Source organism: Pseudopodoces humilis, chromosome 4 (genome assembly GCF_049639895.1).
Source record: "Pseudopodoces humilis isolate 2021_Gansu_Grassland_sample_001 chromosome 4, ASM4963989v1, whole genome shotgun sequence".
Taxonomy (NCBI): domain Eukaryota; kingdom Metazoa; phylum Chordata; class Aves; order Passeriformes; family Paridae; genus Pseudopodoces; species Pseudopodoces humilis.
In genome coordinates this window covers 23,876,827-23,948,915 of record NC_142203.1, presented here as the reverse complement: position 1 = coordinate 23,948,915, position 72,089 = coordinate 23,876,827, and the positions used below count along the sequence as shown (strand labels likewise).

The window sequence follows — 72,089 nt, the reverse complement described above, 5'->3', positions numbered from 1 at the left end:
AGAACTAATGAGAAATAATCCACTGCATCCTATGCAACTGAGCCTCCAGCTCCTTTGAGCTCCTTCCAAATTGTCTTCTCTTCTGCTCCTAAAAGCAACCTTTGACTGTGTGGTAGGTCCTGAAAAGCAGACAGAAAAGGGTGAAATTATTCTACAAACATTTAGTGTTTTCTTGTCAATGAATCTAATCAAACTGAGAAACAGTAATATGTCTACAAGGAGTGAGTGCTATTATCCAGACAGAAAAGCACCCTAACTGTGGGAGGCTTGAGCCCTGGGATTTTGGGACAGGTGAAAAGTGCTCAGCAGCATGGCCTAACAAGCCATGCAACATATTGTGGCAGGTAGCTATGCAACTAAATATCTGTCCTGGTTACAGCTACAGTATTTCTCTTTGTAGCTGTTACAATGCTGCGTTTTGGGTTCAGAATGAGAATGGTGTTGCCAACTCACTGATTTTTTGGTGTTTTGTTCTTTTGGTGTTTTGTTAAGTCATGTTCATGCAAAGTCAAGGACTGCTTGTTTCCTTGTCTCATGCTCTGCCAGTGAGGAGGTATGCATAAAGCCCAACAAACTGGGAAGAAGTTTAGCCGGGACAGGTGACCTGACTTGGCCAAAGGCATATTTCACCCACAGAACAACATGCCCAGTACATAAACAGGGGGGAGTCACCCAGAAGGTCACCCAGTCTGGGTTCAGGATGGGGGTCTGGCATGTGTCAGTGAGCAGTGAGTAGTTGCACTGTGCATCGCTTGGTTTTTTCCATTCTTCTTCTTTCTTTTTCTTCTTCTTCTTTTTCTTCTTTTTCTTCTCTTTCTCTTTCTCCTTCTCCTTCTCCTTCTCCTTCTCCTTCTCCTTCTCCTTCTCCTTCTCCTTCTCCTTCTCCTTCTCCTTCTCCTTCTCCTTCTCCTTCTCCTTCTCCTTCTCCTTCTCCTTCTCCTTCTCCTTCTCCTTCTCCTTCTCCTTCTCCTTCTCCTTCTTCTCCTTCATTATCAACATCATCATCATCCCTTACTATTTTGTTTAATATTTAATTATTAAATTGTTCTTTTCTCAACATACAAGTTTCATGTTGATTCTCCTTCCCATTCCACTGGGGTGGTGGGGAAGAGACGGTGGAACTTGAGAAGTGGCTGTGCAGTGTTTCTTTTCAAGCTGGGCTTAAAACCACAGCAATACTTAAAATTAGTCTGCCCAGCTGCTATCCTGAAAAGCGTGTTTTTTTAGTGAGACATGGAAGACACAGAAAGGATAGGGACCTGGAACACTGCAAAATGCCCCTGGCTGTATAGAATCATAATGAAGGACAATTGTACCTCAGGAAGCCTGAAATATCCCACTTCGCTCCAAAATAATAATGACTGAAAATGGGCATAAGAAAGAGAAAAAAAATTAAAATATATGTGAATACTGCACTGAAAACCAGCAAAGATCATTAACTTCCTGGTGCCTTAAAGGTATCTTCTGGTTGTGTGGTGCTGCTGGAAGTACCTCATTGGAAGCAGAACAATGAAACTTTTGGTCCTTGATAAAATAGGTTACTGCTATTATACTTGCACCCTCTTTCAGGCTTTTTTTTTTTTTTTTTTAATGCATTAACTGATGACCGTAGTAGACATCCTGCAGCTGAATATAGCCTCCCTGGCTGGAATAAACCCATTTTTATAATCATGGTCCAACTCAGAAGTTAAGAACTTCCACTGCAGAATGACTGTTACTGAGACCTTCGGCTTCAACTTTGTTCCTAAGGAAAATGTCATTAAAAAGGTTTAAGTGAAAAACATTATTTCATATTTCATGTGCTTACATTTCCGGAACTTTAGTACTCCCAGCCTGATTTAGACCTAAAGGGAAGCAAGTCACCTAATCAGCAGCAGCATTTTCTAGAACCTTCTTCAAGGTGTTTTTTACAAATTGACTATAGCTACCCGTGCCTAATCCCAGTATTTTGGTTTAAATAGGGGCGATCACCAGTTGCTTAACAAGAGGCATATTCCATTCCCAAGTCACAGAACACATTTTCTTCAATTATCTCTCTTTTCTAGTTCACCACCTCTAGTGCTTTTACAAAGGGTCCTCAGTTTTATTCTGTTGGGCAAGAAGGTGAGTGCTAAAAATACCTTTTTGTTGGTTTATCACTTCAAGGGGACAGAGTAGTGGAGAGGATTCTCCTGGATACCAGCTTGAATAAATAAATGGACTCAAGTGCCCTCTTGTGTTTCTCTGTCGAAAGCTTTGAGAGGTTTAAGAAAATATATAATATTTCAATAGCAAACACAAAAAGACTGAGAAAATATTATTAAGAAAATATTTAATAGCATATAGCTCTCAAATCAAGAGATATCCAGAAAATATTTTTTGCCTAGTCTTTTATGCAAGTACTGTGTCATTTCACAGCATGAAAATTATGCTGAAATGCTTCTAGTCTTTGTTGATCCTTTGTCCTGTACTGTACTGCATCAGCACTGATGCATTCATATCTAAGTTACAGCATAAATCAAGAAAGCATCAGCAGAAACAGAGTTACAAAAATAAACACTCATAAAACAGTCCAAAATGTGACATTTTTGCTTTAGTCCATTTCCTAAAGCAGCATCTTTTAAAATGGCAATAAAGCAAGATTTTATGCCAAAAAAGACCATTAAGTAGCAAATATTTAGTATTAAACTGGCATCCTTTTTGTCAGATGAATAGGATTACTTGTGCTAAGAAGGGATAGCACCTTTTTATCACGACTGAGGGGCCAGACCTGAAATGTTTCTGTGGTTGGCTATATTTCACAGCAGGATATGCACGTTATATGCAAATGTTAATGTCATATACTGTTTTATCATCCTTTGCTTGGCAGAAACAATGTGAATGACAACAACAAAGTTATCATTCACTTGTGAAGAAGGAAAATATTTAAAAAACAAATTGACTTTTGAAAAGTCAATCACAGTATGACTGTAATAGTTTGCAAAGTAAACTCTCAAACTTTCATGTGTCTTTTACCAGGCATATTCCTGACAGATTTAGCTTGTTGAGAAGTCTTGTGGTTGAGGAATGGTGTTCTCCAGTTTCATGCTCCCACTAAAACCATGCACCCATATGCTTGCCCTCTCCCTTCCCCTCCCTCTGTGGGCCACTGGGGAGGAGAACTGGAGGCACAAAAGGTGAAGATCACAGGCTGAGATAAGAACAACTTACTGGAAACAGCAATGAGATAACAACACAAGTGATACTAGCAATGATATTAATAACAAAAGCGTTAGAAGAGAGAGTGATTCACATGCAAAATGCTCACTTTGGAGCCTGCCTGCATCACTCTGCTGGCAGGAACTCCTTCTCAAAACACACTCCCTTTCCCCTGCCTCTGACAATGATGTGAGGTGGTAAAGAATAACCTCCAGATCCCGGCCATGCCCTCTCCTGGCTACTGCAAAAATTAATCCTGTCCTCGCCAGAACCAGGACAATAAGATAAAAATCAAAAGCTGTATATGAAGTCCATGAAGTAAATTCAGATAACCACAGCAGGAGCAGACACCTGCCACATGTCCTGGGCTGGCAGAGACATCAGGCAGTGCTCATCACTTGAATTTTTTAGCTCACAGCACAGCATTCCTGTTCAATTACTGCTTTGCTCTGTACCCACATTTTTGACAGGCAGGTCCCTGCAGATATCTCTTTTAATACATAACAGCTGTAATGGAGCAGTTGTTTGGGGCAAGAAGTAGAGGTTCTAGGATCTTAGAGATTAATAATTCTCTCATTGAAGTGGCTGGCTTGCAGTTGCAAAGCTTTAAATGTTCATTTTTAGGTTGCAGTTCTGGTCTTTTTTTCCCCCAAGCTATAAAGGCTCACACTGAAATGAAAGATAGAGTTCCAAGGGACCTATTTGATGTCCATCAAATTATAAGTTAAATGGGCCTCTAACCACAAATATTAATCTAAAGCAGACAATGGGATGGGGTTGGGCTAGTTTTGGATCTGTCAAAATTCAAAGCCTGATACGCATGCAGAACTGGGCTGTTTGTGGAGCACTGTTGTTTCATTTCCCACAACTCTGCTATAATTTGTCACATATATGTTTTAGGCACAATCTAAGGCAGATTCCTGCTTGCCTCAGCTGCTCCACACAGACACACACTGACATGGCCTCTCCTGAGGAGTGGAGCAATTTCTTTGGCTGTCAAATCTCCCAGAGGACTCTGAGCTCTGCAGCATGGGGCTATCCTCAAAACCCACAGTCTTGTCCCATCCCCTCCTTCTTCCTTCCCTCCCTCTTCTGTAATGCAATGTTTTTTGAAAGCTCAGATTTTCACAGCCTGTTCTTTTTCTCCTTCCTCTTCTAATACCACTTTTATAAGCCAAGACACAATAAATCAGTGTATGTTTCACCACCACCAGGTAAAAATTCAGGAACCCTGAAGAGTGTTCACTGGTTATTGTTTCACCCATTCCACCCTACAATCTCTGAATACTGATTTAGTCTTTGATGACAGAAATCCCTTTCTAAAAGGTAGTCTGAGTTACAGATGCAACTGTTTGGGTTTATTCATATTCATAACTACAGCCATGAATAATAGCAGTGAATGACTGTTTCTGCTATGATATTAATGTATTATTTCCTACGGTATTAATCCATTAATCTATTATTTTTCTCTTATTACTATGTTATAATCTTTTGTATTTGTAAGTATTTTTTATTTTATTTGTTAAATTTTGTCTTTATTTGTTTCAGCTGCTCATGAATTGTGCATATACCCTAGATAAAAAGTTGTATGAAACTCCAGGAAGCATGAAAGAGCAATTCCCATCAGATAGCTGACTAGCATGACCTAGTAACCTGCTTTCTTCACTCAAAATTAGAACTAGTATGCCATTTCTCTTCTCTTGCCATTCCCATCACTGAAGATTCAATCCAAAAACTTCTGAGTTCAGCAGAGCTCTTTGCAGTGGTTTTTTTCCCTCTGGGCTGTCCATCAGGAACGTGACTGTGATACACATGTAGATCACTGACCACTTCTAGTTCTTTTAACAGCTTTGAAGAAATAAAACAGGCCTCTGAACTAAGCACTGAACTCACTGGCTCAAAGACCAGGACTGCGGCTCAAAGACCAGGACTGCCAGCCATGACATGACAAGTAGGCAAGTGTGTTTTCAAGAGAAAAGAGCACAGAAGCCATGTGCAATCACTCTGTGGGGTACTGAATGTTAAATCTCTGCTATTTGTGGTGTCCTCTTTGCTCTGTAAACACAGCCACTGATTTGAATAAGTAGATACTATAACTATTCACAAAAAGTGCTCAGACACAAAGTATGTTCTGAGTTAGAAAATTATCATAATGAAGTCAGGCACTCTCCTGAGTATAAAGAATGAAGATACATCTTCAAGATTGACTAGTGATAATGCATGCGGTGATCTTAGAAGTGTATTATATTATTTCCTTTAAAGTAAACTATTGCCAAATTTTATGATAGTGTGATTATGCAGAATTTTCTACTTTCAATTTTCTTTTTGTTTAGAGAAATGAATATGCATTTTGTGTATCTATTCAACATAGGTAAAAAAAATCAGACTATAATTTATTAAACAGATTCAGCTATCTGTTCTTTGTTACTGCAGTATGAGATGACAGGGGGTAAAAAAATAACAGATTTAGAGATGCTGAACAGAGGACAGTGTTATGCTGAACAGAGGACAGTGTTATGATAAGTCACAGGATTTTTCACAAAGTATTTGCTATGGATGCAATACCAGAAAAAAATCTTTTAGGACCTTGATTTTATTGGCTATTTCTATTCAGGTAAGTTTTCAAATAAATTTGTTGTTAGCAAAACTTCTAGACATGTGCTTATTTCTTACTGCAATAAAAACTGTAGTTAATGCTTTGGCTCTACCAATATCTATAGGAATCTCACTGGAATACAGCAGTTTTCATGCTCTAGATAGATGTTGCAAGCTGCAGCTCCAAAAGGATCATTCTTTCAAATAGTTGCATTTTCTGTGTGTTTGTATTCCTCTGTCTGTGTCTAATATTGGCCTTGTAGAGCTGACCAAACAGCTAACTGTCCTCAGGTATCTTTGTTTCTATTCTATACTAAAGCATTAGGTATAGTCAAAGAATCAGTTTTAAAAAAAAACATTTTGCAGGATTAGGGCATAACAAAAGGCCCATTATTTATTTCCCTTTTGTCATGCTTGGATTTGAACATTGAATTACAGGGGCACATGACAAATAAATTTAGTCAGCCATGTTATGAAACAATAATTGAATAGTTTACTGAAGTTAGAAGGAAGTCAAGGAATTCGGGTTTTTTCCCCAGAGAAGACATGTCTTCTTTTAAAAAAGTTTCCATTTGATGCTCAATATAGATACCAGAGATAACTGAATTTCAAATGCTTGCCTTGAAATGACATGAATTGGCATCTCATAAGCAAAATCAAACTGGTGATAATGACTGTAGCCCCAGACAAGCTAATGGCACTAAATAAAACCTTAACAGCTGAGGATCTAACATAATGCATATCTCAGTATGAGCTTAAGCATCTCAGTCAAGAATCAGACCTGAGAAGATGAGTACTTCTGTAATTATTGGTGGGTGCTTACTGCTGTATGTTTGATCAGTTCATAAGTGTATTCAAGTCAAAAATAGCAGAAGCTATGAAAGGGCACCCATTATCTTCTGCCAAAAATCTAAAAACTGAGGCAAATACATCCTGGAGAAAGACACCAGCCAACTGGCATATTCCTCAGTATTTTTACTGACCTTTTATTTACTTTTACCCTTGATAGGATTATTCAAGGTATACATTTTCTCACTTTGACTTCCATGCTCTCTCATTATGATTTTCATGAATAGGTTTTAAGAACATAAACAGATACAATACCCCAGAAAGGACTTTTATACCATGAAAGTGAGCTAGATACCAAGCTGATAAATCTCCCTTGGTAGGGCAGTTGATCAGACTCCAAAACATTCTCATGGTGCTTTCCTAACCTCACATTTTCACCATCTATGTCATTGTGACTGCGCCTAAATTCAGTGTAACATGAATCACCAGAACAACCAGTATGAGTAACTTTATCTCATGATGCAATTTCATGAATAATAGTTGCTAAAGAAAAATTTGCTGTGATTTGCTGTACTCCAAAGGGCTGCCCAGCTAGCTGGGGTTCTGAGGAAAGGCATCTGTGACTTACAAGCAAGGCTGCCCTCTCAGCTGCATGCCAAGGCTCAGGCAGCCCCAAATAAAGGCTACCAAACCACAGACAATACCTGAAACCTCCACAAAACCCTAAAGCATGCAATGGTCAAGGCAGTGGAAGCAACACAGCAGACTGCCATGTGTACAAAATAGTGGAGTCCAAGAAAACCACTATACTTCTAATCAATCAAACCTACGATCTAAAGCAATTAAATTAAGTACATTTGACAAACCCTATTTTATTTCAAGCCCTATTGACTGTCATTAATTCTACTTCAATCTTTTAAACGTTCCATCTTCTGGCCACAAATCAATTCAAAATTGACCTAAAATGACTCAGGTCATTTCACTTACCTTTCTAAAAATATCATCATGACTTTCATACTCTCCCTTGTCTCTTGGAACACACACAGTTACAACTTTACAAGAAATGGTAGACACAGCTCAGATATGTCTACTACAAATACAAGCATTTTCTTATCATCTTGGTACCTTTGTCGGATGGAAGAGACTGGTGGAACTCGGACCTCCAACCTGTGTCGTCTGACGCAGATGGAGGTGGTATCTCAAAAATCCCCACTATTTTCATACACCACATTTGGCCATTCTCTCCTAAAAATCTTAATGCATATTAGGGCACAGCCAGTCCTGTGCTAAGGAATTTGCAACCTGCACTTCTGCAAAATTCCTCAGGCTTCTCACTTGTCCCTGTGAAGAAGAGCGCGAACATCAGGAAAGCAATGTGAATCAATATACCCAGCTGGGGGAAGAGGATTTGTCCCTAAGGATGTGCTGTGGATTAGAGGAAATGTGATTCTACTGAGTAAAATAAGCAAGTCCCTCTCAAATATAATTGGTCATGATTCTGGATTATATACTGCTTACTCATATTACTCTTCTGAATCAACACCTGAATCTTAACATCTTAGAGCATTATCAGGCTGTTTGATCTTGAATTCACCCCTCTTCACACATCTTCCTTCTGGTTAAAGTATTACTAAATTTCTGACTTCTTCTAAGATAATTTTCTTTTCAGGACCCTGGACTTTGTCTTCTCTTTATTTTGAATACCATCTCATTGCTTTCAAAAGAGCCTTTCTTATTATGAATACCTCAATAACCACAGCCATCAAAACTATGCTTTCTTCTGATTTAACAGTGATGACAGCATTAAGAGTAAAAAAAACTATATCAGGAAGAGTGTTGGGAAGGAAAAAACAAACCAGGGTAGCAACTAGTCCCTGTAAAATAATTAGCAGTTATGATAAAATGCATGTTGGAAGGCCTCAAAATCTCAGCCATTAAATGAAAGTGACTGAAAGTGAGAGACTTAGGTATTTTCAGGTAGGCCTTGCTGCTATGTTTCCCTATGCAGATTCCTTATGTTAGACTTATCTCTAACTTTCAGGACAGTCCAGAAAACTGAGCATGTTACTGACATGTACAGAGGACATTTCACAAGTCGAACTCACTTTGTTACATAACATGAAAGCATGCCATGTAAAGTCCGAGTTACATATGTCTGTTTTCTCACACTCTTTCCTGTTTCAGCAGATTTCTTTTTCTGAAAGAGGAAAGAAAATTTATTCAAGAAGAACACTGCTTCTCTAGGGCAGTCCAGAAGCCTCCTAGCTAATTAAGCATATGAAAGTTATGAAAGTGTTGTTTTTGAACAAACACATAGTCATGAAGCATTTCCAGCAAAGACATGCTAAAATATGAATTAATCCTGGCACCAAGGTCTCGAGGCCATGGTGTTGCATGTCTCATTTCACCCTCAAGCCAGAAGGAGAACAGTGAGGAGCAGCTCAGTCACAGTAAATTCAGAGGTGAAACTCTCTGCTGAGGCCTTTAATGTCTTTAAGGCCCAAACTTCATGTTTATTTTGTCACCAGTACCTGGTAACTGCAAATAAAATGTATTTTTCATGGTAAATCATTGCTTGCTGCCTGCTCAGAACTTTCTCCTTCATGCCTCACCCCAGCATCTGTGCCAATGGCACCCTTTGAAGACAGCAGCTGGTTCAATGGTTTTATTATTTAGATTTCAATCTCTATTTAAAGCCATGGACAGTATTGACTACAGTGCATTAAACATCTATTTAAACATCATGGCACAGGCAGCCTTTCAGACTGGGGAAGTTCTATCTTCAAGTGATCTGAATGGCTGAATATTGCTTTTTAACTTCTTTCAAGTTTATCTAATAGGCCACTATGTTGTTCATCTAGTTTGTAAGACAGTGGCCAAGTGTACAGCAGGACAGGGTCTTGAAAAATATCTACTTCCACCTTCCATCCCTCTTTAAGAATAATCCTAACAACATAGGGAGACCTGAAAGATAAAGCACAAGTGACTGGTTCTGTCTGCTAACTTAATGGCTGTGACCCTAGCTGCAGGAGGTATTCTCCTTCTTTAGTTAATAATCATTCCTGTGCTCTCAAACATCAAGGGAATGCATGGACTGACAGCATTAATGAATTTTGCATACTCAGACTGTGCCAGGATGCAAGCTAAAGAGCAAAAGTATTAAAGCTGGTCAGGTTGGATGTTCAGACAGACATGATTGTCTTGGCCAGTTGAAGTTAGACAAGATTTTTTGAGGGAAATTACATTTGCTGATAAGGGATTGACCTAGTCTCTAAGTTAGGAAATAGGTGACATGAGCACGGAATTTCACGTTAGGCAGAACGGGGAGTAAGAGAAGAACCTCATTTTTTTCTGAACTTAAAAAAGAGCCCCAGAGTACTGACAAATCTAATGAGAACGGCAGCAGCCAAACCAGAGATCTGCCATGCAGAGCTGCACAGTCATCAACAAAACAGGGACAAGTTAACTGCTGTTTTAAGTGGACACAGCTCTTTGTATCTCATGGAATTACTTTTCTTTTAACCATCAAAGTAAACACTACTTCTTCTCAGTGTTACAGCACAAATACCCAGCTTACAAAACTGCCATTGCCCCGAGGACACTGTGTGTTCCAGTCATTTTCCAGAGAGTAATCAAAGTAAACAGATCAGGTGTCTTCACTCCGATGGAGAGGGTGACTCAGCTTTGTGCACAGGAGGACTCTGCCTCTTCTATTGGGAGTGTTGAGCCAAATCCCTGATCTTAGCCCATGACTAACCCTTCTGGTTGACAGGCCTGCTGCTGGACTGGGAATGCCCTGAGCTCCTTGGAGCTCATGGACTACATCAGGAGCAACAGGGAGCACTTTCCTTCCTCACTACAGTACTCTTTACCTCTATGTGAGAATTTCACCAACAGTTAGCAGTAAAAACTCAGGTGAGTTGGAGACTCCATCACCAGCTGAATTTGGCCATTGTGACTGCAGGTACTGAATTTTAGGCATATTCTGAACATTATAGAAAGCTTTGCAGATCAATCTTAAGTCAGGGCATCCTTAGTGGAGCTGCACTACGACCTGAATAAGCACTGCATTATAGCATGGACAGCTACTAGCAACAAGGAAGAGAGGGTTTGTATCACTTCCACTGCCAGGGGAAACCTACAGTAGAATGATATCCCAGGACCCTCCAAGGTTCCAAATATGGGAACAAGCCTGATCACGAAAGTACATCACTTCTCACAGAGAAGGCATTAGTTAGGGCCATGGCATGCCATAACTTATCTAGTTATTATCCAAGCTGGAAGTATAGCAAGATGAAGAAGTACTTCAGCCTCCAGAACAGTGTTTTTACTATGAAAAATCATCCCAGGACCCTAAATAGTTAAAAGATAGCTTAGCAAAGCAAGTGTCCCCATCCCATGCATCTTGCTTTATCCATAAACTTATTAGAAAAGCCTTAATAAAAAGACACCAACTTTGCTAAGTTCATCAGCAAAACACTAAGTGGATAAGAGACAGTGATTGAAAAGCATTGAAGCAATCTACTTCTGAGCACAAATTAGACAGCTGCCTGGCACATGGGTACTTGCTCATGGGATTACAAACTAGTATTTGTGTAACCTGAAATACTGCCTCTTGTACTTGAACTGTGAATATACCCATTAAGAAACCGACTGGAATCAGTTATGTGTTTGTCCTTCAAAAAAAAGCAACAGCTTCATGAAATTATTTTTTGTGGAAACAACACTGACTGATGTTAAGACACTTCATTGCAATTCAGGCAAAGACCAAAGTTCCATGATGCAAGAACTTTTTTTAAAATATCCATTTTTATTCCTCTTATCAGCTACCTTCACAGAACAGCAAATGTAATAATATCAACTCCCAAAGCAAAGAAATAATGTAATTTTTAAAGGTTTCTTTGCCTATCAGTCTGGAATTAGAATTTTCGAAAGGTAAGTGAATGATAACAAATAGCCCTAAATTGCTGAAGGAGGTGATTTATTTAAAAAGGACCATAATGAAGGTAACTTTACAAACATCTAAGAAAAAAATACATGCCACAGAATGAGATGTATCTAGTGATATGTTCTTGCCCTGACACAAAACCATTTATTAAACATCTGCATTTATGTACAACCTCTACAATGTATAAGCAAATTTGGAACCTGACCAGCATTTTGTTATTTCCTGATGTTTTCTGGCTGCAAGGTTCCATTTCCGTGATTCATGCATGTGAAAATATGTGTATCTCAGAACTGCCCTGAAAAGCAAACCCCACATTTCTGTGCAAAGTTACAGACTGGGATGTTAGAGGCCAACCTTACTGGATTTTTCTGTTGTTTACCCCTCCATCACATACATGCATACTAAATGAACCTTCTCAGCTATGGAAAGAGAAAAATCTCTGCCGTATGACATTGACAGTCACTGTCAGGTTACCTAGAGCCCTTTTACATGACTGTCACTGCTTTGTGCTCAGGCAGTGCTTCCTGACAGAGTGGCCTCCTGCAGCCACATTTGGCCAGCCAGGATTCACACAGCCACTCCACTACTGCTGCTCCCAGGAACCAACTGCCTCAGTTTACCAGTATTTGCATGGATAGGCAGCATTCCTAATGGAGGAGCCTGCAGACGCTTGTTTGCTCTCTTGCCACCCTATCAGGACTTTAGTTATACTTCCCCACACAAAATAACTAGCCAGCCATTTGTGGAGGAAATCCTCTGCTGCACCCTGATTCAGAAGCAGGCATAAAACTATAACCAAGCCTTACACTATTTGATGGGCTGGCATCAGCAGATCAAAAGAATAAGCAACACATTACTAAGAATTACTGCCAGAGGAAACTTTCAAAGAACCTATCAAATCAGTTTTGGAATAAAACCAAATTCCCAGTCTGTTCAGCAGTATATAAATACCTATTTTTAATAAAATAAGGCCTCCAGACTTTTGAGGGGACTCTACTCTGGAAGTCAGTGCTGATCACTTTTGCTTAGGTTCCCAGTAGGCTTCCTAGTATGATTCTCAAAAAATTGCTTATCTAGTTACATTACAGCATAATAATGGAGAGAATTCCACAAACCTGACAGCGTTGTTTATCATCAAAGACAACCAGAAGAGATCTGAATAAAAATAAATCACACAAAAAAAAAAAAAAAAAAAAAAAAAAAAAAGAAAAAAGAAGAAATCACTGTATGCATCTTCTGGTACTGGTTACAGAGTATCTAGCTCCTAATGTCATTTTCATAATGTGGTTTAATTGACAAAGATGTTTACCCTTTCCCACTACATGTTGCTCATTTTCACCCATGCAGTATCAGTCTCTGTCCTTTTAAAAAAAAAATGTCTGCTGGGGGTGTGAAAAAAAGCAGCCAGGCAGCTGGTGACAGTGTGGTCAGAAGCATCTTAAATCAGCTTTGTTGCTTAAAACTGTAATACAGAATTACACCATTGCTCTTTACAGAAAATGTGACTTAGCAGCCTTGGCCTGGAACAGATCCCTTCTTCACTTAATCATGACACAGCACTGATGGCATAGCCCCTAAACAGGGCACAGATGATTCAGAGAAACCAGTGTGCATGTGTCAGAGAGGAGAAAATTATTACAATTTTTGGGCTAATTGTAGGATAAACTCATGATGCTACTAAGTGAGGCTGAGGTAATAAGCAATGGAAAAAAAAAGCACAAAGACACAAACAGCAGATAAAACACATGAAGAAATAGACAGTCAGCATGCTGGATCCCTTGGAAATGTGAGACATTAAATACTCTGGGGCACTGCAGTAGCTGAATGTGCCAAAACAATTCATTCTTCTCCCAGGGCCATTTTCAAGCACACAGTTTATAAAACCAGCAGATAGCAAGCCCTAGATGTTGAGAAAGTGGCTTAGTAATGCCAGGTGAGCAAACAGTCTTCTGGTCAACACCTTCTAAAAAACCAGTTTTATAGCTTTCATGTGTTTAATTAGCTAGAAGGTTTCTGGACTGCCTTAGAGAAGCGGTGTTCTTCTTGAATTAATTTTCTTTCCCCTTTGAGAAAAAAAAAAATATCTGCAGAAACAGGCAAGAGTGTGAGAAAACAGACATATGTAATTCAGACTCTACACTGCATGCTTGCAAATATGAGACATGAAGCACTTGCCTACTCTCTCTGGCTGTGTTCAGCTGTGGGCCTGTCTTTTCATAAAAATAGGAGCTGCTTGAGAGGGACTAGAAGCATGGTGAGGGTGGAGGAAGTGATCAGCAAACTAGAAAACATGACTTTTAGAGACAGATTAAAGAATTTGGCAAGAGAGTGTGTTGTACTTAAAAAGAAAGGACAGAAAAGGAAGTGATGTAATAAGTATCTTTAAAACTTTGGGGAATTTCTGACTAGAAAAGAGGGTGATTTGTTGAACTCCACCATACGTAAAATTCAACCAGGCAAGCTATGCTGCTGCAGGAGAGGGGGACCCTACCAGTACCATTTCGGGAATCTATGGAAATTCCCATGTGGGGAATGGTTTGTAAGTAAGAGTAACATGTTAGGTTACTCTATGTCAGGATATAGTCATCAGTGAGATCAACTCACACCATGGCTGAGATCTTTCTGAATCAATTATTCTGGTATTTGGCTCTTTATTATGAAGGAATTATTTACTGAGCTGATCATGGGGAAAAAATATCTCCTATGTGTTGCATAAAAGAAATTAAAAAAAAAAATCTAAGATATTCTCACTGATATACTTGTCAGTAGAGAGCCTTTTCAAAGCTGAATAGTTGCATTGCTTAGTAGGAGATCCAGATATTGAGATACCAGAGACCGCTTTAGATGGCTCACTGCCCCATCTAGACAACTGTCTTGGTCTGAAAGACAGGAGTCTGCTGAGGAAGGCAGGAGCCTTCCTTGGAATGGAAAATGCAAACCCCTTCCCTGTGAATTATTATAATGATGGAATGAATGAAGGGTCTGTCAGGCACAGTTCCTCACCAGTGTGTCTGACTAAGCAAACAAGCAGCAGCAGCTCTGGAATTATTCCCGAGTAGAGCAGCCCCGGCACCGCTCCCGGCCGCAGGCGCTCTCCCCTCACTGCAGTTCCGGGCACGGCCGCCAGGGGGCGCTGCTGCTCCCGCCGGAAGGGGCGGGGCGGGGATTCCGCCGGGCCGCCAGGGGGCGCTGTGGCGGGGGCGGGGGCAACACGCGGTAATGGTGGCCCGGCCCAGACGGGAGGGGGTGGGACAGAGGCTTCGCTTCACAAAGCCCTGGGGTGCCGAGCCCCTGCAGGACTCTCGGGAGCAGCGAGCTGGGCCCGCAGCATGTCTTGGCAGGCAGGGGATGCGGGTCTGCGGGGTTGCAGTGCAGCGAAACCCAGAGCAGTGCTGGAGAAGCAGAGGGAGTGGGACAGTGGCGGCCCAGCTCTGAGCAGGGCAGGGGGAGGCGAGCTCAGGATCCCGGGCAGCCGAGCAGATGGGGGTGGGTCCCTCTTTTAGTGAGACTGGGTGATCCCAGTTCGGAGGCTGCTCTCATGAGCAGAGGCTCACCCCACGGCAGGAGCAGCAGCTCTGGGCTGGGCTCCAGCTGCAGCTGCGAACTCCCTTTCCCAAGCAGCAGCCGTGACCATCCTGCTCCAAAGCTGAGAGAGAGCCAGCAGCTGCCCCAGCCCCTTTACCTGCCCAGTTCTCATGGTATATCTGCCCCTCAGAAAGAAACTCCCAGATAAGAGAAGTGCAATCAGATGCCCTCGCCCCCTGAGCCACTTCTGTTTTTCTTAATTACCCAGTTGTTAGTGTTTCCTAGCAACTTACAGGGGAAAAAAAATCCCTAAGTAAAAAGGAGAGAAGGAAAGATATGTAACCCCCCCAAAACAACAATTTTTTTTAAAAAAAATGTGCTCTAGACTGAGAAGCCTGTTGTGTAAATGGGTGTTGTGTCCTCTTTCCACCTATGGATTCATTACCAGATTAAGAAATGATACTGTGATCTTCTCCAAGTCCTTTGGTTTTACAATTATTTTTAGTCTCGGACGCACAGTGCCTGCAAATTGAGTGTTCAGTATTAGAACAAGCTGTATGTCCTTCTGGGAATGTAGTGAACATATGCCAAGAACAACATCCAGCTGAGACAACCAGAGCTCAGCCAGAGGAAGGCTCTGCTCCACCTCACCTGGGGCGACGTGCTGCCCACAGACCGTGTTGTCCCCCTGCACAGGGCCAGGGAACAAAGGCAGTGCCTTGGCCTTGCGTAGGCACTGTGAACAGGACGCTGCCTCTCAACTACAAGCGTGGGAAGGATGCAGAAGGGAAGGTAGTTGGCTTCTGTTCAAATTTAATCCTGGGTGAAAAAAAACCAGGTGTTTCAAAAGCATGCCTGGGACTCGGCACACTTTCAGGAAGAGAAAAGGTGTATAATCTTTCTGGTTGACTCATATACTCACACAAGCACCCCGTGACACCTGCTGATCCAGCAGTCACAAAATCAGACCAGTGCCCGGTGCAGCACTCCATTTTAGTTGTTCCTGTGATGGTGGCATACACCTGAGTGCTTCTGGCATTTCTAAAGAGATCTGAACTGTAAGTCTAAAGCATCTTTTGGTAGATGCATTAACCAAGTGCACATAGAAACATCTTTTAGTACACATAGGCCTGATCCTCCACACTGCCATATGGTTTTACCTCAGTTTTATTTCACTACATCTGTCTTACATTTTGGCTTGTTGGCTAGCCTTTGAAATCTTTATTATTTATATTAACTAGTAATGCACAGCAAATTTTTACCCCTGTGAGATGTATGCCTAATGCATATATCCTGCCAAGTACCTAATGTGTATCTAGTACACGCATCCTACAATTTGCTCTTGCGCTTTGCAGCAGTTCTCTTAGCACCAGTGCAACAAAAGCAGACACGGTGCAGGGCTGGTAATAATCCTGCATCTCCTGTCACACCTATATGGCCCACAGATGGCCAGACCATGACAGTGCCCAGCTCTACCAGCGATACAGATCACAGACCACAGAGTCACTTCTGCATGGGGAATCAGGGTAAGCAAAGACTCGGCAGCTCTTCGGCAATCCAACTTGGCCTTAGCTGCCTTCCGCTCTCAGTGGGAACCTGCTGGCAAAGCATTCTTTCCCTATTTCTCAGCTCTTGGAGGGACTGCAGGACTCACAGGTGCTTCCTGCGGGGCTGGGGATCTCCCCGGGCATCCGGCCAAGGCAACCAGCGGGCGCACAGGTGAGACTCGGCAAGCCAGTGCCACTGCTGCCGCTCGCTAGCCCTGCAGCTGCTCTGCGGGTGCAGCCGCTGGGGTGCCCCGGTAGTTTCCCTGGGAGGTGGGAGCGCTCCGCGTTCCGGGCCGGCAGCGGCGGCTCCGCGCTGTGCCCGCGGCCGCGGCGGCTCCGCGGGCCCGGCGGCGCCTCGGGGCAGCGCTCCCCCCTGCCGGCAGCGCCGCGCCACAGCGCGCCGGGCCGGCCGCTCTGGGGCCCGTTTAATTATCCCGTTTGGTTTGCTAGCTTATGTTCTGGACGGTGTTTGTTGTTTGGGGGTTTCGTTGTGGGTTTTTGTTGTTGTTGTTGTTGTTGTTGATGTTTTGTTTGTTGTTTTCGTTTCGTTTGGTTTGTTAAGTTTTCATGTTGTGGTTTGAATAGTGAAAGTTTTTTGGGTGGGGGGGGTTGAGTCAATAGATACAGCTGCCACCCCTTGCTGCTAGACAGGAATTTGTGCTCCTTACAGACCTGCTGCTGGGCATTCCTGGTCTATGGCTGGGTCCCTTCTGAATCACAGTTTGGAGTGGTTGGCTCTGGTAATGGTAGGATTTAATTTCAGGTGCTCCTCGGCAAGAGCTGCTTGGGGCCACAAGCTTTGTTCACGTGACTACTTCCAAGGTCACTGGAAGGGCCACATTACTAAAATCCCACATGTCTCATCCAAACGGATGGCCAAACACACTGAACTTGAAGCAAATATCTTCTGCTCTAAAGCAACAGAGTTTTTAACTGATTGGTGCCGTGGGTGCTTGAGACCAGACATTCTTTGGCACAGACTATTCAGATAGTCAGTTTTTGACCTTCTATGTACATTTTTCTTTTTTTTCCCTTGCTGACACTTAGAAATGTTTTGCCTTTATGGCAGCGAATCTGAATCTGTCTCCATTGAAATGCACCCTAACAGATAGCTTCCTCTATTCCTACAGCACAAATTAATACGTCTGTATCTCTACCACCTGCAGCAATCCCGTAACTCACTTTGAGCAGCCGAGTGTCATTGTTGGAGCAGACATGACACAAAGCAGATCCTTAAGAAACTTCTTCCAAGTTTTTTTATTGTGCTCATATTTAGTGTTTTTATACCCTTCTGACCCCATAGTGCACCCCGTCTCATTGGCCATCATCACACCACCCCTCAAGTCCATTAGTGGAAGCAATGTTTTGAGAAAGCATCCCCAAAAGTCCAAAATACACATAAATCCTGTTTTTCCATGGTGTTTTTCACAGCACAGCTGTTCTTTGTTTTCTTCTACCTTTATTTTCTTTCTCTTCTTCTGACGGAAACACAGGAATTCTGCTGGCTTCTTTCTGTTGACCCTTTCATCTGACCCCAGCCTTCTGTGGGCCCTCTCCACAGTGCAGTATATTAATTTCAGCTGTAGGTTTTACATTTAAGCAGGTATCCTATTTCTAAGTTCCACTTTCTTATCCCAACCTCCTTGAATTTCATGGCAAGTAGAAATACGTGTTCCTTTGGCCTTTACAGATTTTTCTTCGTGGCATTACAGTCAGGTCAAGCAGAAAGGAGACACATCTTAACCTCAGCTTCTTGTCTGCACAAACACATGGCCTTCCTCTGGATCTCCAGGTGACCCTTGTGAAGGGGTCACTGGCCCTGTCCAGCAGTGCCCCTCAGCTGCTGGCCAGCCATGCCATAGCCAGGACACAGGAGGCCCCCAATGGTACAGTTACAGAAGAGTTTCTCTTGCCTAATCTTTCTCTCATAATTCATCCCAGGCATCTGCCCTGTGGACACTCTGGAAGGGCACCCAATATAACTGCTCTTGCCCTCTACTAATTTCAACCTGGTAGTGAAAATGGTAGTGACAAACCAACCAGGCAAAGGTCTGCAACTTTCGTGTGCAAGGTGCAGTGGGCAACTGTCCTGCCAGTAGCTCAGAAAATGGACTCTGGTCTTCCTGGAGCAGACTTTGCTGCTTTCTTCCCTCAGGAAAAGCACAAGGCACTACCTTACAAAAATAGGGGAAGGCACTAACTTACTTCTATAAGCTTCTACCTATATCTTTCCAGTATTTAATGAATATATAACTGCTTTGAAGAATAAGGGGCTAAATACTTCACTAAAAGCACTATTTGAGAAGTGTTCTCTCTGGGCTGTACCCACAATAGTTCACAAGAGGTGCTGTGATCACCATTCAGATGGTTTAATGACAGCAACTTAATGGAACTAAGCTCACTACTAAATTATATTAATTATCACACCCGGAAGACTGCACATAGCACAGTGCTAGGCTTTTGGGCTGAAAAAATACCTATTTAAAACTGAACCTGATTGTTTTGGTAGAAGCAGGGATGATCATGCTAACTGCCATGATTTCAGAGGTTAAAACTCCAGCTGCCTGTCATCACTGTGTGTAAAAATGATCATGCTATGAAAAGTAAAACATGCAGGCGAGGGAGAAGGGAAACAGCAGAGATTTTTTTTTTTTCCTTTGAAACACAAAGAAGCCCAAGACTGATTCTTTGTAGTAATCTAGGTTTTCTTTTTAATATGATATGCTTTCATGTCTGTTGTTCAGGACTTCACATTCTGCAACATCCAAGTGGGCATACACTTGTATCCCTCCAGCAGAAAACTGGTTTGGAGTTTAATGAAATGTGTTCTTCTCTTCTTTTGGGATCTATTCAGGAATTTATGAAGCTATGGAAGTTCAGTGGTAAGGTCTTGAAATTAATACAATCAAGACAGGTTTAAATTACTTTCTCAAAGCTGTTTTTGTTCCATTTGCTTCGCTTTGCTTTTGACAGCCTTACTATGTGGAACATGTTTTACAAAAGGAAATGATCAGTCAGTATTTTGTCAATAGAGTACTTTCTTAAGTATAGTACAGCTGTGTTTGAAAATGAGAAAGACTATTTGGTATTTCCCTGTTGAGGTTCAACACATGTATTTTTCTCTCTTCTGTTGAATCCAGCAATACTTTTTAATAATTCAATGTGAAAAATTTAACACAAAACTTAAATAAGTTAATAAGCTGGTTGGAATTAACTGTGTCAAATGAACTACCCAAGGATCAGATCAGAGCTTATTAATGAAGGCGTAAAACAGGTTTGTCCTTTCTCTTCAATAGTTTGGTACCTTGCATTGTACAATACTTGTATTGTAGTTTTAGCACTTTGTTAAGATAGAAAGCCCTAGCTGTTAAATGGAGCAAACTGACATTGATTATCTGTTAAGCATTCCTAGCACTATTTATGTCAACATATACAGTAATTTGCAAGCATTTAGACTAAATCTTTTATAAGAAGGGGAAGGACAGAGAGATAAAAAATGTTCTAGTAACTTAGTTACAGAAAAGAGAAGTAAAATTGGAGAGTTCTTGTATGAGAAAGTTATAACATTACCTAATCTTTCCACAGTGTTAATAATCATATCCTTTATTCATTTTTCACTATCTTGGCTTAAAGCTGTTTTCTTCTGCTCTATTACTTGCTTCAGCAAGCCATGGAACAAAGCCCATTTGATAGCATCAAGCAGTTTGGGGCTGAACATCTTAGTCACACACAAAGTAAATGTGTGAATAAAACCTAAACTTGCTTTGGAAACTGGGTAAATTCAGGCTAGAAAGACAGACATGCTGGGTTAGAGAACATGGTTACAATCCTGTCTGCATGGAAAAGGAGAAATAATTATGTCTGCATCAGATATCTACTTTCTTAGTCTCAGTTCAGGAAGATGTAACTCATGAATCACTTAAGAGTTTTGTCCTTTTTAAAATAAATATAATTTTGTTTTGGAATTAGAAAATATTGTAGGTTTGTCCTTTTTTTCTCAATAGAACCTGTTTTTCTTTTTGTTATCTATCTAAATGAGGAAATCACAGGGAGAAAAAAGTTCTGTATCATTTTAAAAAGAAATCAAGTGTAAAAAATTCACTTTTTGCTAATTCCACAACAGGAACAAATGACAACTAAGAAATCAACTTAGTGACTAAGAAATCTTTCTTGTATTGATAAAGAATATTATTCTCAAATTCTCTAGTGATGACTTGAGAACTTCCAGCAGATTTCTCAGTGTAGAAGCTGGAAAAGCCAAACCTAAATTTCTTCTGGCAAAAACTTGCAAATGGGAACAATATTGATGTGAACAGAGAAACACAGTACAACCATCTTCTGAGACACTGGGAAGTGGCAAGATTTTAACTTAATTTTCAACAAGTTGGTCTCTGCAAACCTACTTGTTGAACTCTCTTTCAACAGGCTGTGTATTGCTTAGCATAACAGCTGTGGAAAATAAGAATATGATTTCTCTCTTCCTTTGCTTCTCAAAGCCTTTTGATAGTCACTCTCTAGCATACATTTTCGTTGTATGTGCCATATCAAAGGGAGCAGAAAGGCAGTCACTGGAGCAATGGCTTTGCCATGGGGTTTGCATTTCAAAAGAGAGCAATTTCCCAGATTTACTTCAAAGCAGCCAGCCCTTGTGCCTTTGCATTTCTTGTGCGGTCTGTTGAGGACAACCCGGTTGTATCAGCAGCACTGGAAAATACACAAAAGCCAAAACCCTCATTTGGTCCCAAGTCAAAGAACACTTCATACATCTCTAAATCTTTCGCCTTTCCCTTGAGAAGTAAATGGTACTTGTGAGATTGCAGACTGTACAAAGCAAAGCACATATTGACTGTACATGAAGCAGAACAAAGAAGGTTCAGCCTGTGTCCCAGGAAATACTGCCAATGGCTGCTGTGAAACCATCTCACATCTATCCTAACTATTTTTGTTTCTACTTATCCATCAATATGTTTTGACTATGCATTCTTAAAAATATTTCAATATTTTTTCCTTGCTGCCCTGTTATGTGTTCCAGGATCACCAATACACACAATTTGCTTTATTAGGATAAACCTGGAGCTACCCTAGGCAGGAATGTCCTGGAGTAGAGGATCACACCTCTACTTGGCACCTTGGGGAGTTTTCATAAACTGGCAAAACCTCAGTGTCAGTACTGATAGAGGGGTCCCAGACCCCTGAGCAGGGAGAGCTGAAACTCTGAGGTACAGTGGCATCCCCCCACATGCACAACAGCAGAGCACAAGCAACCAGCCTAAGAGTCCAAGGCATCTGCTCACTCTGCTCCAAAACCAACATCTGAGACCCAACAAAAAACATGGCAGGGCCCCATGGAATGGCTGAACAAGACAATGTGTCCTATTGTACTCACTGCTCTCACAGCAAGTCACAAAGGGCGTGCTGGAAGATAAACTCGTACTGGTATTCTTGAATGCATTTACACCACAAATCTGTATGCTGTGTGTTATTGACCATTGAATTGAAGCAGTAAAGCACCATTGTGGGTGCTGTGCCTGCCAGGTGCACAGGTGCCTGACTAGTGTATGGGGAGATGGATGGGGCTTAGAGATGGCCAGTCTGCCTCTGCAGCCTCACAAAACACAAACCTCATAAAGTAAAAACCAAACCAAACCAAACAAAACAAAAAACAAAGAAAAAACACAAAAAGAATAAAATCTGAGTTTTCAAGGGATTTGAGGTATTTGGACAAAATCTTTTCTCTCTGGTGCCTTTAAAATACATTTCTCATCCTTTTTTATGTCTGGAAAATCAAAGTGCTCTGAAATAAAATTTAGATAGTACAAACCTGGTACTATACGTGATTTTTTTTCTCGTAATAAGTCTCAGTCTTATCCTTCTTCATCCTTGTTTTTCTGTCTCAATGGCTCTCTAAAATGATCTCTACTCTCATTTTAAAAAAAGATAAATCAACACTTTGGGTTACATTTACTTTGTGTAAGGTTTTGTCTGTTTCCCTGTGTGGCAAGAAAAAGTCACAATAAAAGCATTATAAATAAATTCACACCTGCATAAACATGCTGGGGTATCAGAAGACACCTGATTTATAGTCTTCTAAATGGGTAAAGAAGTGACAAATTCAGCTCAATTCTGGAATGCCTGTGGAAAACCTGTTTCCTTTGCTAGTTAGCTCCCAGGCAGTCCACAAAGAAAGCTTCTTCCAGGCCCTGAATGGGCATCCTGTGGACGTGGCCACAGAGAATTTCTGCCAGGTTAGAGATACAGGAGCAGGGCTTAAAAGATGTTCCCTAACATCATTCCCAACTCAAGTCTTACTGTAATTCCCATGAAATGTCAGGGAGAGAGCTGAAAGTGTCTGTGTTGTCTATCGGTTTGGTGAGGCAAAAAGTGAGGAAAAGTAATGCTGTCAGCTCTGTGGGGGTACAATGCCACATCTTCACATATTCTTCTGTCTTAATGTTCACAGGCAGAGGGGATGCACCACCAGCCTGGTGTCAGGACCTGTCAGTACAGGTCCTCCTGTCTCAAGCGAACTGTCCTTTCACCCTGTTCACTCCCAGGTGAGGAAAGGACCATCCTCTGTCATCTTGATAATCTAAATACCTGGCTGCAGTGAGCACACTTAGCCCAGCAATATGCACATTTCTGCAAGAGCAAGATGGGCCTAAGAACAATTATCAAAATTATTTGAAAAAGGTCCAATGTCTTCTGACTTTCCTAAAAATGTCATGAGTAGTCAAGTAACTTTCCAGAAAAAAAGATACAGGCACTTAAGCACAAATGTATGTATATTTACCCAAGATGTCTATATATAGGTAGGTTCTGTGAGAAATTAAACTAGTTTTTCCTAACCAAGTACTTAGTTCAAATCCCTGAAATTCAGTTATAAAATGACTTATTAAATGAGTTCTCATTTTTTAATCTTCATTTATTTCTTACCTTGGTTTGAAGGAACATTTATGAGATTATTTCTTAAGTTTTTTCTTCCACCAGTTTAGTTATAGTGCTTTTGTGGCATGCTATATAGTAAAGCATGATGACTCATTTAAATTAGATTGCTATAAATTATAACTTAAATACTCTTAAAAGTTATACCACAGTTCTCTTTCTAAAAAGCAATGGATAGGTATGGAGATGATGTTTTTGTTGGAGATGGACATCTTCTAAATCAACTAACACAGACAGTATAAATATAATCTTTTATTCAAGTTCAGACAGAAACAAAGTCATTTGCACATTATATATATACCATATAGGAAGGACTGAATGTTCCCCTGTTTTTGCCTTCTAAGTTGCAATGAGTTACCAACCCCAGAAACAGTTCTGGACAATATACCAAGCTGTTCTCTGGGTTGTCCATGTTTAGCAGCACTGGTGGGAGCCTCCTCTGGTTCCCTTCCCTGCTCGACCACCCATGCAGAATGGTCACTCTTAGAGTCCAAGGAAGAAAATAGTTGTTTTTCCTGTCTTCTGAAATTACTTGTCCTATATTTCTTTTTTATTTTCTAACAAGTTGAAAGTTTTCTGTTCTACCTGGGGCATTTTCACTCTGCCTTCATGTGATAATTTAAATATAGCTCTGTATATTTTTTTTTCTTTCTTCATCAGTCAGGGTGAACAGAGGAGCAGAGAGTAATGCTGCTTTAATTGTTTTCAGGTCTGAGAAAAGAGCAGGAAACCAGTTATGATAGAGCAAAAGAGAGGAAGAAATTAATAAACAGACAGAAAAATATTAATTTTTGAGAGAAGTATTTTTTATAGTGTTTAAGCCCCCTACTTCTCCCATGCAAATGTCTTATGGGAGACAGGAGGAATAAAAGGGTTAAGAACAAGGACTAACCAGGCAGCCTTGCTAAAACAAATGGATCCTTTCAGACTAATTTGTATTTTCTCAATGCAATGTTTATAGTTGGGCAATAAATACACAAAAAGCCTTACTATTTTGCCGAGAAGCTAGAAATATCCTTCAGGCCAAATCAAAGCCACTTCTTTCTAATTTGAGATCCAGTGCAAACTGAAATTCTCTCTCACACAGATGCACCATTTGTTTTTCTGAACCTCAAAATAGGCTTTCAGACACTTGGTTCTGAGCAGGAACTGAGCCAAAGACCACGAACCATCTCAGGTTTCCCCTAATGGCAAACCCCCTGGGAAGCACCAGACAGTTCTGCATTCATGTGCTGGTAGGGTACTCAAAATATTCTTCACAGTCCTTTTCAAGTACTTCCTCAGACACCCTTCTGTCTGTTTTACTACATTTCAGTCAAAAAACAAGTCTGTCATTTTTACCTCTGAACAACATACTAGAGAATGGCAGCCAAATCAAAAGCTTACTCAGAGTGGGCAACTCTCTATTAAGGGGCACTGCAGGCCCCATCTGCCAGCCTGATGAAGAGGCAGAAGATCTGTGCTGCCTGCTGGGGGCTAAGATCCACGATGACCCAGAGAGCAGCCCAACTTGCCAAGAGCACGGACTAGCAGCCACTACTACTATTTCATGTGGGTATAAATGACACCGCAAGCCAAAAAATGGGCAGGATAAAGGATGACTGTAAAGTCCTGGTGAGGCAGGTGGAAAATATCAGTGCCCAAGTCCTCTTCTCATCTATGCTACCAGCTGGAAAAACAGAGACAGAAGAGAAAAAAATAGAAAGACAGAGAGAAAGAAATAGAGAATACCCATAGTGCAGATAAAGATCTGGCCTCATTTACCTCATTGGTGCAATCAAGGAGTTTTTGGCTTTTAATACAATGGGTTGTACTTTAATGATGATAACCTATCAGGGAAAAACAAGAAGCACTGTCTAAAAGGTGCAAGAGAGTCTTTGGCAGCAGGCTGGCCAATTTGGTGAGACAGGCTTTAAACAGAAGGACTGAGGGTAGGGGATGCATGGTGTCTGAAGTGGCAATGCTCTTGCCACTGCTTCCTCCTGGGGAGCCAGTGCAGGGACAGATGTCCTTTGGCTGCCTCTCAAGATGAGAACCATAAGGCTAACCACATCAGGGGTGTGTGTGGCTTTGGTATGCCCCTTCTAGGGAACCGGCATGCTGGATCACCTCTCTGAAATGCCTGTACGTGTACACAAATGTACAGAAATGCATGCAGCGTGGAGAATAAAAAAGAACTAAAAACCTGAACAGAGCCTTCATCTCATTGCTCACATTACTGGAATGTTGTCATGGATGGTTGTACTTTACAGAAAGGACAGGTCAGCGCAGCAAGGGGATGGCATTGCTCTGTGAGAGAGCACCAGGAATGCATTGAGCTCTATTCAGGTGCAGATGGATGAGTTGAGAGGTTATGGGTAAGAATTAAGGGACAGGCTAACAGGGGTGACACTGTTGTGGGTGTTTCCTGCAGGCCACCTGATCAGGAGAAGGAAGCTGATGAGGCTCTCTGTGGACAGCTGGAAGCAGCCTCACTGTCACAGACCCTGGTTATCCTGGGTCATATCCTGGGTTATTCAACCACCCTGATACTGTTGGAGGGACATCATGGCTCAGCACACCCTGTCCAGAAAGTTGACCATTGACAACTTTCTGGCAGAAGTGGAAGAGGACCCAAGAAGGAAAGGTGTGTTGCTGGGACTTGTACTAACAAATTTGGAGGGACTGGTCAAAGATGAGAAGGCTGGGGGCAGTCTTGGCTGTAGTGACCATGAGATGGTGGAATTCAGGACCCTTCATGGAGGAAGCAAAGCACTAAGGACTAGAACCCTCAACTTCTAGAGAGCTAAGTTCAGCTCTTCAAAGAGGGGCATGGGTTAGGGCTCTAGAAGATAAGGCGGTCCAAGGAGCTGGTAAATATTCAAACATCATCTCCTCCAAGCTCAAGACCAGTGTATCCCCATGATAAAGAATTCAAGCAAAGTGGGCATGAGACCTGAATGGATGAGCAAGAAGCTTCTAGTTAATCTCAAACAGAAGAAAGCAGTTTATGGGATGTAGAAAAAAGATCAGGCCACATGGTAGAACTATAGGAACATCATCAGAGTATGCAGGGATGTAATAAGGAAAGCCAAGGTCTAACTGAAATTGAGTCTGCCAAAGGATATCAAGGACAACAAAAAGGGCCCCTGCAAGTACATCAGCAGCAAAAGCAGCATTATGGAAAATGCAGGGCTGCTGCTGAACCAGATGGGTGTCTTAGTGACAGAAGACATAGGGAAGGAAGAATTACTGCATGCCTTCTTTGTCTCTATCTTTACTGCTGAGGCCAGCTCTTAGGAATCTCAGACCTCAGGGTTAAGAGAGGAATGCTGGAGAAAAGAAGATTTCCCCATGGTCTAAGAGGGTTTGGAGCTGAGGGAGCTGGCAGATATTGCTGTTTAGACACTCTCCATCATCTTTGAAAAATCATGGAGAGCAGGAATGGTGCTTAATAAGTGGAGAAAGGCCGATGTTAACCCCATTTTCAAAAGAGAGTACATGGGAAACTACCAGCCAGTCAGCTTCACCTCCCACCCTGAAAAGGTGATGGAACAGATCATTCTGGAAGTCATCACCAAGCAAGTAAAAGAAAAGAAGGTGGTCAAGAGTAGTCAGTTTGGATACACCAAGGGGAAACCATGCTTGACCAATCTGATGGTCTTCTGTGATGGCATGGCAGGATGGGTTGGTGAGGGGAGCCTACCTTGGCTTCAGGGCTGTTGACACTGTCTGCTATAACATCCTATAACATAAATGTGCCTGAGGGGAATGGACAGTGAAGCAGACCAAGAGCTGGCTGAATGTCAGAGCTCAGAGGGTCAGCAGAGTAGAATCCACATGGAGGTCTGTGGTCTGTAGCATTCCCCAGGGAACAGTACTGGATCCAGACTTGTTCAACTTGTTTTTCAGTGATCTGGAAAAAGGTGTAGAATGCACCCTCAACAAGTTTGCTGATGATATGAAACTGGGGCTGATATATCAGAAGGCTGTGCTGCAATTCAGTGAGTCCTTGGTAGGCTGGAGAGTTGGATGGAGAGAAACCTAGTGAGGTTCAGCAAGGACAAGTGTAGGGTACTGCAACAGAGAGGAATAACCCCAAGTACCAGCAGAGGTCGACAACTGATCTACTGAAGATCCTGCTTTATGGAGAAAGATCTAGAAGTCTTCACAAATGACAAGCTGACCGTGAGCCAGCAGTGCCCTTATGGTCTGGAGGGCTAATGGGATCTTGGGGTGCATCAGGAAGAGCATTGTCAGCAGGTCAGTACGGAGGTGATCCTGCCCTTTTACTCAGCCCTAGAGAGGCCACATCTAGAGTGCTATGTCCAGTTTCTCAGTACAAGAATGACAAGGAGCTAGTGGAGAGGGTTCAGCAGGGACCACGAAGATGATTAAGGGTCTGGAGCACCTCTCTCACAAGGAGAGACTGCAGGAGCTGGACCTATTTAGTCCAGGGCAGAGAAGACTAAGAGGGGACCTCATAAATACAAATATTGCAAATGTGAGTGCCAAAAGGATGGTGCCACACTCTTTTCAGTGTTGCCCGGTGACAGGACAAGGGATAATGGCCATAAAATCAAACACAAGCAGTTCCACCTTGACATGAGGAACAGAGAGTGGGAAAGCACTGGAACAGGCTGCCCAGGGAGGTTGTGGAGTCTCCACGACTGGAAACATTCAAAACCCACTTGGAAGTGCTCCTGTTCTCCTTGGCTCTAGGTGAATGTCCTGGTTCCACCCAGGGCAGAGTTAACTTTTGCAGAGGTGCACAGCCAGGTTATTCTATACCAGCTCAGTGGAGGGATAGGACAGGGATGTGGGGCTTTTCACCAAGGTATCCTGGGTGTGCCCTCAGGTGGCACCAGATTCCATGTGCTGAGCAATCCCATGTCAACTATTTTCCTGTCTTGTACACTGTTATTAATATTGTTGCTGTTAAATTTCTTATTTAATTGTTGCCTCTATTAAATTCTCCTTATCTCAACCTATGATTTTTGCCTCTGTCCCTCCAATTCTCCTCTCCATCCTGCCACAGTGGGGAAGGAAGGAAGCAGCACATGTATGGGCTGTTTCCATGGGAACACTTAATTGAGGAATACCATTCCTAAACCATGACAGTGAGGCAGCGAGGCTCAGACAATCAAGTTCCGAACATAATCATTGTAAGTAAAAGCCTGGCAGTCAGTCCAAACTACTCTTTAGTCCTCCTAAAATCAGAGGTACTGGTATTTGAGCACATTATTTCTCCCCACAAGTCACCTATTGTCATGTTTTATAGGAAAAATTATTTCAACCAGGTGGGTTGAAATATAGGTGGGAAATAGGAGGTGGCATGTAATAATGTGAATGACTAAGATACTTGATTTCAGCTTTTATTAAAAAAAACTCAAGACATCACTTTTACATTTCAGAATATTTTCAAACAAGGCCTTTCTGTTAAAGCTTTAGGTATCTAAAAAGTGTCTACATGATTCACACCTGTATGAAGCTTTGCAAGTCACACCATAGTCACCAAACAGCTATATTGCACAAAGATCCACACAATACCACACCATTTTTAGTTTAGTCTACATTGTAAAGTGCTGTTTCATAGGGAGAAACTTGAAAAAAATAATTATCTGGATAGGCAAGTACTGCTGAACTGTATTTCTGAATGTTGACACTTCCATGGTAGTGGAAAAAATATCACAGCGTGTTGTCAGTGCCTCTTGACAGTGTGTTTTTTATTTAATAAGCTGGTGTAAGCACCAAAGAGTACTGTCTGGAATGCATACTAAATATTCAAGTAACACCAAAAGCCAAATCAATTTTTAAACTCAGAATGAGATAAATACAAACAGATATATCAAAAGATAGATAAATATTTAAAGTAGCATCAGTTTCTGTCCAGTAGAGTAATTGCATAGCAGAACACGTTAAATGAATTTGAAACTCTAGTAGAAAAAAGCCCCTACATTTTTAATTTCTTACTTCTATAGTCTTAAACCAATAATCTTTTTTTAGATCAGTGAGTCTGAGACACTGTCTTCATATCTGCAATATAGTGTTCATTTACAAATATTTCCATAAAGTAACAAAAGGTCTGGAGATACCAGTCCAGATGCTTATGAGAAATCTAAATATGGAAATGTGGAATGCTAACCATGACATAAACCCTCTAATTTAGACCAGTTTCTGAAACAGAGGAATCAAAAATGAAACATTTGTCTGTGGAAGGAGATTTGGTCTGGAAAAGAAAGTTCAGCCCTACAACCTGCAGCTTTAAGCCAGTACACAGTTCGTTAGATGAACTGACCTGTTCTATGAAGGGAGAAGTCACAGCTACTGAAGTGAGAATCCTTTCTTCTGGCTCTATCTGACTGCTGCACTCACATGCAAGATCATGACTCACCTACTCAATAGAGTATACTAATATTAGTAAGAGTTTTCAGTGCTTGACTTATGTCCAACAAATATTGGAGGGGAAAAAAAGCAGGAGGAACAAAAATGCCTAACAGCAGAGAGATCTGCCAAGTCTCACTACAACTTAGTTTGCTCCACGACCTGAAAAAGCAAACTGTAAACAAAAACATGGGCATGTTTGTGTTACCAATGAAGCTACTCAGGAACATCCAAGTCTACAAGTGAGCAAAGAGCTGTAGAGGGCCCTCAGAACTTGGTGACTAAGTAAACAAGCATTACCAACATAAACAAATGCAAAACAGCACACCAGGTGGGGAAAACCCTTCGTGCACAGCTAACCATCAGGACTGTGTGAAAAACACTGTAGAAGAAGCTTCATCATGAGCCTAGTATTGGGTATCAACCAAAAAAAAAGGGCAAATATGGTTTTAGGACTACAAGAAGAAGTAAAACAGAACTCTGTCATTCCTCACAGGAAAAGACTGTCTTATGGACAGGCTGTTCAGTCAGCCTTATCAAGCAAGAAGAGAGCAATGGCTTCAATCCAGTAAGAGGGAAGATGAAAGAGAGGGAAGGGCATGACAGAAATGAAAGGCCATAACGATAACCATTTAGAACACAAGAAATTACTGAAAGGCTAACTAGTAAGAGACAGTTTATCTTTTCTCCTGCAGGAGAAAATTCCAAAAGATACCCCATACTTCATACCTGCTGCTGGGACATCAAAGTGTTTCTCACACAACTCACACTGAATCTGTAGAGTGCACTTCCACACAGCCTTATCAAGACAGAAACATTTGTAGGTGAGATCCAGACAAGAAGTTGCCCTTGCTGGGTCTTTGTAGCCCCAAAGAGGCTGTCATGCTCATGCTGGCAATAGACAGCCATTTCTGCCAGTTTTTTCCAACAGTGGCCACAGTCACAGGCTTAGGAGAAAAGACAGTGGGAGAGGTGGACTCCAGGTCAGATCAGTACAACAGTTCAGACAGCAAAGCCCACAAAAGTTTTGCATTATGACCTACATTCACTTAACTGTATTGTGATTTTCAGGTCCCATTTCACAGCTTTACAGCTGTATACGTGTACTTAGTAAGCATACTTCACACACATTCATCAAGATGCAACACTATCCCCAAATTAGAAAGCGTATCCCCAAATTAGAAAGCATATCCCCAAATTAGAAAGCACCAAGTACTTATTAGAAACGTCCTTCACTTTAGATCCTTATTTTTCCACAACTCAACAGTGCACGCACCCTACTTTTTTTATACATAGGTTTCTATAAAGAGAGGCAGTCCACCTCCATTCCCAGTAAGATCATATAAGAGATCCTCCTGGAAGATAGGTCAAAACTAGTGGAAGACAAGAAAGTGATCAGAGGCAGCCTAATGAGTTCAGCTAAGGCAAGCAGTGCCTGACTCACCTAGTGGTCTTCTGTGACCAAGTGACTGCACCAGGGGATAAGGGAAGAGCTAAGAATACCACATACCTGGACTTCTGTAAGGCCTTTGATAAGATCCCCACTACAGTCTTCTAAATTTGAAAGAGGAGGGTTTAAGTGGATGGACTGTTCAGTGAATAAGGAATTGGCTGGATACAAAGCTACATACAGAGAATCACAGTCAACAGCTCAATGTCCAAGCAGAAACCAGTAATGTGCAGTGTCCCTCAAGGGTCTGCACTGGCACTGGTGTTGATGTGGATCTCATGAGGTTCCCCAAGACCGAGCATAATGTCCTGCACCTGGATCCAGGTAATCTCCACTATCTCCCCTACAGACTAGGGGATGGAGAGCAGCTCTGCAAGAAGGACTTGGGCATCCTGGTGGATGAAAAATTGACCATGAACCAGCAATGTGTTCAGAATGTCAGAAAGCATCCTGAGCTGCCCAGTGGCCATCAGGGCAAGGAAGATGATTCTCCCACTCTGCTCTACCAAGACCCCACCTGGAATACTGCAGTCAGTTCTGGGGCCCCCAGTACAGAGTGGTTCCAGAGGAGAGGCACAAAAATTGTCAGAGGGCTGAACCCCTGTCCTGTGAAGACATTGTAAGAAATTGGAGTTGTTCAGCATGGAGAAGGCTCCAGAGAGACCTTATAATGGCCTTTTAATATATAAAAGGATTTAAAAGAAAGATGGAGAGGGACTTTTTACCAAGCCCTGAAGAGAAAGGACAAAGGGCAATGGCTTTAAACTAAAAGATGATAGATTTAGATTGGATATAAGGAAGAAATTTCTAACAATAAGGGAGCTGAGACATTGTAAAAGGTTTCCCAGAGAAGCTGTGGAGAAAGCCCTATACCTGGAAGAGTTCAAGGTCAGGCTGGATGCAGCTTTGAGCAACCTGGTCTAGTGGAAGATGTCCCTGCCCATGAGAAGTGGGGTTGGAACTAGATGGTCTTTAAAGGTCCCTTCCAACTTAAGCTGTTCCCATGGTTCTATGATTCTGTGAAAAACTACTATGTGATACAGCTTTTAACATTAGAGGAACTGAAATTTGAAAGGAGACATCCTTTAAGGCAGAAATTAGGTCTCAAAACTTAACCAGTGCATTTTTAATATTCTTACTAAGAAAAATCCAAGCTGCTACTAGATAAAAAAAAAATTAACCTATAAAAGCAAGTATTAAAAGAAATACCTGATTTTTTTTTTTTTTTAATTCACATATGATTACTTATGTCAGCAACTCATTTGCTTTTGCCTAAATACCAGGTACTATTATTCACACATGCAAACATTTCTGATTTTTGACTCCAAATTCTGACATTTAAGGTACAATTGCACTTTCTTTTAGATAGCTTATAGTAAAAGCCTGGAAGAGCAAAGAAACTTACCATTATGCCACCAACTATATGACACTGAGTGTCAGAACTTGAGTTTTAACTTACAATCACATTAAGGGTATACAACATGCAATCAGATTCAAGTTTACCTTCATCATTCCAAGTATAACTTAAACATTCAACAACATCTCTAATTTCTTCCTCTTTTATCTTATATTTTTTTATATGCTATTTTGTGCTGAAAGGCCCAAGTGGTGCTCAGGGGTTAACTGGAAAGCATTTGACCCCACAGAGGCATTCAGGCAGATTTCTTAAGAGGGTAATGGCAATCACACACAGTCAGCTTTGACTTTATTAAATACAAAACTGACTATGTAAGGATTTAAGTTAAATAAAAGGCAGATTTCTACCCCGAAGAGTAAGTTTTGGTTGCTAGTCCTGAAAAGTAAATTTTGGTTGCTAGTCAGACTTCTTCCCTGCATCCCTCAGGAAAAGAAGTCTGTGGAGAACAGCATTGCACAAATCACAAGAAAGGCAGGCGAACTCCTCCGGTGCAGGAAGCGCCTGGACCATTTATTTAAAAAAATCACAGGCCAGAGGCTTGTGAGCAACATGTAGGTAGAATATAATTTATCAGGACTAAAAGCTAAGGTAGAATCCTTCTGCTTTCGTTTTCTGTCTCCAAACAGCAACAGGAAGAGATTACTGCACTAGATGTCATTGTGGTACTCCCTGTACTTGGCTGTGACAGCTTCCTCAAGATGCACTGCCGCACCGCCCATTAAAGCAAACGCTGGGTACATCAAGCCAGAGCAATCCACCTCGCATTCATACAGGCACTTCATACGGCCTGCATCGTAAAATCCCACCCTGCCTCTGTCACAGTCAAGGCAAATGCCCAAGCACGATGGCAGGGGAAGGATTCTGCTTGCTGGATCCTTGGGAGCAGCAGGTGTAGCAGGGATAAAGAACTTCTTCATGCCTAAAGTGACCAATGTGCAAGGCTGCGATGAGTCAAAGAAGGCATCTTCACTCCCACTGTCATGACCACTGTCTTGCTCATATCTGGAATACAAAAAAAAAACAAACATGCACTTTTGTCAAATGCTGCTGAAGTGGGATAAGTGATGTAAACTTGGTTTTGTAAGATAGGCAATACCACATGATGACTGTCATGGGGTGGCTTTACCTTTAAGATAGCTTTGGGAGCTAGGGAAGTTGAAACTGCTGGTGGCTGATGGGAGTCTTTTCTCCTGACCAAGTATCAGTCATTTCTAAGAATTGACAGCAGTTTTAACCATTAAAAAGTGAAGTCAACTTGTAAACACCTCCTTAAGATGTAAAGTCAGAGCACTCTTGTCTCTCTTTGTTTCTGGCTGTGAAAGGTAACAGAGCTCCAGCTGGCCTCCCGTTCCCCTGCCCAGGCCATGTGGCCCGCGCAGGGGCTGGGCTGGGCCTGCCGCGGCTCCCGGCCGGGAGATGGGGCCTGCAGGGCTTCCCCCCGGGCTCTGGCCAGGCCAGGCCGGTCCCTGGCTTGGCTGCAGTTTTTGCCGTGACAAAATTCACCAGAGACTGCCGAGTAAAGAAAGGGAAAAAGCTCTAGACCTGCGGCAAGCTGAGACAGCGACCACACTCTCCAGAGCAGCCATGAAGAATCTTCCATCGCAGACAGCTCCAGCTGCTGCTCCGGCAGAGATCACAGAACCATCTACAAAGCCTGGGCAAGGTTTTTAAACTTTTCATTACCCAGATGAGACTTGCAGATTAATCCTTTTATTCACAGAGAGAAAAAGAGACTAATCAACATGTAAAGAGACTTTATAAACTATCAGAGACAGTAAAGAAAAGAAGCTTCAGAAAAGGTAGAGAATAAGGAGATGCTTTATAAGCTGAAATATTTTTCTGTTAAAGCTATGGAAATGGACAATAAGGTCTTGAAAAAACTCCTTTAATTCATGACAGAGTATATAGGGAGGAATAGAGTGTTCAAAGTGTAGATTTTGAGTAAAAAGTAGAGTAATTGTGATACAGTGAAGTGCTGGAACAGAGTGAAGCGAAAATTTGAAGCCTTGGGAGGCAATGAGAAAACTGTTTTCCAGTGGAGCTCACAGAGACAGATGAAGAAGACTTTTGCCTTTGAATAACTCATCCTTAAAATGACATCCCTAGACTCATTGGCCCACACACACCTCAGAGTGATGTGAGATGGGAGGAGTCAGCTCTGATGACAGGATTTCTGGGCAGCTGACATCAGGGAAATAGAAAACTGTAACAGAAATAGTTTTCTTGTGAGACACTCCATAGATTAACAGAAAGAGACTTCTGTTTCTCTACAAAGACTGGTGAAAAGACTGTAGCAGGAATTGGGACTGTTTTAACCACCAGAGTTCCAAAGTTTTTGTCTCTGTTGTCATGTGAACAAGGGAATGGTGGGTAGTAGGGGATAAAAAGGGTTTTCTGGAAGTTTATTCTGGTGTTCTTATTCTTGTAGTTTGTTAATAAACTTTCTTTATTCCTTTTTAAGTTCTAAGCCTGTTTTGCTCTTGCTCTAATCCATATCTCACAGCAGGAAATAAGTAATTTTTTAGTTACTGGTTTAAAACCACAACAATGACCGAAAAAAACTTGTGTGGTAAAAAAATCATAGAATTATAGAATGTCCTGAATTAGAAGGAAACCACAAAAAACATCAAAGTCCAAGTCCTGGCCCTGCACAGGACAATCCCAAGAGTTACACCATATGCCTGAGAACATTGTCCAAATGCCTCTCAAGTGCTGGCCCACTTGGTGCTATGACCACTTCCTGGAGAGCCTGCTTCAGTGTTCCAACCACCCTCTGGGTGAAAAACCTTTTCCTAACACCCAGCCTAAGCCTCCCATGACACAGTTTTATGTCCAGTTTTTCCCTTGGATCCTGCCAGTGGTCACCAGAGAAGAGATCATGTCTGCCTCTCAGCTCCCCTCAATCTCCTCCAGACTCTTCGAAATCTTCATGGCCCTCCTTTGGACACTCCCTAACACCTCAATGTCTTTTTTGTGTTGTGGCACCCAGAAGTGCCCCCAGCACTCGAGGTAAGGCTGCCCCAGCTCAGAGCAGAGCAGGACAATCCCCTCCCTTGCCCGGCTGTGATGCTGGGCCTGATGCACCCCAGGACACCGGGACCCTCCTGCCTGCCAGGGCACTGCTGGCTCAGGGTCAACTTGTCATTGACCAGGAAACCCAGGGTCCTTTCCATGGCAGTGCTCTCCAGCCTCTCATTCCCCAGTCTGTCTGCACATCCAGGGCTGCCCCATCCCAGTGCAGAATCTGTCACTCTCCCTTGCTGAATTTCATTCAGCTGGTGCCTGCCCAGTCCTCTCATTTGTCAAGGTCTCTCTGCAGGTCCTCCCTGCCTTTGAGGGAGTCAAGAGCTCCTGCCAGTTTTGTATCATCTGTGAACTTGCTCAGTACCCTGGCCAGTCCTGTGTCCAAGTCATTTATGGAGATGAAGAGCACAGGGCTGAGGACAGAGCCCTGTGGAACCCTGCTAGTGACAGGTCACCAGGCTGATGTCACCCCATTCACTGTGACCCTTTGTGCCTGACCCCTGAGCCAGTTGCTCACCCCTTGCATGCTGTGTTTATCCAGCTGAGCACTGAATATTTTATCCAGAAGGGAGAGAAGGTATCAAAAGCTCTGATGAAATCCAAGAAGATTACATCCACTGGATTCCACTAGTGACAGGTCACCAGTCTGGTGTAACCCCATTCACCACAACCCTTTGTGCCCAAAACATGAGCCAGTTGCTCACCCATCACATGATGTGTTTATCCAGCTGTGTGCTGAACAGTTTGCCCAGAAGGATCTTGGGAGAGACAGCATCAAAAGCTTTACTGAAATCAAAAGAGATTACACCAACTGGCTTCCCTTGGTCAGCTCAGTGGGTTACCTTTGTCATGAAAGGAAAGTGAGTTTTTCAAGCAGGATTTTTCCCTGGTGACTGCATTGTCTTTCAGGTGTTGTTCAGTAATTCCCTGAATAATCTTTTCCATAAATTTGCCAGTCCCTGAAGTGAGACTCACGGCCTGTAGTTACCAGCGTCATCTTGCCTGCCAATCTTGAAAACTGGGACAACATTTGCCAGCTTCCAGTTGACTGGCACCTCTGAAGACCATCGAAACATCAGAGAGGTCTCACAATGACATCAGCCAGCTCACTACACTAGGATGAATCCCATCAAGCCCCACAGACTAATGGGGTTTCAGGTGGAACAGCAAATCCTGCGCAAATTCAGGGTTGGCTGGGAGTTTATTGTTCTCACAGTCACGGTCCTCGAGTTCTGGGACCCCAAAGCCCACCACTGGTGTGGAAAACCAAGGTCAGTAGAGCATTAAACATCCCTATCTTGTCTCGGTCCCTCTCAGTGAGGTGACTGTCCTCCTCCTGGAACAGACCAATGGTATTTCTGACTGTCTTTTGCTATTAACATATTTTTTAAAAACTCTTTCTATTGTTCCCCACAGTCCTGAACAGCTTCATCTCTAGTTGGGCTTTGGCCACATGATTTTTCACCCTCCAATGTCAGGTAGCATCTCTTTATTTCTCCCATTTTGCCCAACCTTGCTTCTACTAGCCATACCCTTTTTTTTTTTTTGCCTTAGCTCTAAAAGATCTCTGCTCACCCAAGCCAGCCTTCTGCCTCACCTGCTTGACCTAAGACATTTTGGAATTGCCCACTCCTGTGCCCTTAGGAGGTGGTTCTTAAAAAGTGGCCTGATGGACCACTTTAAAAAGCACTGATGGACCTCAGCACCTTCAATAGTGGTCTCCCAGGGGACTTTACTGACTAGTACCCCGAGCAGCCCGAAGTTTGTTCTCATGTCCAGAGCTGAAGTTTTGCTAGCACTTTTCCTCCTGACAACGGAGATTTTAAACTCGATCGCTTTGTGATTGCTGTGGCCAAGACAGCCACTCATCTCCACTTTGCTCATGAGATCCTCTCTTTTGACAAGGAAAAAATCAAGGAGGGCACTTTTAGGTAAGGGTACTTTCTTAGTACCTATACCAAGAAGTTATCATCCAGGTGTTTTAGGATTCTTCTGGACCTACTTGTATCATCTATGTTGTGGTCCCAGTTAACATCTGGCAAGCTGAAGCGCCCTACGAAAACAAGGGTGGTTGTTGTAGAGGTATTCCTTAGTTCCTTAAGGAGTAATTCATCAGTGTCCTCATCTTGGCTGTGTGGTCTGTAGTAGATTCCCACAATGACATCCGCTTTGTCCCTTAATCCTTACCCAGAGGTTCTCAGCTGTGGTGCTGCCAGCTGCAGGCTCCATACATTCCAGACATTATGTTACAGACAGTGCCACCCCACATCTGTCCTGCCTGTCCCTCTGAAGAGCCTGTAACCAACAGGGCACTCCACTCACAGCACTCATCCCACCAGGCTTTGCTTACACCAGTGATAAATACTGAAGTCAGGAAGGAAGATGCATTTAGTAGTTGGAGAAGAACAGCTGAACTCCAATGAGGACAAGACCACAGAAGGCTTTACTAAGGAGTGGATGTATCTAAATGCACTTATACTAGGCAATCATTAATGAACCAACAGGTGCAGTAAATTAGTTAACTTAAGAAGTAACTTAGCAAATATGACCAACCCTTACAGACAAGAACATGGCCTTTTGAGTTTTCCATGATGCTGCTATGTTAAAGCATCTGTAAAAGTCACAAAACAGAAGGTAGTATTGTAGTGGTTTAAGTCTGGGGGCTTCTTTTAAAGTGCTCTGTTTGGACATTTCCCTGAATAGTTTCCCAGATGGTTACTGAAGAGTCTGCAGACATATTTGGTCAGTCTACATCCTTTTCCCTCCACCTCTGTCCCCAGATAAAGATGCATGGAGAAGCACACGTTCTTCAGTACAGACATTCCCTACTTAGGATTTCAGTTTTAGGATGCTTGTGGGGGCATGTTGTTTCTGTGGGATTCTGCTGTTTCATGTTGGGATGCAGTTGTTTCTGTGTCAGCTAAAATTTTGCAGGTATCTATGTGGAGAAGGAAAAAGAAATCAGGAAATTTAGATCTAATTTATCACTTTGCAAATGCATCCATCTGGCTTTAAGAAGCTCAACTGTGCTGACACATTTTCCACCTGTTATACAGGAGGAAGCCAAACATTTGTTAAATTTCTGAAAAAGAGTCCCCAGGAGATAGCCTCCCTGCCTACAGCTCCTGCACACATCCAGGCTTGCTACAACTGTAACTGTGAGATGGAAATCTTTTTACTGGTTTGTCCACTGTACTTTGGTTTCTGCTCAGCAACACTCCAATACAGTATGTAAACATGTAGCCTGGGGTAAAGCCAGTGGCTTGGAATCCACTGTGACACAGCTACTGCAAAAACATACAGATATGTACAGTATACTGTACCTCTGAGAGGCTGCCAAACTTTATATGCTAAGGGAATTAAGACAGAGCCTTACTACTGATAATTAAGCATTGCTTCTATTTTAAAACTTACACTTATTTTTAACCTTCTTGCTTTAACTGACATTCCTTGGCATCTACAGAAACCTGACTTCTTTCCCAAAAAGAAAGAAAATAGGACTCTGGATAAGCAGGACATCTTTCTGCTAATAGTAAGGGATGGACAGGACAACCTGCTTACACCATATCCTTCAAACTTTTCACTGGTTAGGTTCACCTTGTGTCCTGAGACCAGACGTGCTCTTAATTTACTTTTTCTGAAAGACAGCTCCTTATGTAAAACATGCATTGAAGGAAGAGGATGCAATTTACCTTGGACTGGTCACATCATGGGTGTTGTGGAACAATTTCTGTATTTTGTTGCTAGGAACAACTCCCACTTTCACCAGGTATGAATAGGCTTCCACATTAAAAGCCCAGAAGTGCTTCCCTTTGGCAATCCCAGTGTCTCCGATGATGTAATCCAGGGTTGTGTAGCATCCAACCTGCAAGCGCTCAGATCCCAGAAGCAGAGGAAATCCAGCCCTACTTTCCACAGAGGTTCTTCTTGGGTTCAGCTGGAGATGCTCATTGTTGTACCCACATTTATCATCGAAAAGAAAACTGAAAACTGAAAAACAATATCCCAACAAAATTCTGCTTAGTTATATATTTGGCCTTCAGTCCTCATAAACTACATTTTAAGTCATACTGGCATTAGAATTTGTCGCTTTTAAAGGCTACCAGGAATGTCATGCAAGCTAACAGTCTCTGTATATTACCTACTTAACCTATAACAGTGCCTCTAAACATTTATGAAACTGTAACAGTGTAGGAAACACCTGGGAGCTACCAGGAACTACTCTCAGGTCTTAACACTGATGGACATAAGAAAATCCCATACCTGGAGCTGGAGGAGTATGCATAATAACTTCCCGGCTCCAGGGGCTACAGATGGACCCTTTGTATCCTCGAACTCTAAAGGCATAGCTGCTGTCATCATCAAGATCAGATAATACTTTGCTCTTGCCACAAACTTCAGTCTTCTGCCATGTCACACTTTCCTCTTCTTTACTAAGTTTATGATACTCAAGAACATAGATATCAGCTGAATCCGTCTTCCCAGGGCATTCCCAGCTAATCAGAGCTTTGTTGTACATTCTGCTCTGCTCTTCATTGATTTCTGGTATTTCTAGACCTGGAACACATGAGAAAAAAAAAAAAACAACTCTGAAATTTAGATACAGGTTATTTTGGAGTTAACAGTCCACACAACCAGTCCTGGGTAATCCAAAATGTTATTGTATTCCACACCTATCTGTGCCCCTGTGAGACTTCAGCCACTTTGTAACTAGGGACTATTACTGTTATTTTTGGCCCATTGCTATTTTGTTTCTTTAGTAAACTGTAATTTTTCCACTTCTATCTACTCATATTTATTTTTCCTTATTGGTGAAAAGGGATTTGTTAAAACTATATAGGGAGGAAAGTGATTTTAAAGCATTCACCTCTTAAAATTGTCTTAAACCAAGACATAATCTCTTTGTTAAACTATAGCACTGTTAAAGGGGGGAATCTGACTCTCAGTTAAAAGGAGTAGATGAGGATGATTCTCTGTTCATACACTTAACTAAATCCCCTATTTTCTGTTTTTACTTTGAAAAGCTTGAGCCTTTTTCTTTCCGGCACCTTTAAAAAGCTATTACTTTCTGTCAGGCAATAAAAAGCTTTCAGAAAGACTGAGTGTGATGTAACTACAATATTTTGGAAGCCAGTGCAAACTGGTACTGAAAGCAATTTTAGCTTCTTTATGAAAGCTGAAACTAACACTGCTGCCAGGTAATGCATTCTGAATTGTGGAGACAGAAGGAACAATGCAAGCCACAACACTGAGCTCTGCAACTGCTGGTCTGTGCACTGTTTGCCTTTCTCGAGAGAAGCCCTTAAAGCTAGAACTTGAGAAAGACCTGAATGCTCTCAAAATTTACCATTGGAATGGAAGGACAAGTCACCAAGGATGTCTTCTTGCTTGGCAGTGTCCACCACAAAGTCTTCAAAAGTAGTTTCAGCTGCTGGCCTAAAGCTCTTCAGAGACTCAGTAGCTTTTTGGATTCTGAAAACACAGTGGTGGGATAGCACAATAAAAAAAAGGCAATTCAAAATGGACATTCCTTGAAGATGCTAGGTTTTGCTTTAAGAAAGTTCTGCTTTTATTTACTTCCTTATGTACTGACTCTCCCGGAAATTTTTGTCTCTCTAGAAAGATTCTCTCATGAAAAATTTAAAGACCTTTTGTACATCAGTGTGAAGATAATGAACAGGTAGTCGTTCAGTTGGCAAAGCATTTAAACAATTTGGAGCATTATATTCAAAGATCAAAACTGATGTGAGGTGCTAGTAAAGAACACAAAGATCAAAGAACTTAAAGCCAACATAGATCTGTTAGATTAACTTGGAAATACCTAATAAAATCTCTGAGACAAGGAATTTGTCAGGGAGCTAAACAGCTGCCCTTCCACTGCAGTTCCACTGAACAAAGCTAGGCATTGTGGCAGGACAAGGGCACTCCTCTCCTGAGTGTTGTTTCCTAATGCAGGAACTCCAACTGAACATGACCAGGAGCATCACCCAAAAATACAACTGCACAGACATCCTGGAACAGTACCAGCACCCCAAACAGAAGGTGAGATACCTGACATGAAGTTGTTTTGCTGTTTGAACGAAACAGGAGGGATCAGTTTCCTTAAGCACTTCTTGAGCATATCCTACAAGGCCATTATTTTCCAGGAGCCCTTGGTATTCTTCCACTTGTGTTTGCAATTTTTCCAGCCTTATATTCTTAGAAGTTTCAATTGCTCTAAGAGCTGCAGATTTCTTCTCTTCCAGGACATGATATAATTTCTCAAAACTCTGAGATGCTTCTTGTTTAGCTCTTTCACTGTTGCACTAAGAGCAAACAAAAGACACTTTAGACAGATTCTGTATCACTGTGGTTCTGTACAGAAACATACTTAAGGTTGTTCAAAACATCACAGTAATCTAGTCATCTTTTTGACAGACAAGACTAATGAGCTTTGTTATGCTATTCAGCACTGAAAATGAGATCAGCACACCACCCAAGCTAGTCAGCATTTGCTGTCTTTAATAGAGAATGAAGAGCAGGAAAGTATTCTTCTGATTACGCCTTCAGTTATGCATTACATTTGCCTAGATAGCTCATTAAAAAGCACTGTAAAAACATGTCAGCCTCTGAAGTCTTCATACCCAAGAGCCAGATGCTCTTCCACCTTTCCCAATCATCCTAAACTAAGGGTCCAGCCCAACTTCTTGTGTACACCCTCTGAACCATTGTGCTACCTCTGACTACTGCCCTGGATAAAAGGAACTGTAAAACACAGAGGCAATCTGTAATCAAGATACCCCAGAATCAGGAACTCCTGCAATTTCTGCCTTTGTGATTATCAGCTTGTATGTGACTCTTCTGCAGGGACATTTTGGCCTTAATTCTGACTTTCTCAAGGTAAACAGGCAGCATAAATATGCATCATCATAAATACACCAATGCCCTATGTTTAACCCACTTTGGTTAAGGTACTAAGTAAGCTTTATTTTATTTATTTTATATTATTTTATATTTTTTATTTACAGCAGCATCCAAAAATGAACTTCTCTCTGTCTGCTCCCCATACTGGCAGGACTAGGTCTTATTGTGTGTGATTCAGTACTATCATAAACTGTTCAAAAATTGTTTCACTACTTAACCAAAAAACCAAAAGTTTGAAACACTTCACTGAAAACAGTTTTGAATCCTTCCTGCCTGCACACAGGCCAGCTTCAGACAATCTGCAAGCCACTCTTACCTCTGTTTCTTTCAGCAGCAGATCCAGCTGTGTGATGTGAGCTTTCACCTGGCTCTCCTTACTGATGAGGTACTCGATATCTTTTGAAAGCTTCTCCTGTTGAAGGAAACCATCAAGATTAGGGCATCTCACACAAACTGACAACCAGCACAGGCAGGTCATCTAGCTAGTCCTCAGTTTATCTAGCCACAAGGACAACAGCATGAACCAGTTATGAGCAGCAGTCCTGTGGAGAATTATTTGGTGACCTGCAGTGACTGCAAAGCATCTGTGAGCAAGACTGGTGGCACAGGCTCTAAGGACCAGAGATCCTTAGATGAGTGTCAGGATCAGTGTCAGCTGACTCCCAATCACCCAGGATTAGATTGGGAAAAAGAGGCTTCAGAACATTAAACTTACAGAAAGGAGTTGATAGTTAATAACTCATTTGTAGTACGTGTTTCTAGAAAAATGCATAGTTCAAATCACACATCTGTCCCTGTGCTTCCTTAGCTGCAAGAGCTAGCAGTTGTACAAGAAAAGCCTTGCAAACTGTGAGGAGGCCAAAGAGCACAAGGCAGGCTAATCTGGTCTTTTCTTTTCCCTTTTTTTTTTTTTTTCTCCTGAGAGCAAGAGAGGAAGAAAAGGAAGAAGAGGAAGTAGGTGCTGTCTTTAATAACAAATTGATGTTTGAAAGTCTTCTGTTGTGCTTTGCTTTGGAAATTAACAGCTAGGCAACTTCAGAAACATACAAAGATACCAGCAGATACTTCAGATGCAAATTTTCAGAAGTGCTTCTCAAGTATCCTCTACCACAAGCTACCTGAACACTTATATTTAAAAAAGTTGATTGTAAAGTTGATTAACTACTTAAACCTTCTGCACCGTCTGTACTGCTGTACAATTAGCAGATGAAAATAAGATGAAAGCACTTTCCAGGGGTTATGTTTCAAGCATCATAGCAAATAGAGTTTAGTTTCTAAAACATGGCCTACATCACATTAATAGATACATTAACCAATGTTGCACAACAGCAGGCCTCAAGACTAGTTCAGGGTCTCCTAAACACACATCCTGGCTTCTATGCAGTGTGAGTTTGCCCTCACATCAGAAGTACTCTTTCCGTTCTTAAGGCCATGTCCAGTGATATTTTCTTTTACCTTAAGGGTTTTGTAGGCAGTGCTCATGGTTGTTACTCTGTGGTTTGCATGACCTCCACCCAGTTTGCAAAGATGACAAACAGGCCTTCTGCAGATTTCACAGTACATGTTTACTCTCTCCATTTCATGTTCTGGACACATCAAAATCTGTGGGGAAAAATAAAAGTGCAAAGACAATACAGGCATACTTCCAAAAATACAGGTTCTCAATAAAAAATTAAAACACCCAATCAACCCAAAGCAGAATGTGATTCCATCAGTGAATGTTTTTATAGTCATTTTATCTTCCACCTTTTATACTTGTCAGTGCCATTGAAAGCCAGCAGATGAACACACACAGTTTCACAAGGTTTACAGTAAGTAAGCATATAGCAGTGTCTGTGTAGCCTCCATATAGCAATCAATCTTTTGCTAAACCCTGCCCATGTTGTTTGCAATGCCTCCAGCGCCCTACACTCCTGCTCAGAGCTGTAAATGCAATATATAACACACCCAGCCTGACAAACTTTACCATGCTCATGCCAGCATTTCTTGCAACACCTATGAACAGATTCTTAAAACAAGAGCTGACATAACGTAGTAGCAATTTAAGTCTAAGCTAGATTTTGATAAACCATATAGCCACTGTTCTTAGAGCAACAAAGTGTAGCTACCACCAGCAGCTACAGTCATTTTAAAGACAAAAGACTCCAGTGTTTCAATCTTTCTGTCTGATTACAGTTACAGGCTGTTCACACTGAGTGCTACTTCCAGGATTAGCTCAAACAGTACTGCAAGAAAGCTGGTGTTTGCTAAAACTCATCTTTCAAAAACTGAACTTACTGAAATAAATGCTCAGAGTTAAAACAAGTGCTGCTCAAGTCCCAGCTGAGGCAACATATTAAACCATATAAAACACATGTATGCATGTGTGTTGGTTTAAATAAAAACAAATAACACCTGCTTTGCCTCCTTCTAGAGCACTGAAAGATAATATTTGGGTCATCTATTCCATAGAAGGTACCAAAGAAGAGCTTTTGAGGAAGCTTTTCAGTTTCAGTATACCCCCACACAAGAAAGGTCAGAAAAGAGTATAAAAATAGAAAATTGTGAGCAGAAGCTAAGCTTTCAAGTCCCAAATGTTATCTTAGGCTATGGTGAAAAGCCCAAAGACACCAGTCTCACCAGCACCTTAAGACAATCATTAAGCCAAAAATGCAATTAGCAATCCCATTTGAATTGCCTACTGGATTTGGAAGGAAATAAAAAAGGGAAGAAAGGAAGCTGCCAAGAAAATCAGCTGTGCAGGCAAACATCTCTAAAAAGTACAGTCATTCAGTTAGTCTGTGGAAGTAATTTTTCCACAGCAGTGTACAGCCACACCTCACAGAATATCCCTTATTTTCATTCGTCTCCTCATATAAGCATGAATTACAGCCTGCAAGTGAGAGACAGCAGAGGTCAGCAGACTGCCTTCTCTCAAAATTCAAGAACAATCAGCCCAGTATGTCCTTCTCCCATCCCCACCACACATGCTACAAAGTGCTCTCCAGCCTGGTTGTAAATTAAAGTGGTGACTGAGAACATTGTTTAGGAAATCAACAAATACTCTTTGCTTTTAGCTCAGGTCTTAAAAATGCAGTGCCATGAAAAATGCACTTTTCTTTCTTTATATTAAGCCTAAACAGTCCTCAGAAAAGTTTCTGTAAGAGCACAGTAAAAGATCAGCTTACAGCTGCTGGGAAGTTTTTCAAAAAAGTAGATGTATCTAAAGTTAACTACACTATGCTTTTCTCCTTTTTTTCCCCTCTTCTTGTCCTCACATGTAATTAGTAATCCTAAATCCTACATACGCACATTGAACATCGGAGTTAGAATAATCTAAACCACTTCACCTCATTTTGCTCAGCTTCAAGAGAATTCAGCTGTGGACTTTTAATCCTGAATTTAGTCTGCATGTATTATAACGCTATAAAACACTTCTAGGAGTGCACAGGGATCACAAGATGCCTTTGGTATTTTCAAATAGCAATGTTGCAGCTGTGAAGGTTTAGATGCCATAGAAGTTTTTAAGGAGCTGTATAGTATTTTAAAGCAAGAGCTAGAAGAAAGTATGCAAACTTTCATCTTTCTCATTTATCCAGTAGAGGGACATTTCACACAATGTGTGTGCAAGCACATTTGAAAGCATATGAAGCACTTGCACACTTTTAACTGGAATTAATGTTTTAGACTTGAGGAAAACACCACCAAGTGGACTTCTGGGTGTTCACTATCTGCCAGCTTGCTAACTTTGGAGGCTCAAATTTTTCCAGTCTCAGAAGGAAGGCACACCAGCAGTGAAGAGATTCTTACACATTGCACATTAATCAAATTTACTTAATTTAATCATAATTAATCATGACTCCTTGACCATCAGCATTTCTGGCACCTGTGGGACCCCCAGCAAGGAGGCACAGGCACACAGCATTTGCTGGGACACTAAGGCCATTATTGTGGTCCCTGGTTAGCAAGACAGCATCTGTGGCACGTAACATCTGTGATGTAACAAATTCAATAAGGCACTGCCATGTATTGCATCACTCTCAGCATGTGACATAAAGGTACTTTTTGTTATCACTGTTCTGTCTGCATACAGCAACAGCAGCACCAGTGTGTTGTAAAGTAGAAACTTTGCCGTAACATTTTTATCTCTTCTGCTATAGATAAAAAAAAATATGGTGTAATAACAACGGAGACCTTAACTCCATCTTTTGCTCTTGTTAGACACAAGGAGGGAGAGAAAGAAGATGCTTGGTGATGGATCAAGTTCAAGCACAAAGCGTCCAATGGGGATGTGCCTAAAGGGGGCATGGAAGAGGCCAGGTTTATTGGGGTTTTTAATTTAAAGCACATAGGCCTCCTCCCCAGGCAGTGCCATTCTAGATGTTCAAGAGCAAGGTGCCAATAACACCAAGGGTGTGGATACAATCCCTGTATGAACTATTCACTTAAAAGCTGACTTGATGATCCTTGTGGGTCCTTTCCAACTTAGAATATTCTGTGATCATGAAGCCTTAAGAAAACAAAAAAAAGGAAAGAAAGAAAGACTCAAATCACAAGTAACACAATCCATTCCACGAAGTAAAAAACCTTATTTTTACTGGACTCTTCAACTATGTTCTCAATGTCCCCTTCAATGACAATACTTGAACATCAGCAAGGAGCAAAAGCTTGTGGTTCACTTGATGAATAACAGCAATGGACAAAAAAGCAATCACGGTCCTAAGAAGCAACCCTCATTGCAGATGTGTCTACAGCTACCAGAGGATGTGGCAAACCAAATTCTGTAAGGTACAGTATACTTACCTTGGGTCTGAAGTTGGTGGTTGGTCCTACATACTCATGCTGGGCTTTCACAGTTCCCCAAGGATGGTGTATTTTGAAACATTCATTGCAATAGCTTGCACTGCAGTCCATGCAGCTCTTTGTGGACTCCTGAGGTGGAGGTTTGCAGAAATCACACATAATAGCAATAGCTGCCCTGGCTGCCTGTCTGTATCTCTCCACAATGGTTTCCAAGGTGAAGTTGCGAAATAAGCCATTGATGCCACGCTCTCCGAGATCAATATCCCGCTGGCAACTCGGACAAGGAAACAGAGTCGATCTAGGAGTCAGTGAATTGCGTTTTCTGCCTGTGTAGACACCAAAACCCAATTTAGCATGAGCACAAACCAAACCGGTTTAGATTTTAAAAGCAGCACAGGAATTTACGAACCAATTCCAGACGGTAGCACATTGTTCAAACCAGTACAACACCAATTCATATGCAATTTGCCAAGCCAAAGACAATAACAATTGCCCTGACAAGGTAGTGTAACCTCTGACTCCAAGGGACATTACAAACTACTACTCTAAAGCTTAATTTTATGTTAAATTTAGCTCTTCCAATTCCATCTTCTTTATCTAGTTTTGGATGCACTCAAGATGTAACCTTTTGAAACAATAAACAAAAAACCTCATGGAAGCCAAGCCTCATGGTTTTAGACTAACTGGTTACCCATAGAGAGAGCTTCCTAATATATTGAAGTGAAAGATGCTTACTCCCAGAGCAATAGAAATATATAGCCAACCTTGAGCTCCCTGAAGTTTGCTTTAGTTGAGTACAAACTTACTTTACTCATCTCAAGTGGCAACATAAAAACCAGGAAAACAAGGGAACGGTCTGATGTCTCAGCCAAATCATTTAGACAAAAAATGCTGAGGCTGACTTGGCCCCTCCTGAAAGGCCTCAATAAAGGGGGCTGCTAAATAATCCCTGCACATCAGAGGGGAATCTGAAGTAGTTATATCCGAGAGGTTACTGTATCCTCAACTGAGGGGCCACAGATCTCCACAGGGATCTGTTAAACAGTGTACATCTATCTTTATTAACTTCTAAAGGGGGAACTGCAGCGATGCTGCACTCCTACCAAATAGCTACACAAATTTCCCCCTCTCTCCAAAATAAAATCACAGGCTCAAGAACAGCCACTACCTTAAGAAGCCTTTTGAGTCTGTTAAGGAGATGGCTCACACAGACTCAGAGGTTCACAGGTAATATTCCTGAGGTTATCAAACCAGGAGTGCATCCCATCTCACTCAAGAACCCACAGGCTGCAAGTACCAGAAAGAATCCTTTATGTATTTCAAAAGCAGGCTAAGTCAATCTTTAGGCTTAACTTGTATCCTCTCAGCTTCCCCTTACAAAGAAACAAAAAAGAACATCTTCTGTAGTACTGGTGCATTGTTTTAAGTTCTCTTTAAGAGCATTGCATATTGGTATAACTAACTGTCCTGATTTCATCTGGGTTAGAGATAATTTTCTTAGTAGCTGGTACAGTGCTGTGGTTTGGATTCAGTATGAGGTGTTTTTGGTGTTTTGGCTGTTGCTAAGTAGTGCCTACCCTAAATCCAGGACTTTCCAGTTTTCCATGCTTCACCAGAGAGCAGGTGCATGAAAAGCCAGGAGGGAGAACAGCCAGGACAGCTGACCCAAATGGCCAAAGGGATATTCCATACCATAGAATGTCAGGACCAGGATATAAACTAGGGACCGTCAAGTGCAACAGGGTGGGCACTGTGTGAACAATTGTATTGGGAATCACTTGTTTCTCTTGGATTTTATTCCTCTCTCTCTTTTGTACTATTATTATTATTATTCCTCCAATATATAATTAACTCTATTCCAGCTGAAACTAGGACACTAACAAATTTGTAAATGGAGGTATGACTTAAAGTTGAATTCTTAGTGTTGAAACTGGTTCTTCTTCAGAAAGGGAAATTTGCTCTTCTCAGTATTTAATCAGTATTTTCCCATCAAAAATGCTAATGCTTTATCTCTTTCTGAAGTGTCCTATGATGCTATCCAAAATAAATTTGCCTTGGGCTCTTTTCCTATTCCTCCTTCACCTAATAATCCAAAACCTCCATTCCTATCATGCCTTTTCAAGTCTCTTCAAATAAAACACCAAACCAACCTTCCAATAAGGAATTAGTTCCCTTAAATATCTTTGAAATTTGACCTGTGGTAGTTAAGCATGAGTGTCAGCTAAGAAGTCACAATCAGAGCATGGATAAGTGTGCATGCACTGACAGTCTCCCATCCAGCTTGGTCTCATGCCTTTCTGTAAGTTCTGAGCAGAACAACTAGGCTGCATTTACAGAACAGGATGGCTGACACAAGGAATAGGTTGTGCAACTCCCTGCCTAAGGGAGCAGTGATTTTTGTCTGATTTAATATTTTTTTAGTACTTACTTGAAGTGAACAAATTACTGCACATCCTGCAGTACCTATAACTTGGCATACACAGCAACACACGCATGCAAGGCACAGCAACAACAGGGAAACACAAACTGTATTTCCAGTGTATGCTCCAAGCTAGCACTGCACACAGGAACACAGAGATATCTTCTACACAGACTTCTACAATGTCCTAGACAAAAAGATGACTTCACATGCAGTGCCATGCAGACAACAGCTACAAAAAGTGATCTTGAATACACACATTTGCTGAAACTAAGAAAATAATCATACAATGCAGCACATATCGAGACTGCCTACAAGTAGTATGCTAGAGCAGAGAGCAAACAATGACAAAGCAAGATAACACGGAAAAAAAACCATGGTGCAGTGGTCAAGTTTAAAAATACAATCTGAAATTCATATCCATTGCAATGGAGGCCTTTCATTCTGCCTGCGGTGGACCAAAATGAGATTGTCATCAAGAGCCATGCTCTGCAAAGACTGGTGACATTGTTTATGGAAAGCAATCCAGTATCAAGGAAGTCCTGTACACCTTCAGATGTCTCATCCCTTTTCATTGGCAGAACTCTGAGAGTCTAGGTTGGGGTAGTTTTCCTGTTTTAAATCCTGTAAATTTATTTGCTAAGGTTCTTGGCATGTTCTGCCACTTTAGTACTCAAAAATAAGGAAATACATTCTCTTTTTGCCCAGAGAGTGTTAAAATATTAACACTCTAGTTTGCTTTCTGCTTAGAGGATTCCTACACCCGTATTTTAGGAAGAAAGCACTGATGAAGTAATGAATTACTTTGGACACTGTCTTTCCTGTCTGTATTGTGTCCAATTTGCTGAAACTAAAGTCTTGTTATATTAAAAAAGAAGATACAAACAAACAAAAAGCACACACAAAAAAAAACCCACAGCAACAAATCCCTTGGATTTTGTAGACATATTTAGATGTGCAGCTCAGAGAAACATAGCTCCTACCCACATTCTCTTTTAAACTTTGCCATTTCAGTTTACAACAAGCAAATATGTATTTTGTAAAATATTAGAAATCATCACACAACATTTTCCACTGTGATTTGTAAACTGATTGCTCCACTTGGAATAATTTGCTCAATCAGTTACAAAAAAAAAAAAATCACAACATACACTCATGGTCGGAGTCACAAATATTACCATACAGATTGCAAAGACTCAGGTCAAAGAGCAATCTTAAGTATGTCCTTTAAAGACAATGTTTAAACATCATCTTCCCAAGGAGAGGTACCAACACTTAAAATGTTGAAAAGTCTAAGCTGCAGTGAACGGTTAGCAAAGGGATAAGACATCTTAAAGTTGTGTTTTTCAAGTAAACAGTATTAGCAGAATTCCATGGTTGTGGAAAACATGGACATTAAATGTGTGAAAGTTAAAAAAAAAAAAAAAAAAAGATTTAAAAGTCAACTGGATTCCCTTGAAAGGCTGGAATTTTTTGTTTGTTTTTTTTTAAAATAGATATTATATTGCCACCCTATAACTCAGTTAATGTTTTTGGATGGGCTTTTAGGGGGAAGGAGAAAGGGAAGGGGAAAAAGGTGTTATCAAGGGGAAGGGGTAAAGAGGGAAGGGGGAGAGAAAGAGAGAGGGGAGAGGGAAGAGGAGGGAGGGAAAGGGGAAAGGGAAATGGAAGAGGGGAGAAGGGAGAGGCCTCATAAAAGAAGCCAGCTGACCTAAAATGTTACTTTCAGATACTTTAGTTTTTCACAAATCAAAAGAGCTTTCTGCAAAAAGAGAAGACACAGACAGCTTTCCAAGAGGTCTGATGGCATTGTATGGTATCTCTGTTTCATGACACTTTCAGCCTTCAACTGAGGCAATTTAAACTTCCTCTTTCGATCAGCTGCTTTGTCCTCCACTGAGTGTGAAATTCAGATTGGTGTTTAGCTCAGTTCACATCTTTCTTGAAGGACACCATATTCCTATGGATTGCTCATGTGTCTGCCAATACTTTGGCAACAAGGAATTTAGGGACTTTTTCTCCTGTTTTTGAACAACCATTACATTAAAATAAAAACATAATCACTATTAAAAAAAGCCTGCACAGTGGCTGAGCTGCTCAGACGAGCTCAATTTTGGGAATGAGATGTAGGTAAAAGACTGTCTATCCTTCAACCTGATTGTGCCATTAGACACACCAAATATTACAAGTCTAGAAGTATAAAATGTTTTGTTTTCCTTACATACTCATGCGCTGTGATAAACTGTGAGATTCAGAACTACCTACCCATATCAACATGGTGCAAATTTCAATCTGATCTTCATCAAATTAAGCAGGCTTAGATACAACAAAGAGCCAATATTACATTCCACTCAGAAGCAGTAGTCAAACACTTCCCAAACGTAAGGAAGAAAATCCAATAATCGCATTTCATTAAAACAGCAGTTTCATTGAAACTTGAGCATGTAAACTCCTGAAAATTAAAAAGCAGGGTGTGGAGGAGGTGGTGTGGTGATTGCTGGGGTTCTGTGTGCATTTTTGTACCCACCAGTGTATCTTCAGTCATATATACACACAGAAAAAAATATAATCCAACCCTTAACTGAATTCCAGTCCAGTTGACCTTTAAATCAGTCTTGCACAGAATGAAAAGCTGTCCTTATAACTTCTTTGCTGTACCTTTGCTCACTGCAAAAGCCTTTTTGTGGACTTGACCACTGACAAAAAGCTATAAGCTAACCAACAATATTTAACTCGAGATCTAAATGCTAGACTATCTCTAGCCAACACAAGAAGTGAAGCATTTCTACCTCTGCACCCAAAAGACCTCCTCTGTGAGGCTGCGAACAATGAACAGAGAGCTGTTTAGACATCAAAAAATGAAATATACCATTGGTTTACAATGGTTCAAACCAAAAGCATCAACTCTTTTCTCTCCTGTGTCTGTTAAAATCCTGCAGGATTGAAAGGCAAGAATGTTTAATTTTCTAGCATATCAAACAACTGTAAGATTTAAACAGAACAGGAAAAGGGAGAAAGAAGGCATTGAGGGGGAGGGGCACAGGGAGAGATATTTCAAACATTTGCACAAGTGTCAACATAACCACATTACATGATTTAATTATACCAACACTATAATTACAGTAACATTAGAGATAATGGGACAGCAATAAGAAATAGCCTTCGTTTTCATGTTATATACAGCAAGATCTTGTTAATTAAAAATTATTTTAAATACAATATAAACAGAGGAGTATTTTTAAACCAACACACTGGATTTTAAGCAGCACATACACTCCATTTCAACGAGTTCTGTCTTTTTTACATTAAGATAAATTGTACTTGTAAATGCAAGCTGTGTGTGTGCAACAAACACAGAACATGACCAAATACAGACCAGCTCCCTCTGGCATACCAAGAATTTAAATGCCAACCCATTTTAAATAGATTACATTCCTTATGGAGACATCAGGGATTCTTTAAGTGGGAAAAAAAAAAAATAAAAATCCCATAATGGGAAAAAGGTGTCATATGCATTTTGAAATGTGACACTAAGGTCTTAACACTGACATGCCCTGCACAAGCCTCCCAGAAGTTCAAGTGGGTTTTTGTTATGCATGTGAGACCCCCACTTTGGATCTTCTCCTTACATTTTCTCTCTTATGGAGCTGTTTTCTTGGAAATTCCCCTACAGACCACGAAGCAAATTTAGCAAGGCAATGCACAGTGTGAGCACAAATGCAAGACAACAACTGTGCAAATGTAAATTGCAAGCTGGCAATCATTGCTGGTACCAAACTGGTCTGAGAGCAAATCTCACACTCAACATAGCAATGGAGCTATAATGCCTGCAACATTAGAAGTGAAGACAGTATGATATGAATTTAAAAATTTATTCTTTATTGCTTCCATTTCCATATGCTTTTCATTCTGCAAATTTGAACTGTCTGAGATGATAATTTTCCTGTGATGTGCGTCTGCCCAACGCTCTTTGAGGTAAGAGAGGGGAAGCTCATTATTTCCAAATCTCAACCCTCTCTTGCTACCCATCAAACAGGTCTTTAGGAAAGCAATCATCTCTCTGTTAGCAGGTCAGATGAGGAGATATATTCCCATCAGTTTGCTGAGATGATGTCAGACCACACTGGATTTAAAGATTACAACTTCTGCAACAACTTGTGTACATGTATCTCCGGATAAGGTGGTGGTGGCAGGGGGAGTACCAAGAACTAGTGGCTTTTTGCTTAACATACTGATTTGAAAGAGTACCAGTACTAACAATTCAGTACTAAATAGTACTAAATAGTTGTTTAAAAGAAGCTGGTGAAATTGCACATTTGATCTTTGAAAGCTGGGAAGGGTGAACTTTAGTAATGAGAAATGTAAGATAGAGCTTTAGAGCTTGTCTTGTTGTGCTCTTCCAGAGCACAGGGAGTGTGGTTTTACAGTGGATAATTATGTCAGAGGAAGGCCTGAAAGCCAAGATGAAGTATCTTTCAAGAAGTAAATCATGCACAAAGCACTTACAATGCATCTGTATAAAAGTAGAGCATGTCATCCATGGATTACAAAGACTGCAAGAATCTTTCTACCACAATAACACAAAGAGTACGAGGAGTCCTAAAACTAAGCACTCCTTAAATCTTCAAGCAGACTACAATGAAGGAGGCTGTTAGGGCTGTCTGCTTACAGTCATCTGTCCTTCAAATCTGCAACCGTGCAATAATCATAACCAATTAAAAAAAATTATTTACTGTATGCCTAATGAAGTGGGCAGGACAAAACTAGCTTGCAAAGTCTACACAGGCTCAGAAGGAAGTCAGAGCTACTGCACTGGGGCTGGTTGAAACCAGAGCAAGCCACTGGCAGGCAATGAAATCACCAAAATCTACATCTCCATGCTACTGAAGATGATGCTATTGCATCTCCATGCAACTGAAATACAGAAATAAACAAACACAATGGTTATAAAGATGTATAGAATGCCACAAAGACGAATCTATTATAGATGAAACAGAGTGCATTGTCCTTAAAAATATTCCCATTGTTCTTGACACAAAATGAACAAGAGTAGCACTATCCCTAAGTCGTCACTATAACCGTATCAGGGGTACCAGGAAGACATTTTACCAATGCAGACACCATTCAGCTCAAGCCAGTCTAATAATAAAATCAGGAAAACATGCACAAATTCTGATACATACCTGATCTATTAATCCTGTCAATTCTGTCCATGCTAGAAGCAGAGATTCTAATTCGAGGGCTGCTCTGATTAGAGGATTCAGAGCCTCCATCAGCAAAGGAGTCTTCAAATGCAAAAAGTATTTCTTTCACACATTTGTGACAGACATTGTGCTGGCAGGGAAGGATCAGTGGATGGGTAAACAATTCTTTGCATGCTGGGCAGATAAGCTCTCTTTCAATACCCTTAATGGCAACCTTCATGATAGAAAGAGGGAGAAACAAGTATAAGCGCAGGAAAACACAAGCCACCAAGACTTATGGCACTGCTCTATGTCACCAAACCCCAGCCCTGCAGAATAAATGCACACAGTTTTATCTGGTTTGAGGCACTTCTCTGGCTAAAACAAATCTCAATTAACATTTATGAAAGCACTGACAGCATTCATTTCAACTGAACTGAGCATAGCCACTAGGCAAACTCAGTTCATCTTTAGGTCATGTCTGCATTGCAGGGGAGGAAAGGAGGGGAGTAGTCTTAGTTCCACTCAAGGACCTAGTGAAACGAATGCAACCATACTTCTCAACAATAGGAGTCCATACGTTTAGCTTGCTCGCTGCTCATGAAGAGGGAGGAGGAAAAAACAAAAAGAAATTAAGTGTCAGACTGGTCAAACAACAGGCTTTCCTGACGTGTAATTCACGTTTAAGGGCTGAAACTGTCTTGACTTCATTAGGGTAGTAGTTCCGAGTAAGGAACATCGTTTTATTTATTTATTTATTTGTTTATACGTTTATTTACGTCTTTTATCTGTCGCACAAAGAGCCGCCTGTGGATCGGTGCGGCTCTCCAGTAATTCCGCGACCCCCGCGGCCGCCCCTGGCTGCGCGCCCCGCCAAGCGCCGGGTGTCGGGCGGGCGCAGGCGGCGCCCGGCGCCCTCCGGGAGCGCTTCCCCTCCGCGCACCGCGCCCGTCGGAGCTCCCTGCCAGCCCTGCCCGCCGTCCCGGCTGCGCTGCCAGCCGGGCAGGGACGAACCTGTCGCCGCACACCGCGGGGACTGACAGGCAGTCAGACAGACCGACAGACAGACGGACGGACAGACGGACGGACAGACAGGCACACGCCCTATGGCCCCCCGCAGCACAAGAAGACGGACGACGCAGCCCGCCCCGGCAGCCGCGCCCCGCCGGTTCCCCCCGCGCTCACCGGGCTCTCCAGCCGATCGCTCTCCATCGTCGCTACTCCTCCTCTGCCTCCTCCTCCTGCGCCGGGGCGCCCTCAGCCCGGGCGGGCGGCCGGGACGCTGACGGTGCGGCGCCCGCGGCGGCGCCCGGCGCAAAATGGCGAGCGGACGGGCGGGCGGGCGAGCGGACGGGCGGGCGGGCGCGGGGCAGCGCGGGCGGGGCGGGGCGGGCGCGGCCGCGGCAGCAGCCGCACAGCGGAGCTGTCCAGCCGCCCCCGCCGCGCAGCTCCCCGCGGGACAGCGGCTATTGCGCCGCTATTGTTTTGGTCCTTTTCTCTCGGCAAGCGGCACCGGAAATGCCGCCCGTCCCGGCGGCCGGCAGCATCGAGTGCTTTCCCGCTCAGCCCCTGCCATTGATTGCCTCCCGTGGTACCCGTGTCATAGAATCGCTGAGTTGTAGAACGGTTTGGGTTGGAAGGGACTTTGAAGATCACAAAATCACAGAATCAATCAGGTTGGAAGAGACCTCTGAGACCATCGAGTCCAATCTGTGTCCCGGAGCCATCTTCTCAACGAGACCTTGGCACTAAGTACCACGTCGAGTCTTTCTTTAAATACCTTCACCACCTCCCTGGCATTTCAACAAATTCTTTCTCATGTCCAACCTAAATCTCCCCTGACGCAGTTTAAGATAGTGTCCTCTCATCCTAAACATCTAATTCCAATCCCCTGCATTGTGGCCAGAGATGCCTTCCAGAGGAATGGATTACTCAATTCCACTTCAACTTAGCCTTACTCCAGGGATGGAGCACCCACAGCTTCTCTGGGCAACCTGTGCCAGTGTCTCACCATCCTCTCAATGAATAATTTCTTCCTAGTATCTAATCTAAACCTTGCTCTTTAAATTCATTTCCCCTTTTTACACAACCTGGCCATGTAATAACTCCCTCTCCCTTTTTTTCATAAGCCCCCCTTTAAGTACTGAAAGCCAGCAATAAGGTCTCCATTAAACCTTCTCTTCTCCATGCTCAACAGTCCCACGTCTCTCAGCCTGTTTTCACAGGAGAGGTGCTATAGCCCTCTGATCATTTTTGTGTCCACCTTTTAGGCTCATTCCAACAGATCTGTGTCAGTCTTGTGCTGATGATCCCAGACCTGGATGCAGTACTCCAGGTAGAGAGAGTAACAGCAAAGTAGAGGGGGATAATCACCTCCCTCAAGCTGCTGGCCACTCTTCTTCTGACGCAGCCCAGGACACAATTGGCTCTCTGGGCTGCAAGTGCACTCTGTTGCCTCATTTACAACTTTTCAGCCATGAGAACCCCCAAGTCCTTCTCCTCAGACTGCTCTCCATGACTTCTTGTCTCATTCTGTCCTCACATTTGGAATTGCCCCTATCCAGGTGCAGCTCCTTGCACTTGCACTTGCTGAACTTCATAAGATTCTCATGGGCCCGCTTCTCAGGTTTGTCCAGGTCCCCTGGATGGCATCCCTTCCTTCTTTTGTGTTGGCTGCACCGCTCAGCTTTGTGCCATCTGCAGATTTGCTCAGGGTGCCCTGGATCTCACTGTCCATGCCATTTATAAAGATACAGAAGAGCACCAGTACCAAGAGAGAACCCTGAGGAAAACCGCTCATCACTGGCCTTCACCTGGATACAGAGCCATTGACCACAGCTCTCTGGCCAATTCCTTATCCACTGAATCCATCAATCAAATCCGTGTGTCTCCAATTTGCGGATAAGGATGTTGTGTGGGACTGTGTCAAAGACCTTAGAGAAGTCACCTCTTGGTCTTCCCTTGTCAACTTTTGCTGTCACCCCATCGCAGAAGGTGACCTGTTTGGTCAGGCACAATTTGCCCTTATTGAAGCTGTGCTGGCTGTCTCAGACCACCTCCTTGTTTCTCATGTGCCTTAGCATTTTTCCATGAGGATCTGTTCCATGGTCTTCCCAGGCACCAAGGAAAGGCTCACAAGCCTGTAATTCCCCAGACTTTCCTTCATCCCCTAATTAAAAATAGATATGGTGTTCCCCTTTTCCAATCGCTGGGGACTTAGCCTGACTGCCATGGGCTCTCAAATATCATGCAGGAGGCATGCACCAGACAGCTTTTGTGGCACCTAGGATTAAAAAGGGGTGGGGAAGTGGTTATGACTGCCAGCACCTCCTACCCTTCTCTTACAGCATGTTTCCATTGGAAAAGGTAAAATACCCTTTTCACCATCCACCAGAACAAACAAAAAATACTTTTAAATTTCCAGCACCTCCAGGTTTTGGCAAGGGTGTGGACACAGCCATTGCAGTGGCAATAGTTCACACAGCATTAGGCTAAGGGAGAAAGAACACCAGTTAGCAAGCTTGAAGTGAAAGCATGCACTGTCCTCACATTACACCGCAGAAGGAAGTTTAGTTAATTAAAATACGTGAAGCCTGGGTTATATGAATGATGAAATGCTGTCAGTTTGACAAACACTAAATTTGACCTACTTGCCTATTTAAAGAAAAACATCAGGATAAGAAGTTCCCTTTTCACCTCAAAACTACTTTTTGTAAGAGTCAATAAAACAAACACAGTTGAAATGCCTTACTTGGGCATTATTTACACCTGGTTTTCAGTGGCCCAGATGTGAAACTTGAATGGAAATTTACCCTCAGAAATCAAGAAGACAGAGGCGATTTGTTACATGTCCAGTACAACGAAGAAGAACATTCTACAGAAAACTTATAAAGATATTAATTAGCATTTACTTTAGTAACCAGTGTCATAAAAATACAGAGTGCTCTGCTTGAAATTATTCTGATAATGCCCGTAAATGTACAGTATGTGTATTCAAACTGAAACATGTCACTTAATTGGGCTTGGGGAGAACAAGTTGGTAAGGTCATGTGTTGTCAGCCTTCCAGCTATGTTTTGAATAATGATTTGCAAGCCTCTGAATAAGTATATTATCTCTTACTGATGTCTACTATTCCTCAGCTTTCCTGATTCCAGCTTTCCTTACAGGCAGGCAGCTTTTAATAAGCACTTGTCTGCACTAGCACACTACCCACCATAGACACTGGCCTGTGGTTGATGCAGGGCCAGATAAACTATCAGCCTCAGACTAGAACAAAGACACCTTGGCTCTAAAGCTGCCTTTGAAACAGTAAGAAGCGATGTTGGTGGCTCAGCAAGGAAAACCATTCTGTGCTCCATGGCAGAGGTGTGGATACCAGGGCAGGTGGGTGTTAATAGCAGACAGAGACCACACATTTTCCCCTGTCCTCCTGAAGTTTTCAATGGACCGCAGCACCAGCTACCGTTACTGCCCAGACTTGTGAATTATTCTTTGTTCAATTTCTTAATAGATTGTTTGTGTACCTGTTTGCTCTGGTTTAAGGGTAGTTTAGAGCAAGGTTTTAATTACCAACTCCATCACATTAAGATGTTACATGGAAGAAAATGTCTTTGAAGGCCTCCAAAGGACAAAACTCACTCTTCTGCTCTCACACATTTTTAGTAGCCTTTTGACCCTCTCCTGACCCAGGACTACTAAATTTGCAGTACCAAGATTCTCATTAGCCTCAGGTACCATGAGGAAAAAGCAATAGCTATGCTTTTTATAATAATTGACACATTAAAAAGGTTAAAAGGTTAGTAAGATCAGTGTGACTACAGAAGTCAGACCTACTCTTATGTTTTGTTTCCAGCCAAAGATGAGCATCAATTGGACACTTGTTCTGCTCACAAGGGACTCTTTTTTGCATGGAGTAATACCTGGGTAGTGTTTAAGTAGCTCTACATATCCTTCAAAATTCACCCTTGTTGCCTCTGCAGACAGGATCTGACCAGGGGTTACAGCATACCCTGCACTCCCAAAACAGCAGCAGAAAACAGAAACTAGGATGGGTAGGCATTGCCATCCTATTTTCCCACCTACCTCAGGTTAAATATGCTTGTTAATTTAATGATTGTTATTCAGAAATTTCCCAAGTGCTCATTTACATTAACTATCCAGTTAATTTCAAGAAGGATGCAGCACTGTTTTCTAACAAACTGTAAAAATCCTACACTTCTTAAACAGTGCAGATGCAGTTCTACTGCAGGAAAAAACACAAGCGTGTCCCAAAGCACCAAGAAGGTTCTGCCAACACCTTCCCTGCCTTCAGTAGGTCCTCAGACCCAAGCTTTTCAAGGCATTTATTTGCATGCTGTTTTTGCAAACACGGCTTGCTACTGAGTCAGTTTCCTTCTGGTCTGCCTTCCTCTGACTGAAAATATTAGAACCAATCCATCAAAGTGGAGATATGCAGGATGAGAACAGACTTTTTCCTGAGCTAGTATGACTGACTTGAGGACTGAGCTAGCACACAGATTTTTTTCTCCCTGCACAGTGTGTTTTCTTCCAGGATGAATTCAGAGAGGTATTAGCCCTCATCCCGCTCTCTGTAAATTGTCAGTGATGCAATTTTTTTTTTCTACTTAGTTCTGAGCAGTTGAACCTAATGAAGATGACTTCTATCCACAGGATTTTCCCAGTCATACAGGCTGAAAGATATATTGTCCCCACAGTAATAGGGCAGGAATTTATGCTGCCTGAGAGAAATGTGCCTGTTTTGGCTCAGAAATAGAGGCTCAGTTTTGTCTTCACAATGGCTACCCTTCAACTGTGTGACCCTGAGGAGCTAGCAAGGATCTTTAGAACCTTGGGTGTTTCAAAGTGAACATAACTATGGCTTGAGGATCTCATAATAAAACAAAAATATCAGTTCCTAATCCCTTGGTTCAAGGTTGTTTGTCTTCTCTGCAAAGATGTGTTATAGGCCCATTATCCTCAAGGCTGGATGGGTTTCCTAACAGATCCCATAACCTGATCAGCTGGACTGGACAAGTTCAGAAGGTCCCACGTGCCACTGCTGTGCACAGAGCACTAAGTCAATAAAGACTGCACTTATTGAACTGCCAGAATACTGGGTCTGAAATTAACTTTGGGTAGGATTTGTAGCTTGCATGTCTCAAAGTGTGCTAAACTGGTTCAGTGTGTCTTTACTTTTTAACTGACTGCCACATGTACAGTACTCCAGTACAGTTCCAGGACACTTGGAATGCAGCAGAGGATCCAAGGAGCAGCTACATATAGTCCACACAGAGGACTCTGCTCTTTCCCTCCACAGACTGTAATCACTTGCCAAGAAAAAGAAAGAATTCTAATCAAAAACTTCCCAAAAATACAAGAACATTCAAATCAAAATATCTTCCAGCTCTGAATTGAGAGAGAGTCCTACCTCTAAATTTTTACTATTTAGCAGAAAGAAAATGTAAGATTATTTTGAAAAGGATCTAGAATATAAGCCATTTACATGAAAACAAACAAACCACCCAACAAATTTACAAGAAACAAGTCACAGGTTCAGTGTTTGTCATAAAAATATGACACAATAAAAAGTACAGTACACATGGAACACATGGGGAGCTTCTCTCCTTCACATCAGAATGTGGATAGCCCTGTCACAGAAGACAAAGCTGGCAGCTCACCCTTGCCATGTCACAACCCATGTGCTTCTAGGTGCTTCAGGGAAACTGTGGGAGTGATGAGGACATGTCTGAGATGTGGAAACACACCTTTGTCACACAGGCAGACTAACCCAGCCAAGTAACTGATTAAAAGCTGTGTAGACAAATTGGCATTTAACTGCTCTTGACTGCTAGATTTCAAACTCAGACCCCTCTGAAGTACCTAACTTAATGCTGCTGCCTGACACTGAGCTCCAAGTTATCTTTACGTAGTCTTTCAACCAGAGTCACTTCTTTGCACAAGTACCCCTCACAATATACATAGATTCTGGCATGCTTTTTTAATACTGTGTAAATGGAAGAAAATTGCTGTAACAGGGGAATTCTCCTCATAGGGACCCAAAGCCCAAAGAAGCACTTTTCCTGCACATAAGCAAGAAATATGTAAAGCCTTATCTTCTTTAGCATGAGGAGCAGAGCTCCATTTTGGCTGAGTCAGGCAGCCCAGAGTCACCTGCCAGCCACCAAAGCCAAGTGGTGCACCACAGTAAGTGCTTCTCCTCTCCAGCTCCTGACTGTGATTTCAGTTTGAACCCCTATTTATCTCTATCCCTTACTGTCACCTGGACAAAAGCTAAAATGCTACCACAAGAGAATTTTACATTAGTCATTACAGACTAATGTAAATGTAAACCAGGCAGAAGGCAGGGACAGAAATCTGCAACTGCAGGTTGCAGGTGCAAAGCATGCAGGACTTGAAATGCTCTTAGAATTATTTTTATATATTTCTCATGTTCATATGGGTTTTAGGGCTTTTTTTTAGCAGTATCTATCTCTCTAAATACTTTTCCTGGAGAATAGCTATTAAAGCTGTTCCTTATGAACCACAAACTGTCAGTTTCTGCAAACCATGTGGAGTGTAGGAATAGATGGTAAAACAATGCAAACAAGTGAGGAAAAAAAGAGACGGTGAGGGCCTTGTTTCCCTCTGAAACTCACATTGGTTTACTCACATCAGCTTATTGATTCTATGCTGCCTACAGAAAAATGCTCAAAAATGGTTTAACAAAACACATGGCAAGTATTAGTATCATTTAGCCTGTAAGATATGATTGTTTCTTATAGCATCTAAAAATTCTTTGAAGTTAAAACTACAAGTGAACCATATGCATTTCAAAAAAAGAAAACATACACCTATGAAAGTAACACAATTTGAGCTGGAATTTGGGTGAATAACTGCTGTAGGGGTGTGTGTGTTTTGACTACTGCAAAAGTAAACTTACAGGGAATAATTTGGGGGAGGGGTGGGGAAGAGGAATGGTTGGAAGAAGCCTGAGACCTTTTTTGGGATAATACATCATTCTGGGACAGATAAGTGTTCTTTCTGTGGTCTGAACTGAGATTTCAGAGTCCTGAAAGAAGGTCATACAATCTCCTTCTGCACCAGTGCCTCTGATACAAAATGCAGTTAGTTGCTAATCTGTCTCTCAGGGGTATTTCAGATTTCTCAGATGCTACTGTGACATTTGTGACAGGTGCCATGGAGGCCCAGAATATCTCAGAGAGTATTGTAGTGAGCCTAAACAGATGTTGTGGATATATGGATTACACAAGGATAGTTTTATTGGAACTAAAAGTGCTACATGCATCTTTCTGTTCTAGGTACTCTGTGCAAGTTGTATGTGTGAAGGGGAGTCACAGGAGAATAATGAGTACAGATCATTAAAAGAGATAACAGGTTTTTGAAGTGACATTCCCCTGGGGAAAAGTGATATATAATGATTTGCCCTGTTTGAGAGGTCTGACGGAGGTTGCCAGCTAAGTGGAAAAACAACAACATGTTTGCCAAAAGGGGTCATGTGCCCAGGTTTCAAGAGCTGATGCATCGTACCTGCAAGGACCCTGCATATTGAGAGGTGAGTGTGCAAGTGTAAAGTATTCTTATTGCATCCTGATTTTCTAATAGGTCTTTGTTCAGTTGAAAGCCAGATGCTCAGCAGTTAACTCAGAGAATGTTAATGCTTCCAGGCTTTATTGCAAAAGGTTTATTGATGAGGAAAAATGGGAACAGGAAAACTGGTGTGCTGGAACGTCAAAGTAGAAATACCCTGACCCCAAGCAAATACAGTTTACCATGCAGAAGAGTGCTTTTGCTGGCATGATTTATGTCATCTGAGAAAGCAGTTTAATTATCCCAGCAGAACACCTCCAAGCTGCTGGATAACATCAATAAATTACAAAGAGGCTGTAATCTAAAACCTTGGTCTGAAGGTCCAAAAAATGCAAAAGGAAAATATGGAGAGCAAGAGGTCTCAGAGCAGGGTGTTGGAGAAGCTCAGGCAGTGATCACCACCATGGTAAGTCTGTGGCAGTCACACAACTGGTACTGCTCTGCTTTTCTTCATGTACATCAAGTGTCTGTGATGATGGGACTTGGCAGTGTCACTGTCTATCTATAAACAACAGCACTGTTTGTAATAAACATGCATATTTCACACTACTGTGCCAACTCTGCTGTCTATTGAGCCATATGCTCTTGCAGAGGGCATCTGAATTAAGTACAAACTGCTTAACTGTGTCACAAGGGACAGATGTAGCACCCTATTACAGAGACATTTCAGGCACAAGGAATTTCTGGCCTGAAACGCTTCATGATTTTGTTTGGTGTGTAAAATGGACAGAACAAGATTTGCTTTTTGCTTTAAAGCCCTGGCATGATTACTCCCAGGCAAGGAGAAGCAGAAAAATCACACAGGAAACTCCTCATTCACCTGCTATAAAGGTTTTTCCAGAACTTCTAGAAGACAGAGTGGAGGAGAGGGAGGGGGAGAAAGATGTGCACAAACAACTGTCTGTGAAGGCAGCCTTGGGAGATTTGCTGGAAAGTCATCAGGATGAGTCTGGAACAAGTAGTTTTTCCAATAGCACCATTATTTGCCACATACATTTTTAAGTTAAAAAATACTGTGCTTCATTTTTTTTTTTTTTTAAAAAAAAGACCACACCTGAATCTTTGGTGCTCCCTGGTTTTCACACATAGCAGCTCAGCAGTACAAGAAGTTGGATTCCCTCCTTTTTTTTTTTCTTTTTTTTTTTTTCCCTACGAAATGCGCACGCAAGTTTTCCTCAAAATACTTGCCTTAAAAAACTCTGAGTCGGTGCCTGGGGGAGAGGGTTCCCTCTCCAGCCTTGCCGGCAGAGGGTGGCTAGCAGCAGCCCCCCGGGCAGGGACCATCCCATTCCCGCTCTGGAGCGGGGCATTCCGCCGCACACGGGGCAGGAGCAGGAGCAGGAGCAGGAGCAGGAGCAGGAGAGGAGCAAGAGCAGAAGCAGGAGCAGGAGCAGGGCTGCAAACGCGACAGATGCCCGTCCAGCTGTGCTGGGCTGAGGGACACATCGCATGGACATTATATTTTAACTTTTTCACCCCGTAGCATCGGAAGTGTGAGGCAAACACCCAGTAGAACCTCCAGAGTACATTAGCAGTAAAGACGAGTCATTCGCGCCACCACATTCCCCTAAGAAACCGGACTTACAAAAGCCCCTTGCCATCTCCCCCCGCGGTGTCCCGGGGCTGCCGGGCTGCTCGCCGTCCCTACCTTGTCCCGCTTCAGCAGGTCCAAGATGTAGCCGAAGCGGGCGCTGTCCGCGGCTGCCTCCATGGCCCCGCGCTCCGGGCGGGATGGCGCCGCTCCCGCAGCTCCGGGCCCGGTGCCGGGGCTGGCCGGGGGAGGGCCGTCCTGCTGCCACGGATGCTCTGCCCGCCCACCCGCCCTCGGGACACAGGATGCTCGTGAGAACCTCTCATCCTGGAGCGTGGCGGCAGGACTGCCAGGCTCCGGGGGGTGCCTCTGCTCAGATGCTGCGGCCGGGAGAGCTGCGTTAGAACTGACAAAGTTACAGCTATTGCTGGTCTCATCAAACCTGAGTGAGCTGTGTCAATCACTGAGCCTGTGGCACCGGGCTGGTGCTGCTGCGTGTCCCCCAGGGCAGCACCCAAGGTGGGCACGCCTCTTTTTAAAGCACAGCTTGCAGTGGATGTATGCTGAGGTACAGCATGGTGCATTTGTACCTAGGCTCCATCTGTTTTTCTTAAATTCTAAGCTTTTGTTTAAATGACAAATTGTGTCTAAACAGAGAACACCTACTAATGTGCATAACTGCATGTATGATCCGTCTCGTGTGTTTGCACCTGGCTGGTGGTGTGGTTGTGGGGTAACTCAAACAGGAGGAAACCTTCCTATCATCTCTTTCTCTTCATCCCAGGCCTGATGCGACTTCTAGGGAAGAAATGGATACAGCATGCCTGTATACAACTGTGGCAGGAAAACTGGTCCTGGTGACTCAAGTACACCCCTCTGCTCGATAAAGGCCACCCTCAGTCCCACCGAAATGCTCACACCAGGCAGGAGGGTCAGCCCAGGTGAGGCCCTGCACAGCCAGCTATACACAATGGGCAAGGGTGTTCCACAGGACAGCTAGGGAGTGGTGTTTGACGTGTGGCAGACATCACATTTCTGCTCTGTGCCTGTCCCCACGCCAGGCTTTATATATACCTTGCTTCTGTTAGAGGAACTGCAGTAAATTTCAGCTAGCAGTGGCTCATTTCTTCCTGTTCTGGAGTCAAACTTCCCCAAACACAAAGGTCCCCGCTGCCTGCAAGACCTGGGGGAGAGGAACAGGTGAATGGCTAGCCCACTGCTGTCTCACCAGCTCTGTTCCAAACTGAGAGGTGGAAGGTGGCAAGCCCTTCTCATGCAGCAGCTATCAGGTAGCCCATGGAGCACATCACCCCTGTGTAGTGAAAACACACCAAAGAGTATTTTATAACAGTATAATGTATCCCCTCAGAGGCTGCATTTCCTAAGATATTGATATAGTAGTAATGTTATCTCAAATTCTCTCTGCAGGTTACTCACTGAAACAGTATATCCTTCCTTTCTCAGGAAACAGGACTCATGAATAGCTCAAGACTTTTCTGTTACTAGATATTGCACAATTATGTATATCAAATGACTCATTAATCAAATAGCTCATTATTATGATATAGACAGGCTTTCAGTGCTCCACTTCTTGCTATTGTGCAAACAGCCCAGGAATAAATAATGGGCAGTGGCACTGGGGACAGTCAGATGTCATCACCCACACAGCTGAGAAGTCCTCCATTCCTCCATATATAATTAAACTCAGTGTGAGATATTTTGCTTCCTGGTCTGATTTCAGCTCACCAAATGGCAATCATGTAGGAAATTTTCACTATTGTAATTTCTTTGTGTCAGTGTTGGACACCGGCAGAGAGCAGGGCTGGCTGAGGCGGAGACAAGGGACTGCCTGAAGGAATACTTCTCTTCTCCCATGCTTCTCAAGTCCAGCAGGAAACCATGCTGGTGGTGGCCTCAGCGACAGCAGCACTCCTGAGTCCAGGAAGGCTGTACCATGATATCGGTGTGAATCTCCAAGTGATAACCAGCACCAAGAGCAAACATACCTTTGACCCTATGGCTCCATAATGGCAGGCTGTGTGAAAGGCCAGGGAATTTACAACCCTTTGTGCTCCACAGCACAAGCACAAGCTGTTTGCTCCATTGTAACCCTTTCAGCAGAAGGCACGCCTGCACCTGAATCTCACCACAGCTTTGTCATGTTTTGGTTAAGCAACCCCCAGCAGCCATCAGCCAAAGGATGTGAGACAAAAGTCTCCTCCGACGCATGCACCACAGATCTGCTCCAAATCTGAGTTTTGTCTTGTGTTCCTTAGCCACAAACGACACCAGTATTTTGAGCTACGTGCTCTGAATTTCTGACTGCTGTCTCACGATTTTTTTTTTTTTCTTCAAGAGTTGGATCTGGGTTGTGGGATTGTTTTCTTTTTTCTATTTCTGCCAAACCTTGTAGGTTATGGCCAGTCTGGACTGCAATTCAAGGACTTAGGTTAAAAAAAGGATGATTCTTTATTCCTCTTTAACCTCCTTATGTCCCACTTCCATAAATTGATAAAATGTAAATGAAAATGTAAAGAGATGTAAATGTAGCTTGAGTCATGAAATCAGCCAGGGCAAGAAGGATACAGGAGAAGATGGAAGAAGCTGATGGTTCTTTCATGATCTCTTCCTGGAGTGGTTTTATTTCAGGATTAGCTGTTAGCACTCCAGGTTCAGATGGCTGCCGGTGATAGTTAAGCACAAGGAAGCCACAAACTACTTTTGCATTGATTTCACAGCTTCAGCAGTGGCATCCTCCCAAACAGCTCTAGCCAGGATGATCCTGGCCCCTCTATGACAGTGCTCTCTGCCATCAGCCCTGCAGAAAAGTGTTTTTCTGCAAGACCAGCAAGCCTGAGCAGAGCCTTGTGGACAGTTCAGCATCATTTACACAACCTCTCTCTATATATCCAGACCAGCTAGGAATTTCGGACTATCTTCTGCAGGAGATATCAATTCCTGCAGCCATTCTGAGGGATCCTGTTTACTTTCCCTTGGATAGTAGACAGTTTGTGCTAGCCTTTGTCTTGAGTGGCAGAAGGCTGACAGGGGAATGTACACTTAGAAGGCCGTAGACAAATGGAGAAGCTTCACGTTGCAGCTGGTGGCCCAGGGACTTTCACCCCTCTTGGAAACTGATGGCTGTGCTTTACACAACCTTTACTGAGGTGGGCTGTATGTTGAAAATAGCTGGGAGCTCCTCAGCTGTTCCACATAAATCCAAGATATGAAATTGCTTCTCATACTTTTCCTTCTTTTGTTTCACATCTTACATCAGTTTCTTTCTGAGGAACCAGGATATCTGAAAATCAGTTCAAATCTTCTGTTGTCATTAAATTATCTAAGAGTACATCAAATTATGTTAAAGTGAAACATACAGGATCATATTTGTTTTCTGCTACTTAAACTTGAAGCAGGTCTCCAAAAAAATAAGGATACCAGTCAGAATACCAAATTATATAAACTAATAGGTATAATTTTATATCAGTGGAAAAACTGGTCCTGTATTTCAATCCTGAAATGCCATGCAACATAGGGTTCTGTTGTGGCATGTTGGTACACAAATTAAGACACAAAGGAAATTTGTATTCCCTGACGTGTGAATTATGTTGATTCTCCCAGGACAACAACGACAGCTCTAGATTCTCTCTTTGATCTCCTTCTTTGTCTTAGTTGACTTCTAAACTAAATCTGAGCAGTGAAGCCTACTCAGATGCTCTTGTCTTTCTGTTCCCCTAGGACTGTGAGGTATTTTCCCATTTCCATTGCACAGGGAATCCAGTCAAGCACACAGCCCCAGCAGCTGTCTAGCACCAGGTAGGTGGAGTGGGTCTTCTCCCACTGTGCTCATGGAAATACACTTGAACTTGTGGCCATGACCACCTGAGGCAATCTATTAAAGGGTGTTTGAAACCAGTTGCAGGTGGTGATATGGTTAAGGGCTAGCACAAATAATTCAGTATAGAGGAGAGAGAGAACATTTCCATTTTATAGTATGCAGGGGGCAAATGGATCTGTGTAGATGTACTTTCATTTCAGACAACTCCTATGTCACTGAACAATGGACATGCAAGAAAGGTGATGTTAAAGACAGTATAAAACTGCTCATATTCAGCATGAAGTGCTTCACTGTTGAATTGTAACTGTGAGCAAACATTTGAAATCGTAGAAAAAATGCCTCTGAAATGCGAGTGTGCGTGTCTCTGGTAAAGACTGTGACCTGCTTTTATTCTCAGAACAACCTTCAAAGGCTTGCATCCAGCTTGAGTAATATGAAAGAGAATCCATGTGAATAGTTTATGAATTTTGTATAAACTCCTTCCTTCTGTGGGGAGTGATGTAGATGTGAATTGTCACTGGCAGGAAAAAAAATTGCCATGAACCAGATGAGACATTCTGGTTTCATGGCTGGAAAGGTGTTGCAAGCAGCACAAATGAGACCGAACTATTTCAAAGAGCACAGTACTTGCATGCAGACCTAAACCTCTCCCTGCAATAAACCCCATTCTCTATAGTTTTCCTAGGTATCACAGGGGCATTTTTTCTCCCATTTTTTTCCCTGCCTGTGCTGTTCTGGGGTAAAGAGAGGATCAAAAGTTTCCAGCATCTCTTGATAAGCAGTCAGAAAACCATCTGCTTCTGCATCTCTTCCACATTTTTACTGAGGTTCTTTTCAAGTTGGCCAACTGCTCCCTGACACCCATGTTAATAAATTCCACTCAGGATTTAGATTTAGCCTGGGATCTCCAGATCTCCCACATGATGCAGCTGACAAATCACATCTTTCTGCTGGAGAGTTTGATTTGTACACTTTCAATATCTCTAAACTTCCTTAGCGATCTAATTTTTACCTCCCATCACCACAGACTGAAACAGGGTTTTATTTATTTTTATATACTTTAATCTAATAGAAAATTGCAGAAAACATGAAGGTCACTAAACACACAGGACTTAATATGGCCAATAAACAACAGGAGATACTGAAGCAACTCTGCTGCTGCTCTGGGGCTAACACAACATATTTGGTTGCTAATGGCCAGAATAAAGATCCTCACTCTTTGTCTGCACCTCTTCTTTCCCTTACTTCTGGCTGTAAGTCCTTGGGCACAGGCAAATGAAATAAGATTAAAAGGTGATTTCCAAATCCATGAGATATTGGAGCCAGATATTTTGTCCTACTGTGCTCAGACCTTTCTGACACTGGAGATAACTATCTCTGGGCTTTTTTTCTCACTCCCTTTAAAGACATCTGTTCAAGTTCCATTAATATATTCACTCAGTATTTTTGAGATAAGCACACAAAATAAAGTACAGAGAGAAAACTGAATCTGCACTGTTTGAAAAATTACCTTTATGTATGATTTCCTCCTAGCCTGTCCCACGTGACAGTAGTAGAATATCACATACCCCTGGGAACAAGCTCATTTAAAAAATATGGGTTAAGTATGTAGACCATTATTAATATTTAATGTATTGAGTATGTTATTAGATATTTATGAGGAATAAGCTAAAGTACATAATTATGCATACCATGAATATATCATATAATTGCCATTCTTTGTTGCAACTACAGTTAATCAAGTTTGACAATACAAAGAGAATTTGGGGTATCTAGAGTTTTAACAAATATTAATTGAGCAAAACACAGCAAGCTGGAGTCTATTAATTTACTGATTCTATTCAGTTACTTAAAACAATGTGTCTAATGAAGAAATCAGAGACATGCAAATCAGAGAGAGATAAGGGAAAGATGAGCACTGCTGAGATCTGCATGCAAATGTTGTCATGTATGTTTTAGTAATTTTGTGTGTTTTGCAAAAGGGGCAGATCTGTAACTGTGAAGGCTCTGAAGAACAAAGCATAGACATGAAAGCTTTTCAGGCTCAGCTGGCCTTCAGAGACTACTACACCCTTCTACAATTCATGCCTTCAAGGTTTAAGTGTGTCAGCTGGGCTCCTGCACTTTTCTTTCAGCTTAGCTATACCAGGATTAGGTTTGAGTTAACTTCCCTTTTTTCAAAATGGCATGCTGCGCTCCTACAGTGAAATCCATCCCCTGCATTTACCCATGGGTTAATAAAGTCTTTAATCCCCTCTATGGGTGCATTAAGCTCCCTGCAGATTGGATTTGCACAGAGCAAGGCGGATGCAAACCCTGTGGTGCCCAAGGACTGCCCCTCCCTGTGTCACAGAACCAGCCTGCCCCTTTACCTGCGTGCCTGCTGGACATATGAGGCTCTCCAGAACCCCCATACCAGTAACTCCATTTAACACCAGTATCCAGCTGGATCAGCATTTAGGCATCTGTCACGCTGCTGGAGTACCTGCCTGCAGGAGCACTGACTCTGCTGCCTCTGGGCTGGCAGCACTGCTCTGCTGGGAGTTCCTGTGCCTCCTTCCTCCTCTGAAGGCTGATAAAGACACTGTCAAAGAACAAGTGGCTCAAACAAAGTTGGCTTGTGTATAAAGGGATGCGCATCACAGAGCAAAAGGTCAGAAGTGTCACTTGGGGAGCTTGTCTGAAATCACTGAAAAGAAAATTGTTCCTTTTATTGTTAATAAAAAGCCAAGGGTGGAGTACAGTGACACTCCTACTCCCTGGTCCTGTTGTGTGGAGTGTGGAGAGGATGTGGGGCATAAATTTGTCCTGATCTGAGATTGATGCTAAGGCTGGCCAGCAGCATTTGGGGTCTAAAACCCCAAATCATGGCTGTGCCTGGTTCCCCTTGTATGCTGCTGTGCAGGGCAAACAAAGCACCACAAGGTGCAGAGCCAGGCCCAGGGTGCAGAAACAGAGAGCCATGGCTCCAGGTGTTGTCCTGCAGATACCACTGAGCAAGGTGAGCTGTTGCCAGCCTTGCTGTGTGACCTTGGCCACCTTCATCTG

The 72,089-nt window shown here is 42.3% G+C and overlaps 1 protein-coding gene across 3 annotated transcripts; it reads right to left on the bottom strand.

Annotated features, from left to right (window-relative positions):
• Positions 1-28,942: 28,942 nt before the first annotated feature.
• Positions 28,943-65,385, bottom strand: TRIM36 (tripartite motif containing 36). 3 transcript variants are annotated; one of them, XM_014257079.2, is made up of 10 exons: positions 65,321-65,385; positions 55,065-55,299; positions 47,463-47,788; positions 44,136-44,282; positions 42,997-43,092; positions 41,829-42,082; positions 41,125-41,249; positions 40,041-40,334; positions 39,470-39,767; positions 28,943-33,755 (listed from the first exon to the last, which is right to left on the bottom strand). In XM_014257079.2, the coding sequence occupies exons 1-10, from the start codon at positions 65,381-65,383 to the stop codon at positions 33,401-33,403; spliced, it is 2,193 nt and encodes a 730-aa protein (XP_014112554.1). In that variant the 5' UTR covers positions 65,384-65,385; the 3' UTR covers positions 28,943-33,400. The 3 variants fall into 3 exon arrangements, with proteins under 3 accessions (XP_014112554.1, XP_005528165.3, XP_087910613.1); XM_005528108.3 differs by lacking the exon at positions 65,321-65,385 and adding an exon at positions 56,250-56,384; XM_088054487.1 differs by lacking the exon at positions 28,943-33,755 and adding an exon at positions 38,335-38,715.
• Between the last annotated feature and the right edge of the window lie 6,704 nt (positions 65,386-72,089).

What these genes read in the sequence shown, in the direction of transcription:
- TRIM36 (XM_014257079.2), bottom strand. Translation starts at nt 65,383, where the DNA reads ATGGAGGCAGCCGCGGACAGCGCCCGCTTCGGCTACATCTTGGACCTG. An exon ending in ACCTGCTGAAGCGGGACAAG is followed by an intron (nt 55,300 to 65,320) that starts GTAGGGACGGCG and finishes TCTATCATGAAG; the next exon opens with GTTGCCATTAAGGGTATTGA. An exon ending in CTGCCTACAAAACCCTTAAG is followed by an intron (nt 43,093 to 44,135) that starts GTAAAAGAAAAT and finishes TTCCTTCAACAG; the next exon opens with GAGAAGCTTTCAAAAGATAT.